The sequence below is a fragment of the Peromyscus eremicus genome, chromosome 14 (assembly GCF_949786415.1).
Source record: "Peromyscus eremicus chromosome 14, PerEre_H2_v1, whole genome shotgun sequence".
Classification (NCBI taxonomy): domain Eukaryota; kingdom Metazoa; phylum Chordata; class Mammalia; order Rodentia; family Cricetidae; genus Peromyscus; species Peromyscus eremicus.
The window spans coordinates 53,416,756-53,487,586 of NC_081430.1; the positions used below are offsets into that span (position 1 = coordinate 53,416,756).

Here is a 70,831-nt window from a genome sequence, read left to right on the forward strand (position 1 = left end):
AAAGCTGGAGTCCTGCCAGGCTGAGCCTCTGTTTGAAGTCCCCACACAAACACACAGAGTGTTGAGGATGGCACAGGCCGCCACCTCAGGGAGCGTTCAGAAGAGTTTAGCCAGATTTGCTCATAGCAAAAGCAAAGTGTAAAAAGCAGACTAAGGGGTTGGGGATTTAGCTCAGTGGTAGAGCGCTTGCCTAGCAAGCGCAAGGCCCTGGGTTCGGTCCTCGGCTCTGGAAAGAAAAAGAAAAAGAAAAAGAAAAAAAGTAGACTAAGCCAGAGAAGAGTGGGTACTGCTTTGAAATGGCTCTACGACCTACCTTGCTCTCAGGCAGGACTGACCTGGTGTGTCCCTGGCTCCTCACTTCTGCCTGCCTGTATATGTGTAAGATGAACGTGTGGGTAGATGGACCAGTGAAAGCAGGAGAGAAAGATGATGAGGAAGGGAGAGGAGAAGAAAGAGAGAGGAAAGGGACACGGGTATGTAGATGAAGAGGCCCTTGGCAGTGCCGATAAACAGGGGTGTGGGTGTTGTATAAGATTTCTAGACTCATGTGACAGCTGGGCACGGCATGGCTCACTAGATGGACACAGGCATCCAACAAGAGAAGGTTGCTCCCAGGGCCACCACGCTAGGGTTTGCCCCGAGGCAGGGTGACAGCAAGCCAGACCTGTAGGGGCACCTCCTGGGTGGCAGGTAGGTGGGGCTAGCTGAGTCTCACACTCCCTGGGGAATTATCTGAGTGCTCTCATGATACAGGACTCTGCAAGGCCGTTGAGTATCTGGCCCCAAGGGGAAGGGGTGCTGCCCAGCAGAGTGAGAACCCAGGAAGAGAAGCGGTTGGAATGTAAACTGAGCCAGCCACTCCAGACCCTCCAGCATCCAGCCAGGACTACAGAATGTGAGGCTTTGGGGGTTTTGTTCTTGGTTTTGAGTCTGGGTCTCACTATGTACAGCCAGCCAGACCTCTAACTCCAAACCCTACAGCCTCAGCTCTGTGGGTCACCAGCTCAGTTTCTCTGCCTGTTCTACGAAGCTTGTGGATAAGGCCAGACTCACCCACCTTTAATCCTAGCACTTAGGAGGCAGAGGCAGGTGGATCTTTGTGAGTCCAAGTCCAGCCTGGTCTACAAAGTTCTAGGACAGCCAAGGCTACACAAAGAAACCCTGTCTCAAAAACAAAAGACAAAGAACAACAAAACAAAGCTCGAGGATGGACCCTTCCCTTGTGACCCTTCAGGGCTGTGGTGGGGGTTGTGGTCTTCCCTGAAGGAGTGGGTAGACACACAGCTTCTGCATCCAGCTCTAGCCAGCCCGCAGACTCGCCCACCTAGGTGGACCAGAGGCCCTGGGTCACGGGAGCTCCCTGCGGTCAGACAGGCCAGAGGTGCAGATGAGGCAGTCCAAAGCCAAGCCAGGGCTAGATCCCAGGCTGATCCATAGCCTTTCTTGGATTCAGCCCCGCCCCCCATCCCTATGGTGACATTTGACGCCCTCAATATGAGAGTTTGATTGAGAGATATTCAGGGGCAGGGAGACAGCAGCTGGGGCTCTGTGTGGATTCCTGGAGCCTTGGGCTCACTCTTGACTAGTCTGTGACCTCCTCTGCACTCTCCACTTCTCCGATCTGGAGAGTAAAGCACTGTAGGTCTTTAGCAGATTTTCAAAGGAAATGAATATGACCAGAGAGCTTGGAAGTGGAGGAAGAAACAGCTTCTAAATTCCCCAAAGGAATTCAACGTCTGGCAGGGGCCCACACAGCTCACCCAAGAACTTGGCCAACAGTGTGTCCCTTCTCTGGGATGTACGCTAGTTTCTGCCACAGCACCCTTGGGAGGTGTGCATAGAAAAACCAAAACACTTTCAGAACTCCCCCTGGCCAGCTGGCTGCCTTCTGCTTACACCCTCTATGTAAATGCCCACTGTTTGCACCTAAAACTCAGGAGCAAAACAACCACCTCGGGAGCCTCAGTCATGGCAAGCAGTGTTATGTTAAACACGGGCTTTCACGTGGTCCTCCAGGAGCCATTCTAGCAGCAGGGAAAACATGTGCCACTCCAGGCTCCCCGAGGGGGCAGTCTGCACAAACGGAAGGCTACCTGTGGCCATCCCAATTTGGCCTCCGCAGCTAGGAGTCCAAAAACCTCACGGCGGAGAACTGCTGCTGATCCGGGGAGCTGGGAGCTTGAGCTGGGCCAGAGGTGGAGGGAGGAGTGCCCAGGAGAGTGATGACATCACCGGCCAGCCCTTGAAAGATGAGCTGTTCCCCGTGCCACTCCAGCTCAGCTCCTCGGAAGACTGGGGAGGACTGTTGGGGACGGCTCGACAGGCAGTCTCTGGACCTGGACCGGGGGACTCGCTAGAACTCAGACACGACTTGCTCCAGAAAAGGTGAGTGCCCGGCAAGAGCTACTTCACGGAGAGCACAAACGTCTCAGCACAGAGAGGTCCTGGCCAGAAGCTGGGACCAGCCCCGGGCTCCCAGGGGTTCTGTGGTCCTGAGGAGTTGGAGGAAGGCTCCCTTCCTCCCCTAGGTCTGACAAATGGCTGGAGGAAGGGTTGTAGTTACTTATACAGGAGGATTTGCCCTGTTGGTTCCAACTCATCACCCCTCTCCCCCCGCCGCTGCCGCCGCCGCTGCCACCACCATGAGTGACCGGTGATTTGAGTTTTATAGGCTCCATGTGGACACAGTGGGCTAAGGCAGGAAGCAGTGAGTGCCAGGCAATGGCGGGACAGGTGTCGTGAGAGTCTGGTTCTTTACTCACCGAGCCACTGATGAGCTCGGAGAGACTCTGCAATGTCTGAGTTCTGCTTTCTCCGTCTGTAAGGCGTGCTCGGCTGCTCCTTGGAGCAGAGGTTAAGACCGCAAAGAGACTTTGTCTCCCCTGGCTGATGTGGCCCATCTGTGTCGGCGGCGGCAGCTTTAATCCACTCCCGTCCTGGTCCTTCTTCAAGGTGGTGGCTATGAGTGAGCTTGGTGTGCTGTCTCGGGTTCGAGTCTCAGCTCCTCTTTCATCCCCTGGGTGACATTGTTGCTGAGAGTTTTGTGTCGCAGGGCCAGGGCCCCAAAGAAGACTCAGTGGCCCCTTTTAAGGCAGAGACAGAAGTGTGGCCCTCCTGGGACATACACCCATGTGTGGTCTTCAACTCCGATTGCTGGGTTGGTAGCTCCGTGGCCTGTGTGGGGTGGCAGCGGTGATGCTCACGGGTTAGGCAGGTTAGAATGTGCCTTCCTGAGTCACAAGCTGCCTGTGGCTCTCTCAAACAGTCCACAGGAAGCAGGAGCTCTGGCTGGGTGTGGGTGCGGTGCCTTGCCCGCCACAACTCTCGGCCCTTCTGTGTCAGAGAAGGGCTTGTAGGGGATCTGATGCCCCTGCTCTGTGCCCCCAACAACAGTGAGAGTGATGGGAACACTCCACAGTTCTGAGACTCAGGGACTTAGAGTTTGCTGTTTTCCTCCACTAGGATGGGGTTAGGGACAAGCAGGGAAGGAGGGTTGGAGAGAATATTAAAAATGGAAAAGCACGTGCGCTTGCCTGGCAGGGCACCCTAGGAGCATATGCCAGCTCTACCCTGAACTTCTGCACTGCAGCTTGGAGTATTAAAAAGGCCCCTGTCGTCGTCATGCACTTCGAGGAGCCCAGCACCGACGGGGAAACTGAGTCTGGAGGAGGCAACAACCTCACCCGCGTTCTTTGCTCATTGCCCAGGGAATCCCATAACCATAGGACTCAGGCTCCATCAGCTTTAAATAAGGGAAAGATGGAATGATTGACTGAGCCAGTGTGAGGACACTGCTCTACAGGGAATTCATCCGATGACAAGCAAAGGGGACCGAACCCAGAATAACTGGGCCACGTGACCTCTGTTACCACGTGATGGGATGGGCAAAAAAATTCAGGGTGTCTGAGAGTGACATTAGGGTTGCCCCTCTCTGCTGTGCGGCTGTGGTCAGGAAGGGACCACGTGGGGCAAGGGAGAGTCCTGCAGATTGCCAGGGAGCCTGGGCTTCCAGAAAGACGGTGGGAACTATATCTATCTGCTCATGGGCTGTATAGTTCGCTTGAGAACCATTGGATGGATGGATGGATACATAGTAGTCACAGAGAAGGCCCCAAGAGCACACAGCTTGTTACTAAGTCAAAGAGCTGGTTTGGAAAGGTAACGCTATGAGCATCTCCCTGTGACATTCTGGAAAAAGATAAAATATAGGAGGGACAAGGCAGGGGTTAGATGGGAACTCTGTATTTTCCCCTTAAGTCTTCTGTGAACCTACATCTGTTCTTAGGTAAATCTCACAGATCAGGTGAGTTTGTGTGTTCCTTTAAGAAGTTCAAGGCCAGGTAGGTGGTGGTGATGCAGGCCTTTAATCCCAACACTCAAGAGATAGAGGCAAGCAGATCTATGTGAGTTCAAGGCCAACGTGGTCTATAGAGCAAGTTCCAGAACAGCCAGGGCTACACAGAGAAAACCTGTCTCAAAAAGCAAAGGCAAAAAAGAAAAGAAAAGAAAAAAGCCAAAGGGGACCGAACCCAGAATAACTGGGCCACGTGACCTCTGTTACCACGTGATGGGATGGGCAAAAAAATTCAGGGTGTCTGAGAGTGACATTAGGGTTGCCCCTCTCTGCTGTGCGGCTGTGGTCAGGAAGGGACCACGTGGGGCAAGGGAGAGTCCTGCAGATTGCCAGGGAAGGGGCCAAGGCTCAGAGAGCTAAATTGCTGGCCCTAGGCCACGTGGTGGGGGAAAGAGGGATTCAATTCTAGTTTAGCTTCGGAAGAAGGGAGGAGAGGAGAGGAGAGAGGAGGGGAGGGGAGGAGAGGGGAGGGGAGGGGAGGAGAGTAGAGGGGTGGGGAAGGAAGGAGAGGAAGGGAGAGGATCTTAAAGGATCAGAAACCACTGACACCTGAGTCCCCAAGTGACCACTTCTAACATGTGCTCCTTGATTCATGAACCCCCAATCCGTAAGCAATGGTCTTAGTGTGCGTGCTGCCTGGACCAGAGAGCTGCCCGTTGCCCATGACCTGGTCCATCTCAGGAGGGCTGTAAGGCTAACAGTCCCCTTCTCGAGTGGAAGTAACTGTGTCCCCAGAACACGGCTCCATTTACTATTGTGAGGGTCTACAGCGGTCAGCTCTGCTTGGCCTCTGTAGGTGGGATGTCCACAGCCCTTCATCTGCCCTCTATGAAAGGGGTTGAATGGCAAGCTTTCCTGGCTTTCTGAGGAGCCTACACCCAAAACACACACCCAGGGCTGCATTCCAGGGCAAACTGAAGAATCCATTGGTCTCTGGTCCTGTCACCATGGGGAGGTTTCTGAGACTCTGGAAGCCAGAAAAGTGGGATCCCATAACCCCCTCACATTGTCCGAGGCCAGAGTGAGGTAAAACAAACAAGACCTGGGGTCCAGTTCTCAGTGGTGTCGCTTACTGAGGGAGACTTTCTCCGTCTCTGCTCTCTTGCCTGTGATGGGGACAGTCGTCCATTTCAGAGGAGCCCTGCAAAGTCCCTTAGAGTACAGACTAGATGGATGCCCTGAGTATGAGACCCCTCTCCCTCCTCTCCCTTCTCCCCCTCCTCTCCCTTCCTCTTCTCCCCTCCCCACCCCTCGCCTCTCCTCCCCTCCCGTCCTCTCTCCTCTCCTCTCCTCCCCTCCCCTCCCCTCTCCTCCCCTCCCCTCTCCTCCCCTCCCCTCCTCTCTCCTCTCCTCTCCTCCCTTCTTCCCAAGCTAAACTAGAAGTGAATCCCTCTTTCCCCCACCACGTGGCCTAAGGCCAGCAATTTAGCTCTCTGAGCCTTGGCCCCTTCAGCTATAAATAGTAATTGAATCAGAAACTACCTAAAAATTCAAATTGGAAACCTCCCCTGAGAGTCCGGTGTGTGAAGGGACAGCCCTGCTCTCCCACAGCAGGGCCACTGGGAGGACAGTCACAAAGAAGGTGAGGGAAAGACACAGGCAGGAACACCACCAAAGCACAGCCAGCGGGCAGTGGCTTCTGGAGCAACATACCATGAATTGTAAAGTGCTATTGGAGCGTGAGGTCCCCCCCAACACACACACACCAAAAATGTTAGCTTGAGAGATGCACGTCCATTGCTCTGATTTGACTGTTATGCGTAGGTTGCATACCATCAGGCACAGCAATGTATTCCGTAAAGAAGCACTCATATCTCAATTAAAAAAAAAAAATGCGCCGGGCGGTGGTGGCGCACGCCTTTAATCCCAGCATTCGGGAGGCAGAGCCAGGTGGATCTCTGTGAGTTCGAGGCCAGCCTGGGCTACCAAGTGAGTTCCAGGAAAGGCGCAAAGCTACACAGAGAAACCCTGTCTCGAAAAACCAAAAAAAAAAAAAAAAAAAAAAATGAGGGTCAGGGATGTACCTCAGAGCACCTGCCTGGTAGGGCTGAGGTCCTGGATTCCTTTTCTGGCACCTCAAAAAATGAGGTGGTGCGGCGGTTAGGTTTTTGTTTGTTTGTTTGTTTGTTTGTTTGATTTTGACAACTTGATACAAGCTGGAGTTTTCAGAAAAAAGGGAACCTCAATTAAGAAAATGCCCCCCAAAAACTGGCCTGTAGTCAAGCCTGTGGTTCATTTTGTTAATTAAATGATGGGGAACGGCCAGCCCCCTGTGGTCAGTGTCCTCCCTGGGCAAGTGGTCCTGGGTTGTATAAGAAAGCAAACTGAGCAAGCCAGGAGAAGCAAGCCAGTCAGCAGCACCCCTCCGTGATTCCTGCTCCAGTTCCTGCCTCCAGGTTCCTGCCTCGAGTTCCTGCCTTGGAACTGTGTTCCTCCACGGACTGTGAGCCAGGATATGTAAGCCAAATAAACCCTTTCCTCCCCAGGCTGCTTTAGGTCATGACATTTCTCACAGCAATAGAAAGCAAACTGAGAGGAATGGGTGGCTCGATTGGTGCACGCAGAGGTGAGGACAGTGTAACTGGGAGTCTCCGTGTGTGTCCTTACACATGGACAGGGGCATCTCCCGTGAAAGTCAGGAGGCATCTGAAAAGAGAAAGGATGGGTTTCCAAGAGACAGGCTGCTGGCCTTCAGGGAGGGGATAACAGGGCTGGATCAGGCCCGGAGGAAGGCTGAGGGTCATCACGCTTTCCTCTTCACTCTCTGAAGCTCTTACAGACATGCGGGTCCCTTTGCAGACACTTAAATGAGAATTTAAATCTTAGAAGCAAAGCAAACAGGACTAGATAGAAGACAAGCTTCGTGGTGGCTGACACCAGGAATTCCAGCACTCAGAAAGCTGAGACAGGAGGATTGTCCCAAGTAAGGGGCCATCCTGCACAACCTTGTGAGTTCTATATGAGAAACCTAGGCTTACTTATGTCTCTCCAGGTATAACAAGGTCTAAAAAGGTGGGGTGGGAGACTCACACACCTTCGCCTGTACCCAGGAGCCAACACCGCAGAAGGACAATGGGGTCAGGGGGTGGGGCTTGAAGGTGGTAGGACAACCAGCCTTGGATCTTCAGAGTCCTGCTGGACTGTGTAGGAAAATGTATTCAATGAGCATCTACTAAGTGGTGCGTGGCTCTGTGCTGAGCCCTGGGTGGGACTGGGAATGGGGTTTTTGAAACCACTTCTACTAAAAGTAGACTCAGATACATGGGGATCCTTGAAACAGCCATTGCTCACACAGACTCAGATCCCAACGAGGGATTTGTTTTCGGGGGGTGGGGGGGAGAAAAAAGAAACTTCTTGATTAAGTATTCCAGCCAAAAAGGAAGTTCATCACATTAAATGATTTAAGAAAGGGGACAGACAACATTATAGAAAAGTTGATTACGATCATTGGAGCCTTCCAATTAAAGCCCAAGCTATGGCTCTGAAGTTGGTTGGAACTTGACTAGGATGCTTAATAAATGTTTGGAACGGATGCTCAGAAAAGATAAACAGTTTGTAACTGCTGGGGACTAAATCTCATGTTATTTCAACTAAAACTGAAGTTGGAAGTGGAGGAGCGGGCGGGCACAGATGAGAAAGGTGCTAGAGGTGCTCGCCTTATTCTTTTCGTGTATAGGTTGTGAGTGCACCCGCATTGCACACTTGTGTGGTGTTCATGAGTGTGTTCAGACCCCTCACCATGCAAGCACTTGTGAAGACCGGAAGTCAAACCTTGGGCGTCCTCCTCCATTACTCTCTATGTTTTGAGACAGAGTCTCTCCCTGAACCTGGAGCTTGGAGCTTGGAGCTTGCCAATTGGTAGACTGGCTGGCCAGCGAGCCCCGGGGATGGTCCTCTCTCCACCTCCCCAGCACATGGATTACAAGGACATACCCCGTGTGTGTGTGTGTGTGTGTGTGTGTGTGTGTGTGTGTGTGTGTATGTGTGTGTGTGTGTGTGTGTGTGTGTATGCACAAGTGAAGGTTAAAGGTCAATGCTTCCTCTGTTGCTCATCACGGTAGCTTTTGTGACAGGGTCTTCCACTGAATCTGGCCTATCCCCTCTGAGATTATAGACGTGTGCCTTTGTGCCTGGCTCTCATGGGTGGTGAGGATCCGAACTCAGGTCTTCATGGTTGTGGGACGAGCACTTTACCCACTAAGCCGTCTCTGCAGCCTTGATTTTTATCATATCTGGGAACGGACCATTATTTCTCTGCCTTTGGTGTTAGTCAACAGATACGGATTCTCATGTTCGTCAGTAATTTAAAGACAGTCTTTAGAAGAGCAGTAGAGATGGCGCCCGTGACACGGCCCTTACGTTTGCAGAAATCAACCGTGTAGTCCAGACCTGCCGGAAAACCTCAGCAGGCAGAGATTAATATTGATAGATGTCCGGTGTATAAAGCTCTGACAGGCCGTGTCGCCCGCCTGTACTATGGAAATGAACATCTGATATAAAATCTAAACGTCACAGACCACTTGAAAATTCTAGAAACTGCTCCTAAAACCCATTCAAAGGGTTTCAGTGAAATCGCAGACATTTGAGAGATGATCGACTCTAAGGTAGCACGACTTACCAAACTTAGGGGGCACAGCCAAGGCCACGTTGGAGGAGAAATCATACCTTCAGAATCGTTAGTCACTAAACCACAAGGGTTGCAAACAAATGAATTCGTTCCAATCCACTTTTAACATATCTGTAGCTGGTTTGGGCTTTGGTAGCACAGGTTCATAGTCCCAGTCTGCAGGTGGCTGAAGCGGGAGGATTACAAGTTCAAGATCAACCAGTCTGAGCAACGTAGTAAGACACTGCTATTTCAAAATAGAAATAAAAATCGATCGGGACTGTCGCTTTGTAGGCGAGTGCTTGACTCACACACGCAAAGCCACGAGTTTAATCCCCAGAGGCAGAGAACAAAATTAGATAAGGAATTATAACCAGAAACACAGAGAGAGGAAAATAACGGCACAAAAATCAAGAAGAGCTAACTGCAAAGAAGAAAAGTACTGATATCATAAAGCGATTCAAGGAGAGCCCGAGAGCTGGCGCTTTCCTGGTTGCTGTATATTAAGTACATATAAGGGTTTCGCTACAGCACCCTCGTACATACACAGAGGTCATGTGCTCACTCACATACTTCCGCTCCTTCTCTTATCCCCGTTTGGAGAGAGGGCTGGAGAAGGGAAACGTGGGTGTGATTGACTCTGTAGGAAGCAGGTCAGTTGCGGGGTGGCTGCTCCGGAGTAGCCTGTAGGCAAAATGGGGGCCTGCAGTGCCCCAGCATTTACTGAGACTATACTGGGGAGGTAAGAGTTGCCCGGCTAGGGGTCTCCACCAGCTCCCCAGAAAGATCCCTACCCATCTGGCCCCCAGGAGGTCACTTTCTTGTGGCCAAAGGTCTGTGCCTTAGACAGATGGCTCCTTAACTCCAGAAAGGCAAGCTTATGAGGAGAAGATGCCTCCCTCGCTCCAGAGCTTCTACCCACTAGTCACCTGTTTCTAGTTCAATTCTCTACTGGAGTTCCTCTGCCCACAACCGAGGCTCACAGCTGTGCCAATTATTTAGACACTGGTATCACGTTTAGGAATTAGGACCAATCGGTCCTGCCCGACAGTCTGGGGTTAAGCTCTACCAGTGACTGTGGACACTGACTCTCTCTCTCATCCGTATGGTTCAGGAGGAGGACCACTGTGGGCTGGGAGAACAGGGCTATATGTGGGCTTGCCTGCTCTGTGCCCAGTATTTGAGAAGTTGGTTTATTCCTTATTTTTAAACCTCTTGTTAAGTCTGTTCTACATTCCTCCAGATCAGAGGCCTCTGTCCGCAGAAGCCTGGGCCTCATGGAAGATTTTGTGTAGGCTTCAAGTTCAAGGCCCATACCTTGTGAAGCAGAGCGTATGCCTAAATAGAGGAAAGGGCGTGGTGTGGGCTGGAAACAGCCAGGTAGATCGCTCGGTGCTGATGGAAATGTGTGTAAGCCCTCTCCTGGCCCCAGAGGACCATTGCCACCCAAACCTGTCACTGCTACTTCTGATAAAGCTGCTCTATGGGTGATGTGTCCCCACACGAGAGCTGACAGAATAGTCTGTAAAGGTGACACAGTAGCTAAAGCAGCACTGGAACCTGACCTGGTTCTTGTGTCACCGGGCCTCCCCAGACAGGCAAAGGGACGGGATGGAGGAGCTGGTAAGGCTACTGGGGTTTGGGGAGGGGAAGAGTGCAGCCTGGTGAGGATGGCAGAACCCTGAGCCCCAAGCTAGGCACTTCTCCACAGTGGGAGGGATCCCAGGGCCACCTAGACCTGGAGCGCCTTGCCTGTTCTCTCCCTCTGGGCCCTAGAACTTCCCAGCGTTCAGTGCAAAGATAGGAAGGACCAGTCAAGAGGCTTTCCTCGCAAGTGGCGATTCTCTCCCAGGGTCCCTTTGGGGCCTATGACTAAGAGAATGGAAGGGAAGACATCTGGGCCCCTGGCTGCCCAGAACCACCCTTGGATCGAGGGATAAGAGCCGCCGGCAACTGTAAAGCCCGAGTCAAGTAAGAAAGCACTGATGAGTGACTGGGGTGAACATGCCAGGTCCCCGCTCACCCCTCACGCCAACAGTAAAGCCCCGGACCCTGGTGGAGATTTGAGCTCAGAAAGCTGATCACAGCATAGGCAAGTGGCAGGGCTGGGATTTGAATGTCGATTAGCACGACTCCGTCATGCCAGTCTGTACTCAGTCCATGCCCCTGGTGTACCGGAGTTTGGGTGGCTTAGGGAGATGGTGAGGGGAAGTCCCCTCAAACCTGGAGTATGGTGAGTTCCAGATCTCCCAATTCCCAGCAGCTAAGAAAAAAATGGAATCTGACCCCCCTCATAGGCTTTGAGACTAGCTGAAAGGACAGCGTCACTACCACACTCTTGAATGCATTTTTTGCATTGCAAAGAGAAAGAGGATAGGTAAACATCGGATTGGAAGCTGGGAGCAGGGGCTCACCGGTTGCTTTGGGCTTTCTTTATTCTTTGTAGAGGTTCCTGAGCTGCAAGAAGAACAAGACTGGCTAGGAGTGAATACACCAGGCTCCAACAGAGGAGAGTCTGTATACAGGAGAGAAAAGGGCTGTGGTTCTGGACACATCCAGTTTCCATGACTATTACAAAGTACCTGAGGCAGGCAACTATAAATAAAGGGAGTAGACTGCCAGGTGTAGTGGGACACATCTGGAATCCCAGCACAAGGGAGGCTGAGGCAGGAAAGAGGAAGAGTTGGTAACAGGGAAGGACAGGAGAGAAAAAGAAGAATTTTCTTTAACTCATAGTCTGTGTTGCTAAAAGTTGGCCCCTCCTCCTGTCTGTCACATTATGGTGAATGACAGGGGCAGAAGTATATCCCTTTGGAGGGCACGCCTCTAGTGATTTAAAAGCCTCCCTGCTAAGCCCTACCTCTTAAGGTCCCTCACTGCCTCCCAACACTGCCACCTTGGGGACCAAGTCTCCAACACAGGAACCTTGGGGGACAGACTCCAACTACATCCATGCACAGCAGATGAGGAATGGTCCTCCATGAAGGAAGCTAACAGGAAGGCATGCTCATGTGGGATGTGCTCAAAGGGCTCACTGTCGTGAAAATGCCACTCAACATGACCCGGCCCATGAGAACACCGTGGAAGGACCCGTTTCCGCCCATCTCCTGGGGTTTCATTGGGCTTTCATGGCAGAATCAGGGAAGTAGGGCTAGATTATGTGATCACAGGAGGGCTTTGTTTGCATGGTAGGGAGCTTGATGGTCCCAGAGTCACGTCTGAGGTCCCTAAAAGGGCCAGTCCCAGATTACCAGAAGCCCACTGATTCATCCGTGCAGAATGGTAGTTAGGCGACCAGAGACTCATGGGAGAAACAGTTTACATTTCATGTTAAACAAAAACACAACTGTGTATTAATTTGCCAGCTCCTACATAAGCAAAGCTTAGCAGGTTGTCTTTCTTATACAAGCTAACCATAACTCACTCTCTATTTTGTTTTTCAAAGGAGAAAATGCGTGGCTTGTTATTACAAGAGTACTAGGTGTGCGTGTGTGGTGGTGGTGGGAGCGGGGGCAGTCGGGGTGCACTGGCCTGTGCACGCCTGTGTGGGAGTCAGAAGTCAATGTCGGTGTCTTCATTTATTGCTTCCCACTTTGTTTTCAAGATAGACTCCCTTACTGAATCTGTAACCCAACTTCCAGCAAGACTGAGCGGCCAGCAGGCTCCGGGAGCCGCGGCCTTTCTCGGCCCTTCCCCAGCACTGAGGTTACAGGCATACAATGCTGTGTGCGGCTTTATTGTGGCTGCTGAGGATCTGAGGCCTCTCCCCAGCCCCATAGATGCTCTTCGTTTTAAAAGCAAACTTAGAAACCTCTACAAAGAACAAAGAAAGCCCCAAAGCAAACGGTGATCCTGTGAGCACGCACTCCAGAACGTATCATTTGCGCCGTGGATACAATTTAGTGCCCAGAGCTTAACAGCGTTGACAAGATCTCAGAAGCGGCGTCTCACTTTGGCAAGTCCTGAGAAGCACCCTTTGGCAGCCATTGCCCGGGTGTAGAATAGCCAGGGTTAGGCTGTCCCCTAAGGCCCTCTTAAATGAGGGTGAGCATGTCCCTGCGTGAAGCACTTCCTGCGCTTTGATTCTTCACAGAAACAGCACCCAAGAAGAAAAGGGCCATTTGTTGGTGTTGTTTTAAAAGGTTTGTAATTTGTTCACTAAATTGTGCCAAAATCTAATTTTCTGGAGGCAAAGTTGGAAGCCATTATTCTACCTCCTCCTCCTGCCTCACCCCTGTAAAGAAAAGACATTAAAGATGCCACCTATTACCGCCCACTCCCCTTGGCCTGTGACATACCACATGAAGACCAGGCTATTTTTACATCGTCTTGGTTCTGAAGGCCCCTGCAGGGATGGGCCATCAAGAGTGGATCCTTGCAGATGGGCAGCGGGTGCCTCAGTAGGAACAAACTCCCATTAATAGCAACCCTGAAAACTGGTTGAGCCCCTACTAACAGCCTGGCCCATTCACCCATAGGGTTCAGAGTCCTTCCAGACCCAGCATTAAGTGGAGAAACGGAACTGTGACCCAGCTTCCCCAGGGCAGGCTTTGGAGTAGGGATGGGTCCCAGCAGGCCCAACTGGCAATGTGCTGGGCAGGGAATCTGGGAGGGTTTATTTCTGGCTCCAGAATGTGAAGTACTGGAGAAGCCAGCAAGCCAACGCATGTCAGAGGCTCTGCTCAATCCCAGCTCAGATGTGGGGATTTTTCCAGCCATGTTGTGGCACTGTGTTGGACTCATGCAGGGTCAGGTCCTGGCTGGGGCCTCCCAACCCTAGGGCAGGTCACAGGTCCTCTCCAGCTAGCTGGGCTACAAACCAGGCTTGCCTGCTGTAGGCTGGGGATGGGGTGTCTATGGAACAGATGGTGACAAGATGGTGGCCTGATGGGGAGGTGGCTCAGATGGTACAGCGCTTGCTGCTTAAGCATGAGGACATGAGTTCGATCCCCAGAACCTACTTTAATAAAATCCAGGTGTCAGCCAGAGAGGGGCTCATCAGTTAAAAGCCCTGGCTGCTCTTCCGGAGGACATGGGTTCAGTTCCCAGCACCCCATGGAGGCTAACAACAGCCTGGAACTCCAGTTGCAGGGGGTTTGCTGCCCTCTTCTGGCCTCCACAAGCACTGCATGCACATGGTGGTACACAGTTACCCATGGAAGCCGAACACCCATACAAATAAATAAATAAATCTAAAAAGAAAGATACAGGTGTGGTGGGGCACACTTGTAATCCAGCCCTGGAGAAGCAGGGGCAGGTGGATCCCTGGGGCTAGCTGGCTAACCAGCCTAGCCTAAGGTTAGAGATCCATGGGAGACTGTCCCAGAAAAGAAGGTAGATATTATCTAAGGAAAACAGCTGAAGTTGTCCTCCTGTCTATACATATGACAGAGAGACAGACGGACAGATACAGACAGAGCAGGAGTACTTGAGGAGTCTTTAAGGATAGAATTATAGTTATAGAGTAGCAAGGAAAATAATTTTATGGTTGGGGGTCAGTGTGTTAAAGGGTCCCAGCATTAGGAGGGTTGAGAACCACTGGCTTAAGAGAACATTTTGAGAAACAGGACACACTTAAAGACTGTGTGGTAATGAGAGAGCTCCAGACAAAACGTTCCCGGGGCTTTGGTTGTGACCTACTCTTGCGTTGAAGTAGGTGCATGCTGCCATGTGTGCTCAGTCACTCAAGGTTGACGGACCTGTGGTGGAACCAAGACATCTGTTTCTAGAAAGGATTCTGTAAAGCCTGGTGCCCACTTAACAGTGAAGACAATCCTTGTTGGTGGTTGTATAAGTCAGTGTTCTTTCTCTCTCTCTCTCTCTCTCTCTCTCTCTCTCTCTCTCTCTCTCTTTTTGTTTTTTCGAGACAGGGTTTCTCTGTATAGCTTTGCGCCTTTCCTGGAACTCACTCTGTAACCCAGGCTGGCCTCGAACTCACAGAGATCCTCCTGCCTCTGCCTCCCGAGTGCCAGGATTAAAGGCATGCACCACCATCGCCCAGTGAGTCAGGGGTCTCTAGAGTAACAGAACTTACAGAATGAATACATATGTAAGGGGGATTTATCAGAGTGACTTACAGGCTGTAGTCCAGTGAACCCAACAACGGCTGCCTGTGAACAGAAAATCCAAGAACCCAGCAGCTGCTCAGTCCACTAGGCTGGATGTCTCAGCTGGCCTTCAGTAGACACTGGAATCCTGAAGAAGTAGGTTCTAATGCCAGTGAAGGAGTGGATGTGCTGTCAAGGTGAGAGCAAGCAGGCAAAGGGCAAAAGCTTCCTTCTTCCAGCCAGGTGGTAGTGATACATGCCTTTAATCCCAGCACTCAGGAGGCAGAGCCAGGCGGATCTCTGTGAGTTCAAGGCCAGCCTGGTCTACAGAGCAAGCTCCAGGACAGGCACCAAAACTACACAGGGAAACCCTGTCTCAAAAAAAAAAACCAAAACAAAAAAAAAAAAAAAAAAAAAAAAAAAAACCCTTCCTTCTTCCATGTCCTTATACAGGCTTCCAGCAGAAAGTGTGGCCCAGATTAAAGATATGTCTTCCCTCCCCAAGACCCAGATTAAGGTGTGTGTCTTCCTACTTAAAGTTAAGCAGAAATACCTCACTGGTGTGCCCTCCATTTTGGACTGTAGTCCATTCCAGATGTAGTCAAATTGACAACCAAGAACTGCCATCATAGCCAGGCAGTGGTGGCCCACACCTTTGATCCCAGCCCTTGGGAGGCAGAGGCAGGCGGATCTCAGTGAGTTTAAGGCCAGCTTGGTCTATAAAGCAAGTTCCAGGACAGCCAGGGCTGTTACACAGAGAATCCCTGTCTCAGAAAGTAAATAATAAATCAATAAAAGAACAGCCATCACAGTGATAGTAAAGAAGACACAGAAGAACAGAATCTGAGGGACTATTTTGAAAAATATGGCAAGATTGAAACCATAGAAGTTATAGAGACAGGCAGAATGGGAAAAGAAGGATTTGCTCTTGTAACTGTTGATGATAACGACACAGTTGATAAAATTGTTGTTCAGAAGTACCACACTGTCGATGGGCATAATTGTGAAGTGAGAAGGACCCTTGCTTTTCTTTCTTTCTGCTTTTTGTTTGTTTTTGTTTTTGTTTTTGTTTTTGTTTTTGTTTTGAGACAGGGTTTCTCGGTGTAGTTCTGGCTGTCTTGGAACTTGTAGACCAGGTCTCGAACTCAGAGATCTTCCTGTCTCTTCCTCCCGAGTGCTGGGATTAAAGGCGTGCACCACCAGCTGGCAAGAAGGGCCTTTTCTAAACAAGAGGTGCAGCCTGCTGGATCACAGAGAGCCCAGGGAGATGGATCTGGAAATTTCATGGGTTGTGGAGGCAACCTCGGAGGTGGTAGGGATCATTTGGGTCGTGGTGGAAACTTCGGTGGGAAAGGAAGCCGTGGTGGTGGAGGTGGCGACAGCAGAGGTGGTGACGGAAGTGGTGACGGTGGATATAATGGATTTGGAGGGACAGTGGAGACTGGGGTGGTGGTCTTGGTTACGGCAGTAGAGGAGGCTATGACGGCGGTGGACCAGGACGTGGGAACCACGGTGGTGGATATGGCGGTGAGGGAAGAGCTATGGTGGTTACAATGAAGGAGGAAGTGTGGGTGGAGGTAACTGTGACTGACGGTGGTGGGAACTGCAATGATCTTGGAAGTTACAGTACACAACAATGGGAGCTTGGGCGGTGCCTGTGGTGGCGGCTGTGGATCTGTGGTGATCCGGCAGGGGAAGGTTTTAAAAACCTTTTATCTATTGTAGCCTTCTCCTTTTCTTTTCATTCATCAGGTATATTGCCCTGCAAATTGTGGTCCCAGGAATAAAAACAATTAAGGAATTTTTAACTTTTAAAAAAAAAATTTAAAAAAGGGTACATTTTCTTATCTTTGCAGACTGATTGTGAGACAGATCAGTAGCAGACCCAGACTGAGATGGTGACAAAGTAAATGATACCTGCTCGAGATTTACATACTATGGGGGGCGGGGCTCCAGGCTTCGTAGAAGGGGACTGGCTGTGAGCTGGAAACCGTTGAAGTCTAGGGACGGTGTCTTATCTGGTCTATCTATTATGTATCAATTCAAAGTTTCCACAACCTGGGTTCCAGCATTTAAATCTCACCTCTTATCTGCTAGCTGTGCCTCAGTTTACCTATCTGTAAAACAGGGCTGATAGGAATCATGCCTACATGCAGAGGTTTATCTGTCACCGTGCTCAAAAACATGGAAAGAAAATACATGGCCACATGTGGCCCTCGGGGTACATTTTCACCTGTCCTGATGGCGTGTTCGAAGACATCAGTCCATTTCACCAAGAAGAGGAGCCATTTGCGCCAGCTTGTCCAGACAGAATCAAGATGCTGCTCCTGCGTTTCTCTAGAGTCCAGGCCTGATGAGAAACAACTTCCAGGACTGGCCTTTTCCAGTCTTTCCTGTATCTCTCTGAGCTCCCTGCTCTGCAGCACTTAGAAGCCTGCCCCCCTCCCATACCTTCCAGGAAGCGCTGGCCAAGCCCAGAGCGCTGGAATTCTGAAGGGTGACTCCCTCCTTTGAAGGGCTCCTCTTCCATCAGACAGAGGTCATGTGACTAAGGGGATGCTCCATCATTGGCAGGACTTTGAGCAGGCCTGAATTGGCAGGGAGGCAAGGAGCCAATGCTTCTGTGCCATGCCCAGTGAAGGGAGCTGACTAAGATGGACTCGGTCCACCTTTGGGTGTCAATGAAGGTGTGCTTCTGAAGAACTCAGTGACCAGATCCCATGGCCTCTGCTTGCATGCTTCTTGGGACGGAGAGCTCATTGCTTCCTCTTTTTTTTTTTTTTTTTTTTTTTTTGTGGAAGGGGGAGACTTCTCCAGAGTCACCTGTATGTAACCTGTATCTCCTGATGTGGAAAAGAAGGTCCATAGACACCAGACATTTACCCAAAGACATACCTGGTCTCTAGGGCTCAACACCAGACCAACCTCCTTCATTTTTTTTTTTTTTTTTTGGCTCTAATGTCCCAAACAGACAAGGAAGGTTGTCTGCTGGCAGAGAAATCAGGGAAGGCTTCTCAGAGGAGGTGACCCTCAGATAAAACTTCTGAAAGGCGGTACGAGGCTGTTGCTAGGTGTCTTAATTCTTTTAGTCCTGCCCACTGTGTCTTCATCACAGACTCTCACCTTGAGCATGGCAAACACAACAAGAACAGACGTTTGGATAGAGGAAGGCCACCCCCATGTAGTTGGACACTACCCCCAGGAAGGGAAAGCGCCAAGGGCTAAGTCCCTTCATAGCCAAAGGCACATCCTGGGAAGCTCATGACCCTGGATGTTGTAGTGCGTATACAGGAAGAAGGGACAAGACTTGAGCTCCTCCTGCCTCAAACTCAATGGGATCTTCCCCTCCTGTTTGCCAGAACTGATTCGTGCCATGGGATTGTTTTGTCTATGGCTAGCTCCCCGCTCAGTCCACCTTCTTTCCTCTTGTTTGGCAAACCTGGCTGCGTGGCAAGCTGGTCACGGCACACACACTTGGCGGTGGCGAAAAAGCTGGGCCAGTGGCCGGCCACTCTGGCAGGAGCCTGTGACCTGCCATCCTCCCTCAAGGTCTCTAGACAACGGACGCTGTCGCAGGCCCTCCCTCGGGGCAGCTGGGGAGGCCGCAGGGTCACAGCTATCCTGCAGGACCCACGTGCTCCCTACCTTGTCCGCCACCCTGGGGAACTGCGACGCAGGAGCATGTGTTCCTGTCTGGACGTGCACGTAGCCTTCCTCGCTAATGTGGTTTTTGGTTTTGTTCTCTGGAAAAGATTTATATCGCTTGTTACCAGTGGTTATTTCAATGTTCAGGACAGGAAACCTGGGGCATTCAGGGGCGTGGGAAGACTATGTTTGTACCCTTTACCTTCACAAAAGGCTTGTGCTCCCAACATCCCATGTGTGACCACAGTATGGGGGGAGGCGGGCACTAACTCCATTTGTGACACTGAACGCGCACATCGTGGCCGTCCACCTCAGGATGCGGCAGCCATGGAACAATAAAAAGAATGAGGGGCTGGGGTTGGGATTTCGAGGTCCGGGATTCAAGGTGAAGTTCAGCTAACTGGGTGTGTCCTGGGAGAATACTTTTCCCCTCTGGGCCTCAAGTTCTTCTCTGAAATGCCGCTTGAGAACCCTTCCCACTCAAATACTTCAGGACTTCATCAAGCTAGGGCCTTCAGTTATCAGGACACCTGAAGGAACTTTCCCAGGGTGACGGATGGGGCGTGGGAGGACACCTCCACCCTGGCCCAGCCCCACAGTGCCTCTGGCCACCCCTGTTTTAGCCAGGCAGTCTCGGTTCCAGTTCCAAGCTGATGTATCCAGGTGAGTGGGGGAAGCGAGGGGGTCTCGGTTTCCTCCCCTGCTAAAGAGAAGGAACAGGAAAGCCTGGGCATTTTCTCCTTTGGCACCAGAGCTCACACCTCTAACAGAACTGCTTGCTGAAACCTGCTGTTAGCAGGAAGGAAATGCTGTGTGCCTGGAGCAGTTAAAGTGTTTCTTGCAATTGTAGCAGCCCCACAACCTCCCCAAGGGGATGACATGAGTATCCCGGCCCAGCAGCTACAGAAACTGAGGCTGCTGATCCAAGATTATCTACAGCTAGTGAGTGTTGGAGCCAGCCTTGGATTGGCTGTGGGCCCCAGTGACGAAATCCCTAGGGCAGCTCTGGGTACTTACTTGGCCCTGTTCAGTCACATTCCTGAGCACACACGATAGTAACAGAGAGGTTCACAACACAACAGGACATTCTCCTAGAACACATCCAGTTAGTGCTCAGCCTTCACTGGAAGACACATGAGCGCATGTGCGCGCGCGCGCACACACACACACACACACACACACACACACACACACACACACACAATGTACACATATACACACATATTATTTACACACACTACATACAGACACACACACTACATACTACACACACAGGCACACATACACAGTGGCACTCTTCTTGGCTTCCTTGTCAAACTCTGCTCAAGCCCCATTTTAAAAGTAGGCAGCAAGACAGAGACCAGGGTGAGAACCTTGTTATGGCAAGAACCCCATATTATGGAGTCATCGGAGCGGTTAGATATCACCAGGGACAGGCTGGAGGCATCTATTCTTTCCTGCAGTGAAGGTCCCCCAGGGGTCCCATCAGAGCCTGAGTCTGAGCAGACAGAGGGTCAGAGAGGCCCTGGGCAGTCACATGTACAGAACATCTTCTCTGTGGAGAAGCTTCCCCATAGACAGTTAGGCTGTGAGCTCACGTCTCTCAGCTCTTCCTTGGGATGCATTCTACACCAGGAGACTGGGTGAGAGCCTCTCTAGGGCCAGAGAAAGATTCAATGTGCAGACTTGCTCAGCCCTGGGTTTAAAGCCTGCCGCTGATTGGGTGTGAGCTTGAACTACTTGGAGTGACTTTGATGTCTCCACATTTCTGTCTGGGGTAAGAGTGTCTCAGCCTCCAAGGGAGTGAGGATGTAGTGGAGGTACATGGCTGTTGCCTTTTGCCTCTGTTCTGCCGGGATATCTGCTTCAGAACAAAGAAGTGCGCGTCACCTGCCCACTGCCCGTCAACTAGCCAATGCTGGCAGAGTACCTGCATGGGTCAGGCGGTTGACAGAGGAAGCAAGAGGAGTCAACCACACGGCAATTAGAAGAAATGGCTAAGGCAGGAGTGAGAGACCGTGCTACCCAAACACTCTTATGCTGGCATTTTGCCCGAGAGACGGAACCAATGCGAGATTCAAATCATCGGATTTATTACAAGGAGTTGGCTGATAGGCCTGGAGAGAGTCTGGGTACCCTGACACCTACCTAGGGAAGGTCTTTAGGGAAGGGTCAACCCTAAGTCTTGGACTTGGACTGAAGCTGCCAAACCTAAGCAGTGTTTCCCCATCTTCTGTGAACCTGGGATCTGCTCCAAATATCCTCCGTCCAGTGAGATCAAGTCCACTCAGAAGATCCAAGGCACAGTCTTAACCAATCCTTCAACACCTCAGCATATCATTGTCATCTACATGTGTTGCAACACATCCATATGTATCCTGAATTACACATGGGTGGAAAGTTGGGGCATATGGATTTTAATCTCTACAAAGACCCACCATCGTAATACATAGGCCAGCATTGAGGGACAGGGAACAAACCAGGGGAGAGTAGCCCAGTTAGGTTGTCCCACAGGAATGACCATGACAAAGCATTTGAAGAAAGCCCCATGGGAGGTAGGGGCAGCACCTGGACAGTAGGTGTGCCAGAAGCAGGCAGAGAGGTATGGGCAGCAGGCAGCGGGGCAGCAGAGTGTGAGCACAGGAGTGTGAGCACAGGAATGTGGGCAGCAGGAGTGTGAGCACAGGAGTGCGAGCACAGGAATGTGGGCAGCAGGAGTGTGGGCACAGGAACGTGGGCAGCAGAGTGTGAGCACAGGAATGTGGGCAGCAGGAGTGTGAGCGCAGGAATGTGGGCAGCAGGAGTGTGGGCACAGGAATGTGGCCAGCACGCAGCAGGGCAGCAGAGTGTGAGCACAGAAATGTGGGCACAGGAATGTGGGCATCAGGAGTGTGAGCACAGGAGTGTGGGCATCAGGAGTGTGAGCACAGGAATGTGGGCATCAGGAGTGTGAGCACAGGAGTGTGGGCATCAGGAGTGTGAGCACAGGAGTGTGGGCATCAGGAGTGTGAGCACAGGAGTGTGGGCATCAGGAGTGTGAGCACAGGAGTGTGGGCATCAGGAGTGTGAGCACAGGAATGTGGGCAGCAGGAGTGTGAGCACAAGAGTTTGAGCACAGGAGTGTGGGCAGCAGGAGTGTGAGCACAGGAGTGTGGGCAGCAGGCAGAGGTGTGAGGCTTCGGGCAGAGGATAGGAAATGTCGGGAGCCAGGACTGAATGAAGAGGCTGGAGCAGCACAGACCACATTCAACAAAAGGGGACTGGAGCAGAGGAATAGCTTAAAAGGCAGGGCATGTGTCTCGAGGTGTCTGTGAGACCCGCAGCAGAACAGGTCAGCCCCTTGAGAACAGGGCAGCCCCTTGAGAGGGCTGACCGTGTGGATGGTGTTTTTACTTCAATGGGCAAGAGTGATGGGATTACACTGCAGATCTATCAAAATTGTAAAATTCAGTGTGGGGAAAGGAAATAACATTCTAAACAGGATCAGCCAGCCACAGTGAGCAAGAAAAGACAAAGAAAGGAATGGGCCCTCTGAGGTCCGAGGCAAGCACTCAGGCAAGTTCCCCTTGCTCCACTCCCCACCCCCCTTCCTGCAGCAAGGGGCTCTGCTTCTCAAGACTCCCTCTGTTCTTTAGTGCTATTTCCAGAACATTCCAAAACCAGAAGCATCCAGATGCTGGGAGGGACCACACGCACACGTCTAGTGTTGGATCTGGTTTTCTGAGTTGACTCTTTACGAGTTCTGAGACTGGGGAGCCCACTGTCCACCCTACCCCCACCCTGTTATCTTCTTCCTTTAAGGAAAAGGGCTCCCTGGAAACCCACGCCCAGGGCAGCACTTTGCTGCTGGGGCTGATGCAGGTTATGAGGTTTCCCCCACCCCAGCCCCATCTGTGCCTTGGCCGGAGGTTTACCTAGTGATGTTCTATAAACAGCGTCCTGATGCAGTAACCATGCAAAGCAGGCATTAGAGGAAATTTATATCCTGGGAGGAGTCAGGGAAGGGACTCGGGAGACCTGGTCCTCCCTGGCTCTGGCCTGGGCAGTGTGAGGCGTTTTGTTTAATGGCTCACTGACGCTGGCCGAGACATGGCAGGCAGAGAGTGGGAAGATCAAAGAGGCAGGGGCCTCCCCTGGGAATAAACATATGGAGTGGGTACCCAGGTACACTTTGCACACAGACAGAGATGCACGTGGGTACACATGCACACACACACACATGTGCATGTACAGTTTTTGTTGAGATGATGAAGCATAGGAGAGCCATGCCGTAGAACACAGACAGAACAGTCTCGAAGGTTCCCAGGGAGGAGCAGGCTGGGCGTCACCTTCTGTACCTGTGAAATCAGTGTCCATCCAGATATAAAATCAGGTTCAGAACCTGAGTTGTGAGCAGGAGAGCAGGCTGGGTGGAAGGGCCCCTCCCTGAACACACACACACACACACACACACACACTCACTCACTCACTCACTCACTCACTCACTCACTCACGGCTAAAGCAGGGCACCCCCTGGTGGTAACCAGGAAGGCAAATTACTGGCCAAAAGCAGGCTCTTGACTGGCACTGACTCATGTCCCCCGCCCCAATCCCCCCATTCCCCGTCCCCGTCCACCCATCCTCCCCTTTCCTCCCCCTCCCCCGTCAAAGTGCCTTGGAGGGAGGGGCTATGATGATAACTATTATGATACAGCTAAGAAAAATACCAGCCCCATGGAATGATGTTTGTCTGTGTTGATCAGGATTCTCCCGAGAGAACAGATAGAGCAAACGCATATTAAAAGGATGTTTATTAGATTGCTTACATTATATCGTCTGGGTAGTCCAACAATGACTGCCTTCATTTTGGAGAGGCTGAGAACCCAGCTCTGCTCGGTCTACAAGACCGGTTCCCCAACAGTCCCAATCTGGTGCTAGAGGCCTGGAGGATTCCCAGGGAGCCTCTGGGTTTCAGTCTGTGTCTGAAACCCACAAAAGCTGGGCAGTGCCATCCGTGACAGCACGCGGCTGCCACAGGGCAGACGAATTTGCCGAGAGTGAATGAAGCAAGCAGACACAAAGGAAGTTTTCCAGAAGAAGACACCCACACTGAGTGTGCAAGTGAATTGGAATGTTGGAAGCCCCCCACCTCCAGCATCTGTAGGAGTCAGCGGAGGCATCCTATCTCTGAGAACCAACATCTGGGAGCAGGCAGGGCCCCCCTCCTGCTTCCCCACACATGCACACACACTCACAGCACATCACTGTCGTGAGCACCAAGTTCCCACCCTCATTCTTTTGTAAACATTCTCTTTGTATCTGAGCTTTCTGTCCCAACCTGTGTTTGTCAGGACCCCAGGAGGAGCTTGAGGGTACATTCGGGATGAGTGACATCCTTTAATCCCAGCACTCGAGAGGCAGAGTCAGGTGGATCTCTGTGAGTTTGAGGCCAGCCTGGTCTACAGAGCGAGATCCAGGACAGGCACCAAAACTACACAGAGGAAACTCTGTATCGAAAAATCAGAGAGAGAGAGAGAGAGAGAGAGAGAGAGAGAGAGAGAGAGAGAGAGAGAGAGGTTGACCCAAGGGTCCACATGCAGAGGTGTAGACAGCATGTGGGGCATGGTACCTGGCTGCCTTGGGCTAGCACGGCCTACACTCCCTGCTCTTCCCTTCAGACAGTGGTACTCTTGGCGAAAGCTGGGGACTCTGGGCCCTAAGGGCCTCTAAGTTAGGGAGCTGGAGTGCCAATGCCCCATCTCCACTCCCTCCATCTCCTGATTGTACCCCTGGCCAGACCCACGGGGAAGCCAGATGGCAGAGCCCAACGGGTGGACCCAAGGGGACTGCTAAGCCCAAGGCAGCGGAAAACGGGAGGTAGTCTGGAGCAGGACCCAGCAGAACCCACACTACAGTCCCAGCCAGGAAGCGTCCGGGTAGACAGTAGCAGGGAGGTGGCCTTCAGTTGCCAAGTCCCCTGGGCAGCAGAGCACCTGGTGACCACATGTGGAGCAAAGAGGGAAGATACACTTTGCTTTTATCTTGAAAACAGAGGCTGTCTGGGCCATATTGCCCAGATACTTATGATAAAGTCACTGAGGGCACTGGACACCTCTCCAGGGCCATGGAGCCCAAGGACCCAACATCTCCAGGGACTGTCACTATCCAGATGAACTTTACCCGGCCACAGGATCACCGGCCCCTGCACAGAAGAAGTGTCTCTGGCCTTCTCCTGGACAGCCACCCTATGACTAACAGAAACCCTGTCCCCCCAGCCCCAATAATTCTTCTTTTTTTTTTTTCCTTTCAGTTTTTCAAGACAGGGTTTCTCTGTGTAGTTTTGGTGCCTGTCCCGGATCTCGCTCTGCAGACCAGGCTGGCCTTGAACTCACAGAGATCCTCCTGGCTCTACCTTCCAAGTGCTGGGATTAAAGGTGTACACCACCGCAGCCGCCACCACCACCCGGCCCCAATAATTCTTAATATGTCCTTAAACTAATGCTTCAAACACACAGCATCAGACACACAGTTGGATTTTCCCCTAGAGGCCTGGAAGGATCTCTCTGAAAGGCTGGCTATGGGGTATTTCCTCTCTTTCCCAATCTCCACTCCTTGGAGAAGCAGAAAGACTTAGCTCTTGTGAATTCCTAATCCTGGCCTTGGCTTTGGAAGGTTCCAGTAAGCCTCTTCCAGCATTATCTGGGTGCCTTCCATACATTTCCTTCCCCAGATTGTCTACATTGGTCTCGTCCCCCATTACCAAACAGGGAAACCAGCTTCTCAAACTGGAGGCCTGTGCTGTGTCCAGAACCTTCTAGCTTAGGAGTGGCTGACCGCTGAGTGGAACTTGTGTGTGGTACACCCATACTCATGCACGCACACCCACAAATAAATGCATGCACCCCAGCTTCCTACACACCTCCTAGGCAGGATTGTCCTGTCACACGGAGTCCTGGACAGAGTGTGATGGCCTGATGGGCTAAAATACCTGACAGAAACAAAACTGAATGAAGGCAGGGTCTATTTGGACTCACAGTCTGTGATGGCCACGAAGGCATGGCAAAGTTCATGGCAGTGGGGGCACGTGACAAGGCTCCTCACACCGTAGGAGACAGGAAGCAGAGAGTGACACAGAACCAGGGTTATACGACCTTCAAGAGGCCTGCCCCTGGTGACCCATCTCTGCCAGACAATCCCCACCCCCTAAAGGTTTCATGGCATGCCGAAACAGCTCCATCCCTTGGGACCAAGTGTTCAAAACACAAGCCTGTTAGGGGACAGTTCAGACTGAACGTGTAATGTCATCTATTATGGGCACCAAGCTCCTCACATGAGACCTCTGGGGATACAGCCAAACCATTGTCCCTTGTATTTGATGCTAGTTGGCAAGTATTGGTGACTATTGAGTGGTATTCCCCCCCCAGCCTGTAAGTTTCCTGAATGTAGATCCTGCACCTGTATTCACCCTGTGTGCCCGCACTCAGCATGGGGTAAGCATTTGTATGTCCAGAAAAGGCCTTAGACTCTATCTTACATTCTTATGGATGATGTGGATTTTTTCTTCCAATTAATTATTTTTTTATGTGTAAATCTATGTACTTCTTGTGTGTCTGGTGTCTTGGGGGCCAAAATAGGGTGTTGGATCCCCTGGAGCTGGAGTGACAGACAGTTGTGAGCTGCCATGTGAGTGAATTGAACCCAGGTCCTCTGTAAGCAGCCAGTGCTCTTAACCACTTGAGCTGTCTCTCCAGCCCAGACATGTGTGTTTTGATCATCACAGCTAACGATGTTTTCTTCTCTGCTTCCCCAGGAAGAGCCTCAGCCCTCTCTGTCCTGAGACCAAATGCACTCTTCTTGGAAGCTACCCATGCTCCTAACTGTGCATGAAGACCCTATGCCCACCACAGCCTCTTTTGGGTGAGTTAAGGGATCTTCAGTTGACTAGGGGTCACTCTAGGACTCCAGGAGCGCTGCATCCTATCCTGGATCATGGCTGAAGGGCATTTCACATTAGGCCTGAAGAGCAAAGCTTCAGTCTTAGTCCCCATGGACTGTCAGGAGCAGCAGGAGTGGGCTTTTATGGGACTAGGCGGGGCATGAGGACACATTATCATAGGTGAGCTGTCTAAAACATGAACTTGGAAAAGAAGGTGAAAGAACCAAACTTTGGCATCAGTACCCAACAGATCAGAGAAGTTCAAGTTGTGAAGACAGGGTCACCATGGGATTGACATCTGCTGGAAGACATCTAAGGGAAGCCTTGGGGAAACTGAGCCAGAGCAGAGCCAGGAGACAGGGCTCCACCCTGATGGACCAGTGCTGGCAGAACAGCAGAGGGCCCTAACCTGTCCATCCTATGGCAGGTGCAGCAGAGATGTCCACCCCATCAGGCCACTGAGAGTTGTCCCCATAATTCTCAATGCTCACTGGCCAGGCAGCCTCCTGACACTCCTGGGTTTTCTCGGAGTGTTGGCCCACCGAATGAATACTGAATGGCTGAGATGGTAGACTTGAGTCTCTAGTGGGCAAAGAGCTCCCCCAAGCTGCTGCTAAGAACATGGGCTCTCCGTGTCCACAGAAATAGGGCCAAGGGCTGGAATGAGGATACCCATGAGATTCCAAAAGAGGCTGCCTATTCAGGATGCAGGACAGCCTGCAGGTGGCGGCTTCTCTCTGCTTTGTGATGCCTAAGCTCAGCTGGAAGAGGCTGAGCCATGGGAGCAGACACAGCACAGGCTGATCGGGGTTGGCAGCTCCACTTGCAGAGGGTTTACGAGTGTCACACCCTAGGGTGTCTGGCTTCCCGCGGCCAGCACCCTGTGAGGCCAGGAAGGTGCTGTGAGGCATTTAATGACCTCACTTTGAAGGTCACGCACCGTTACTGCCACCGTAGGTCAGGCGCAAGGCATTACGTCTCCAACCACATCCATAGGAAGATGTAGATGTAACCAACCTTCTTATTAAATAAGAAACACAGAACCAATGCAAAGAAGAAAGCCAAGAGGTCAGAGCTAAAACCTTACCCTTCCTCCTGCAATGGTCCTACCTCTCCGAACTAGAGCTACCCCTGTGTTAAAGTCTTTTTATAGAGTTCCTGTTCTGCCTTCTCATTGGTTGTAAACCCAACCACATGACCCACCTCATCACGGCCTGTCTGTATAGGCCTCCAGGTTTTCCATGATTGGTATTGAGATTAAAGGCATGTGTATCCAATAATGGCTGTATCCCTGAACACACAGAGACTTACCCAGCTCTGCCTACCAAGTGCTGGGATTACAAGCGTATGCCACCACTGCCCTGCTTTCCTATGGCTTGCTAATAGCTCTGACCCCCGGGCAACTTTATTTATTAACATACAAATAACATTTTAATACAAATAAAATATCACCATAGGAAGATGTAGCTGAAGTTTTCCTATGTCCCACCCAGTCCTGCAGCCGCTCAGACCCGAATAAACACACAGAGGCTTATATCCATTACAAATTGCATGGCCATGGCCTATGGCTCAATTTTCTTGCTAGCTAGCTCTTATAACTAAACTCAGCCCATTTCTATTAATCTATATGTCACCATGTGTTCTGTGGTTTTGCCTGTGTGCCATTACATGCTGCTCCCTGGATGATGGGATGGCACATCCTCTCTGCCTCTCCTTTCTCTTCCTCCTGTCTCTCTTGGATTTTCCCATCTAGCTCCATCCTGCCCTGCCACAGGCCAATGCAGCTTTATTTATCAACCAATCAGAGCAACACATATTCACAGCATGCAGAAAGACATCCCGTAGCAGGAAGAAGAATTGGAGTCTGCTGCCCAGAGGGAGCTATGTCAGAGAATCTTTTTGTAGCAAGGCATCCTTCTAGAGCATAGATCTTACCCCTTGGCCCCTCCATAACATCCTCAGGGCAACAATGGAGACCCTCATTCAGTCTCACCTCTGGTATCTCCCACACATCTCTGGGACCACCTTCCAAACATTAACCTCACTTCATGACCTCAAAATGGATGAGATGGGTTCTACCATTAGCTGCTTTGCCCTCCCCCATCCTCAGGACTTTTTAAACTCCTTTGGGACCAGCTCCAGGACTCCTAGTGATGGTGATGAAGATGGAATACTGGGTCTGTGCCCTCCTGAAATCACCACCTACCTAAGACTCACCACACAGGCACCCATGGCTGTTAGGAACAAGGCAGGTGACCATGGGACTCCTTATCCCCATGGGAGCCACGGGGGCTCCAGACACCTCAGGGTCGAAACTGTATCACCCATGAGTCTCAGCCTGGCTCTACGTTGGCGCCAGTCCAGAAGACACTCAAGGGCTCTTCCCAGGAAATCCCAGGATGTTGAACAGAACCTTGCCAGGTATACTGCCTAATGCCTCCTCTTACCTGCCCAGCAATGGGCCTCTAGGAGGGGCCCCCCTGCCTCTCCCAGCACCCATTCTACAGGGAACATGCCAATCACACTCGCCTCCCCGGTGTGCATTAGGTTTTCTAATGCATCTTCACAATCTCTCTTTGATTTGAACCGTACAACCACCATGCAAGGCCACACAGGAAGAGAATAAAATAGCACACTGGTCTAAGGAAGGAGAAATGGAAGCCCAGAGACGTCAAGCAACATACCCAAGGCCACACAGCTAGGACTGGAACCTAATATTTGTCGAAGCCGAGTGCCTCTTTGCTGAACACAGAGATACATTCTCTCACTCTAAACACTTCTGGGGAGGGGTTTACCTCACGGTGTGTTAGTGTCACCTGGAAGTGAGAGAGGAGTTAATGCCAGCGAGGGGTCATCAAGGGCCTGCAAATGGTGGTACTAGTTTGACCTTGATTTCAATTTTTCACAGGTTGACAGAAATAGATAATTACTCATGTTTGTTGAACCAAAAGCAGTGCTTTGGATTTTTGAGATCTCTACTACAATCCTAAGAAGTTTATTTTATTATTCCCATTTTACTGGTTAGGAGTTCAGAGACATTAAGTAACAGTCCAAGGTCACACACATAGTTAACCGATAGCTAGGATTTGAACCCAGGTCCAAAGCCTCGCCTTCTCTCTTCCCATGCAACCCCTGCTGACCTCTGCTTTGCTGCCAGTGGGCACGGGCTTAGATGTTCCCTCTGCCGGAAGACATGGGTTGTTCAGGGAAACCGCTGTGGTCTTGGGGCCACACTGCAATCTCTCCACCAGGCATGACATCACTGTTCTAATCTAATTCGGTGCTCATCCATGACCCAGCGTTGAGAGGCTGAGGGATGACAGCCCCTTAGGCAAGAGGCTTGAGAAGGTAGTGTGCACATCCTCTGATCATGGAGACTTCAGGGGGGGTCCAGGCACGGGACTCACGATTGTGAGTGTAGCCAAGGAAGGATTCCTACAGAGCTCAGACCAAGACATGCCATGTTCCTTTGGTTCCATGAGCAGAGGACCTTGCAGAGGGCTCTCTCAAGTGTTCCATGTGCTGTCCACAGAGGGACTGGAGTCCTGCCACTCCCACATCCTCACTGCCCTGGGGAGCCATTAGCTCAGTGGACGGACCTTTTGGTCCCCCTGAGCTTCTGTACTCCTCCCTTCCTTTCCCCCTCTCCCCTCCCCTCCTCCTCCCCTCCCCTCTGTGGCCTAAGGGTACAACCGTCTCTTCTCCCCTTTCTTTCAGCATGGAAATGTTCAACCTCACCACACACGTCCTGGGGTCTGCTCTTAACAGGACCCTTTCAGAGGATAACAACTGCCCAGACACTGAGTGGTGGAGCTGGCTCAATGCCATCCAGGCTCCCTTCCTCTGGGTCCTCTTCCTGCTGGCTGCACTGGAGAACATCTTTGTCCTCAGTGTGTTCTGCCTGCACAAGAACAGCTGCACCGTGGCGGAGATCTACCTTGGCAATCTGGCCGCTGCGGACCTCATCCTGGCCTGCGGACTGCCCTTCTGGGCCATCACCATCGCCAATAACTTCGACTGGCTGTTTGGAGAGGTGCTGTGCCGCGTGGTGAACACCATGATCTACATGAACCTCTATAGCAGCATCTGCTTCCTGATGCTTGTGAGTATCGACCGCTACCTGGCCCTGGTGAAGACCATGTCCATGGGCCGGATGCGCGGTGTGCGCTGGGCCAAAATCTACAGCCTGGTGATCTGGGGCTGTACGATGCTTCTGAGTTCACCCATGCTGGTGTTCAGGACCATGAGGGACTACAGGGAAGAGGGCTACAACGTCACCGCCTGCGTCATCGTCTACCCATCCCGCACCTGGGAGGTGTTCACCAACGTGCTGCTGAACCTGGTGGGTTTCCTCCTGCCCCTGAGCGTCATCACATTCTGCACGGTGAAAATCATGCAGGTGCTGAGGAACAACGAGATGAAGAAGTTCAAGGAGATCCAGACAGAAAGGAAGGCCACCGTGCTGGTGCTGGCTGTCCTGGGGCTCTTCGTGCTCTGTTGGGTGCCTTTCCAGATCAGTACCTTCCTGGACACGCTACTGCGTCTCGGCGTGCTGTCCGGATGCTGGGACGTGCATGTTGTCGATGTCATCACACAGATCAGCTCCTACGTGGCCTACAGCAACAGCTGCCTCAACCCTCTGGTGTATGTGATCGTGGGCAAGCGCTTCCGGAAGAAGTCCCGAGAGGTGTACCAAGCAATGTGCCGGAGGGGAGGCTGCATGGGAGAACCCATGCAGATGGAGAACTCCCTGGGGACTCTGAGGACCTCTATCTCGGTGGAACGCCAGATCCATAAGCTGCAGGATTGGGCAGGGAACAGACAGTGAACAGAGGCCACCAGGCAGGACTCCTGTCAAGATGTGTGAAGACTGGTGGGGCCCGGGCTACTCAGCCTAGGTTCAGGAAGGAGCTCGAAGCATCCTAGCCAGCACCAAGGAAACAGGCCGATGATTCTAACCTGTCTCATGGCATGAGCATGCTGTGAGGGGTGGGTACCCTGGAGTACACTGGGATTATTCTTATTGTCTGGCACTCTGAGGCCCCATGAATGGAGGGGTCCTGGGTTAGGGATAGGAGTGACAGCACCTCTTTCCCACAGTGGGTAAGGGAAGGACAGATCTCCAGGAAAACTCTTGCCAGCTTTAGTCCTGTGGCTACATGTGCAGGAGGCCCGGCTGACTTGCTTCTGGGTTTCATGGTTTGCTGATTTCTTGGTCTTCTGAAGGTTAGCTCTGAGGAGTCCCTGGTAAGGCCCCAAAGCCTGGGATCCCATCACTCCTCTCACCCATGGACAAGGTGGACAGTGAAAAAGACACCCACCCCACCCCAGCGTTTATGGAGCGCTTGCTGAATGCACAGCGTTGGACACTGTGGGCAAGAGGGAAGAGATCCGCAGTGAAATCTGTCTTAAAGGAACCCTGACGTAAGTGGAGGATGCCCAGGACCTGCAGTCCCTGGAAGGTGTGTGAACACCGAGGAACTGTGGGGATAACGGACAGCACAGCAGCCTGGCCCTGCCCTCCACTTCCTCTGCTGTAATGTGAGAGTATCTTGTGCTTTGCAAAGTGATAGGTGTCATGTGACTGCATGGCATCAGAGCACACAATTTGGCACAGAGAAAGTCGCTGAGGCTCAGGAACTACCTTGTGGGGAACATTGTTGAAAAACACAGGACGTGCCTGCAGGTGTCTGAGGCCCTCACTGGCCTCTGCCTTTCCCTCCCAGTACCCCACCCCCATGCACACACAATAGGCATTTGGCACGTGGGGAGGGCAGGAGAGGGCAACTGTTCGTGTTGCACTGAGACAAAGAAAAAGAATTCTGATGGGACCTGCCCAGGGAAGCCACAGCTCACAGCCTGGCTGCAAATCGGTAGCTGTCCAGGGGAGTCCAGGTTGCTTGCAGGGTCCCTGTCTCAATGACCAAGGGGTGTCAATCACTGGTTTATTTGAGAGCGGTGCACAAAAGGGCAGCTGACCCACCCTAGGTCACTTATCCCAGGGCATTGATTCCAGGCCCAACTCCCTAAATGGCCACAGATTGCCTCATGAGTGTTGGCAGGGGTGGGCTGAGCTATCTGGGAACTCTGACTTGAGAAACCCCCCCACCCCCGGGGCTGGGCGGGGACAACACACCTGCACACTGAACAGGTCTTCCACCAGAGATGCTAGGATGCCCCAGATGGCTTCAGGGCCAGTGGGTTCCCCAGTAGAGCCTATTCCAAGGGTCTTGGCTGGGCTCTGTTGTCAGTGGTGACAGTTGTCCCAGCAACCCTGCCAGAGACTCGGGTGACAGACACCACACTCCCAGCTCTAGAATCTTCCATGGGTGTTTCTTTTTCCATGTATCTGTATCAGCTACTTTTCTTGCAGCTGTGACAAATTACCCGACGGAAGCAGCTTGAGGGAGAGAAAAGGTTTATTTTATTTCACAGTGTCAAAAAGGTTTTGGTCCACTGTAGCAGGGGCAGTGTGGTCACCAGAGCACGTGACAGAGACATCTTACATGAGCACGGACCAGTACCCGGAGACACAATTGAGACCAGGGGCAGGGTATGACCTTCAAAGGCGTGCCCTAGTGACTTTCACCAACTAGGTCTGACTTCCTAGAGGTCCCATAGCTTCCCCAAATAGGGCCAGCAGTCAGGGAATATGAGCTCAAAACATGGACGAGGGCAGGGGAAGTTTCAGGCTCGAACTATAACAGTGTGGTTACAGACTGGTCCCTGTGACTAACGGTACTCCAAGCCACACAGTCTCCAACACCAAGTCACTTAGGACCTGGCCACTCAGTAGCCCAGGAGCTGTGGAGACTCAGGGAGCGAGCAGAAGTCGGTGGTGTTTCTGGCTAGGCTGGAGCCAAGGGAACACTTATGGAGGACGGGGGTGGGGATTGGGATACACCTTGAATCCCGACCAATCTGACTTTGAATTTCCTAACAGAGAAGATCCCTGGAAATTCCTTTTCTACCCCATTCTCCCTGGCCCTCCTCCAGTAAACCTAACACTTGTAGCCGGAAAATGAAAACAGGTGATGTATGAAGCGGATGCTAGGATTCTGTGCTAAAGTGGAACCCAACCATACCCGTATTGTAAATGAGAAGCAGGGTCCAGTCCTCAGAGGAGATGCTGGTGGACTGTGGCCTCCAGGAACACAGCTGGCCTCTGCCTGGGCTCCTCAGGGTGGCTGAAGGTCTGCACCTGGGTCTCTGCAGGAGGAAAGCCCCCTTGTGCTCTGTGTGGACACCCTGAAGAGAAATGGTGTCCTGTGGAAGACCCAGAGAGCTTGTGCAGAGGAAGTGGCTGGGGCGCCGCTGAGCGGGGAGCACTCCGTGTGAATGCTCGCCTCTTCTGTACATTGGAATAAACAGATGAATCTTACATAGTGTTTCCCTCTGTCACACTTTCTGAACCCCTGAGCTCTGGGATACTGACTCTGCCAGTTCCAGAAGCTTCTGTCATGGAGAAGATCAGTGGTCTCCAAGCATGTCCCTTATGAGTTAGAAGGGGAGGGGGGACATGACACACAACACACAATTTGTATAATTATTAATATTCATTGAAATATGCACTCTTAAATACATTAAACAAACAATATTAGAACTTTTTTAAAAAAATGCATCTTGAATATTTTCCTCCACACTACTTTCCTCCACTGATTACCAAACCCCTTTCAGATGCCTTATCAGAGAGTGCCAGGGATGGCCAAGTCCAATCATTCATTTCTATGAAATACTTTCATTTGACCTTCACCTCAAGTCAAGAGCATCCTGTATGGTATCAAGATGAAAAGCCACGGCATGTATATTCCCTCTGATGGGGATCTCAATGCATTCCATTCGGGTACCAGCTCCATTCTCCATGTTTCCATTCATTCACTCATTCATCAACAAAACTTCATTCTGTGACCCTGCAAACAGCACTGCTCCGTCCGTCCATTCCAGAACCCTAGGGCTCAGTTCACTGCACCCTCGTCTTGTCCACCCCTGAATGGATAAGCATTCCTTTCAGGTTCTGCCCCCTTGATGTTTCTGGGTCTTTCTATGACCGATCATCACGTCTTACTGCTTCTCACCTCCAATATTAGCTATCTCCTAATTCTCATTCTTCATTCAATAGCAACAGCGTTTTTCAAGACTATACTCCCAGGAGGCTGTGATCATGAGGACCAGCTCTTTGAGAGCTCAGGGTTCAGAGTCAGGGAGACATGGAGTACCATTCTGGTTCTGCCCTGGGCTCCCATTTGATTCTCATCCGTGTCCTGGTAACTTTAAAACTGGAATGAGCAATGGTATCAACCAAGTCAGAGAATCGCCATCAGGGTTCATGTGGGAGAGTGTCCGGTACATACTTGACAGAATGTGTGTCATCTGTGATGGTGATAATGACAGTGGTGATGGTGGCAATGATGGAGGTAATGCAGAAATGATGGTATGAAGTTGTTGCAGAGAATGGTGATTGTGGTGGTGATGGTGATGAGGACACTCTACACAAGGAAACCTTTTATATGGCCCACCCCTCTTGGAATTAAGCTACATGTTCACATACGGCTTGCAAGACCCTTGGTAATCTGGCGCCTGTCTATCCCGCTGGCTCCATCTGTTCCATCCCACCCATTCTCTACCCTCCAGCTACGCTGGGCTCAAATGCCTAGGCAGATCTCAGGAGACACTCCACTTCTCCTTAGGCGGCATTCCTCTTATCAGCCTACACCCCACACTCAGTACCCCACCTCTGAAGTGCCCGAGGGAGATTCCTGCTCCAGGGGATAAAGACGTAGGCAGGACAAACCACCCACTTAGGGCACAAACATGTTATGATCCTGAGGGAAGCCAGGGGCTAAGGCTAGAATCTCAAAAGTCAGATCTAGATATAGGATTGTCCACCCTTCTCCCACCACACAGGCCCCTCTCTGGGCTCTAGGAAGTAAGATCCATGGGCAGAGTTCCCGGCAGGCCTCAGGAAATCAGTCAAGAGCAGGAATTCTGCATCTATCTGCTCTGGCCAGGGCAGTCAAGGCCAAGTGAAGATACACACATACACACACACACACACACACACACACACACACACACACACACGCACACACGCACACACACACACACCTGCATGCCAGATGACCCAATAGGAACTCACACTAGGTCATAAACAATGGCTCGCAGGTAACCCCATAGGAACTCACACTAGGCCATGGATGATGGCTCACTGATTTAGGAAGCCACTGAACACAGGCTTCATAGTTCAGAATGTGAAGGCTCTGCTTCCTAGAACTCAGCAGTGCGTGCCTCTGTCTCTTTGCTACCCAGTCTCTGACCTCATTGCCAAGCCTCACACAGCCCTGATCCCTCACCCAGGTCCAGGGAGGATGTGGGGGTCAGGGATGAGCAACAGTGGTCAGGAGTTGGCAAGGACAATAGCTGAAAGCTTAAGTTTGTGGGGTTTGGCTGAGGCCAGGCCTAGGTCAAGCAGGCCCATGGAGTGTTTCACACAGAGCTAAGAAGTAAGGGCTTCATCCTCACCACACCAGACCTCACCTCTCCCCATGGACGTCAGCAAGGTCAGGAACTTCCTGGGGTCTGTAGTTCTTAAGAAGGGTGTTAGGGAGCCCCAATGACTCTGGGGTATACAGGACTTAACCAACACGAACCACCAAGTATCACAAAAAGGACCTCTAGGTAGCTTCTCCCATGACTTACTTCTATACCAGGGCCTGGCCTGCTCATACTACAATCAACAAACTGTCCTGGAGCCCTCGTGAGTACAGAGGTCCCCCATTTACAATTGTTCTACTTAGAAATTTTCAACTTTACGATGGCACCAGGCTTTGACTGTCCAGTCAGAAACTTTTCCTAGGCTAGTGATACATCTGAGTATCTCTCTGCACTGGGCAGAGATACCACAGCCCAGGGGCAGCTCCAGAGTCACAGTCATGGGGGGAAACGACACACTATGGAGCTGTGCGACCAGGCTGAGACATTGTGAGGCATTGATCTATAGCACAAATTTTCCATTCTTAGTGTTTTCAATTGATTATGAGTTTGCTGAAATGAAGTCCCATCGTGAGTGGGGAAACACGTGACTTTATGCTGATACACTCATATAAATTTGTTGAGATGTAATCCATATGCCCTACACTTCCCTTGTCTCAGCTTTTAGTTATTTACAGAGTTGCACAACCACCGCCACTATTTAATTCCAGAACATCTTCATCATCCCAAAGTGAAATCCCAGATCCATTAGCTGTCGCCTCGGATTCCTTCCGTCCCACAACTTCTGGTACCCACTCATCTCTGTCTCTCCTTTTACCCCCCTCGGACATCTCATGTTGGCATACTCATGTGTGAGTGCCGATGGTGTCTGGCTTCTCTCACCTGCTTCCCACTGAGATGTGACAGTTGTAGATGTCCCCACGTGACATCTACATCTGGCCACTTCGCTCCTCTTCTCTCCCCTGGCTTTGGCCTCAGTTTCCCTAACCGCAATATGGAAAGTTAATTCTCTAAGCAAGAACATCCCCAGGGAGGGTGTGACTCTGGAAGGGGGGTTTGGAAAACTACAGAGGGTGGTGTCAGCGAGACAAGAGCTGTCCAGTAGTCGGGCCAGGCTCCTGGCTCACATCTCAGCTCACCACTTCATGGCTGGAGGAAGTTGGGTGAGGTTCATTAGCTCCTCTGGCTGTGTTTTCTCATCTAGGAAAGTAAGGAGCTGGGTGCTGTGACAACTGGGTGAAATCACTATTGCTGGGGGATCCCAGTGCATCTTCCAGGAAAGCACACATCCACATGGAAGGAAGTCCACAGTACGGGCCCACTGACAAGAGCAGCTTGGCAGAAGTACGAGGTTAAAGTGAGGTTATCCTGGAGCCGAGTGGTCAGACAACTGTCACCATTCCAAGAGAGAGGAGGGCCCAGAGTCAAAGAGAAGGAGGGGACACATACTAGAGAGATGTGCCATGAGCCTGTGAGTACAAAGAGTGACCATAGCCACAAGGATCTGAAGGACCAAGGAAGAGTCCCCTCAGGGCCTCCAGCTGCCCACAGTCCCAACATCCCTTCCCAAACATGAAGGAAAGCATCTTGAGAAAGACTAGCACTGTCCAGCCTATTGAGTTTCACAGATTTTACGAAACGAAAGAGACTGGAGCCTTTCCCAAGGTCACACAGCATGTCAGAGGCCATCCCAGGCTCCCAGATCCAGGAGCATAGGCCCGGGACCGCTGGGTTTGTATACCCATATCTGCAGATCCAGAACCTGTGCCAGCCCACTTCTTACCTCCCCCCAGCTCCCAGGGGCCGGTGTCTCAACCCAGGCTAAAGAGAAGTTGAAAGTTCCACCTCTCAGCTTGCAGCTCACAGTCACCAAGCCCCTAGGGAAATGTTGTTTTATAGACGATGCTAAACCATGACAGAGGTGGTTCTGAGCCTCCTGAGGATGCTGCCTTTCCACAGTGTCATCCGTGTGGCTCCCCCAGTGGGACAGTAACAGCATTTGCTCTTCTAAGGTTGACCTTAGTCATGCTTAGGTCATGTCCTAACACTGGATAGTTTTATGTCAGCTTGACACAAACTAAGGTCATGTGAGTGGAGGGAGCCTCAATGAGAAAATACCTCCATAAGACTGGACTACAGGAAAGCCTATAAGGCATTTTCTTAATTAGTGATTGATGGAGGAGGGCTTAGCCCATGGTGGGTGGTGCCATCCCTGGGCTGGTGGTCCTGGGTTCTATAAGAAAGCAGACTGAGTAAGCCATGGGGAGCAAGCCAGTAAGCAGCACACACGCATGCACACGCACGCACACACGCGCGCGCGCACACACACACACACACACCATGGCCTCTGCATCAGCTCCTGCCTCCAGGTTCCTGTCTTGTCCTGGTTTCCTTCAACGATGAACAGATATATAAAAGTGTAAGTCAAATAAACTCTTTCCTCCCCAATGTGGTGTTTCATCATAGCAATAGTAACCCTAACTAAGACGTGGAAGACAGTCATGTCGTCCTCCTGAGCTGACAGGACCACAGTCATGTGCAATGGTGAAAAGTGAAGTAGCCTCTGCTAGGAGCCCGCAGCCCAGTTGCCTCCCTGGGGCATGGCCTGCAGCTCTGACTGCATGGTGACGGATCTGCAGCTGAGGCCCCCAGCTCCTGCAGGCAGCATGGAAAACAAGTCCAGATGCCCTGCTGGACCTGACAGAGTGAGGCTTGAGGTCCTGGGGAAATGATTCCATGTCTCACACCTCCTCCCCTGACATCCAAATCGGGGCCCCCAAAACCAGAGTCTTACCTTGAGGTCAAATAATCTGCCACCCAGAGAAAGGCACAGTGGCATGGCCTGGTTCAGGGAGACCAGAAACACTTGACTGTATATTGGGGCCTTCTGGGGTGACCTGGGCTTTCCTCCAGCTTTCTGTAGGAAGAGGGAAAGTTCTGACAAGGGAAAGGACTGAGTCACCTCTGCACCCCTGGTGCACACACTGTACCTAGCACAAGTAGTCTAGGACATGTTTACTGACCTAGTACAAATGTTGCTGTTATTAGATATAAATAAATAGTTTCTGAATTCACTCAACAAATCCTGAGCACCCACAATGCATCAGTCTGGTGATAGGTATTGAGCAGGTGACCTTAATACAAGGAGATAAACCCATTTACTTGCCAGGAGAACTCACACCCAGTCAGGTGAGAGCTAACACGTGTGTGTGGAACATGTGGGAAGTGACAAGGGGAAGGAAGGGCCAGGGAGACAGGGTGGAGAAGTAGTTCCAAAAATAGCTCCATCACGAGATGATTTGTGGGTAACGGGAAGACCTGAAGGGGTGAGCATGTGGCTTCCTGGGAAGGCTGCTCCAGGCAGAGGGAACCAGCAGTTCCAAGGCCCTGTGGTGAGGCATGTGTCAGCCCTGACACCATTGAGGAGATCTGGAGGGTTAACTGGGTAATCCAGGCGGGGCCTCTGAGAGCTGTGCTCACAAGCAGTAGAGGCTGCCACAGATGGCTTTGAAGACCATCACCCTGCCCTTGTTTCTGCTGGAGACAGGGTGTCAACAGGGTAGAAATGACTTCGATTCCAGAAAGTAAAGAAATAGAGCTGACTGTCCAGGTTAGGAGTACCTTCAGATAGAGCCGTGGAGAAGTTTCCTTTTGAGGACTGGAGCCAGGGTTGAAACTCCCTTGAGGAGTGCCTAGAAGCCCCCATGTGCTTTTCCAAGCAGCTCAACACAGGACCCAAGAGCATAGGTGGGTTCCTTGTAATGTCCCCTGGTTCATTGAACCCTGGCCCAGCTTCCACCCTCTAGTGGGCATCTTCTCATCCCAGGGCACAGCCCAGAGCCCCCTACCTCAGGATAGTTGCAGGTGACTCAGTCATCAAGACACTTTCACACTCACAACCATCCCCTGAAGGTATCCAAGTGTCCCTGTATTCCTCAGTCTGGTGCTGGGTATAAGGGATGTAGGAGACCAAGATATAGATGAGGTTTGAACAGGAAGAAAGGAGCAGAAGGGCACTGTCTCAGTTCTCATGGTGAGTCTTAGAAACATCAGAAAACCTAGTTGTCTGCTCACTCACAGTATGTCTCCAGGTGTCTGTCTCAGCAAGAGGAGTGGAGCCATTGTCCTGGAACATCCACATATGTCTTGAACATTCATCTAACAGGATGGATGAAGGAAAGAAAGAACACTACAGCAAAGAGAAGAGTTTCTAGTCCTTAGTCATAGCCATGCTGTGTAAAGTTCCTAACCTGTGCCCAGAAGGTGAATAACCACTGTCTGAGTTAGGGTTCCTATGGCTGTGAAGAGACACCATGACCACAGCAACTCTTATAAAGGAAAACATTTAACTGGGGCTGGCTTACAGTTTCAGAGGTTCAGTCCATTATCATCATGGTGAGAAGCACGGCAGCATGCAGACAGACATGGTGCTGGAGAAGGAGTTAAGAGTCCTACATCTTGATCTACAGGCAACAGGAAGTGAACTGTCTCATCGGGTGTAGCTTGAGCATAGGAGACCTCAAAGCCTACCTCTACCGTAACATACTTCCTCCAACAAGGCCACACCTCCTAAGAGTACCACTCCCTTTGGGGGCCATTTTCTTTCAAACTACCACAACCACCAACCTTGAACAAAGGTAAGGGCTGGGCTCTGAGGAGGGCAGGGCATTTCACCTCAAAAGAAGTGTACCCCACTGTGGTTTGTGTGTTTTTCTCTCCATGGTCTTCACCTTGGATGGAGGTAGAGGTATTGTGTGACAGGAGTGGAGGAGATCGTGTGGCACCTGGCAGGCAGGGCCTGTCTAGAGCACCAGTAAGTGGTAGAGAACCCACCATGCAGGACCAGTGAGGAGGGCAGCAACTGGGTGTCAGGGACAAGGACAGAATCTCTACTTAGTGGAAAAACACAGACACCCCCCCCCCCCCCCCCCCCCCCGCCATAAGACAGGGAACTAGATCATCTTACAGTCAGGTTGCCTAGCAACAGGACATTGAGGCAGAGCCCTTGACGCTTTCACCCTGTAAACATCCTATACAAACATCCTGTTAGCTTGCCCCACCTTATGCAGATGACAGCTTTTGCTCCTCCCACCCTGCAGGAACTATATAAACCTTCCTGGAGAAAAATAAAGTTGCACCTTGATCAGAATCTAGACTTGGTGTATTTCCTTTGTATCTCCTGTCTCTACATTCTGTCCTTAGGGTGGTCGAGAACCCGTTGAAGCCCTGCAGGTGGGGTAACTGGGGAACTGAAAACTGGCCTCAAGATCTCAAGTGCCAGGACTGACATTCTGTGGAGAGTCTTCATGCATGATTCAGCCTCCGTGTCCTGAGGAGGAGAGCCGCCCAGCTAGCCTGAGGGTCTATCTAGAAGCATCAACTGGTCAGAATCTCCTCTACGTCCTGGCTTCTCCACTTTTTTTTTTTTTTTAACCCAGGGGATTGACTCAACAAAGAGAATTTAACCAGTCTGTGTGGATGAGCCAGCCCTGACTACACATGTGGGAGTTACAGATGGAGCCCACTCCAAAAAGGCAGAAGACCCTCATGGAGGGTCCATCCCTTCTTACACTCATTTGGTTCCCACGTTTACCTCTCCCTTCATCCATTACCCAAGACAAAAGGACCCTCTGCTCCCTGACCCTAGGCCAGCTTCCCACCACAATGAGGATAAGCTTGTTTACAAAAACTTTCCATCCTAGCCAGGGTGGCCCCTGCCCTGAGCCAGACACCTCAGATTCATTCCACAAAGCCCAGCTTCATCAGCCTTCCTAATGCTTGTGGGTACGGTCCCACCCCAACCTGGCCTTCTGCCCTTGGCTGTTCTCATTCCTGAGGACATGTCGACATATCTTCTGGGTCAGAGAAGCTGAGATGAGGCCCTTCCTCATCCCACTAGAACTAGTTAAGGGCTCAGCTGAGAGCAGGTCAGTGCTAGGCAGGGGGACATGTCCCCAGGACAGATGCTTCTCAGCCATGATCCAGTCAAGACTGTGAGATCAAGGGCAAGCCAGCATTGGCCAGCACCCTAACCCTACACTACCAAGTAGAAAAGCCCACGGCTTGTGCTTTTCTCTGGCTAAGCCAGCCCTAGGAGAATACAGAGCACCTGCTGAACCCTGGCTGGCTCACAATGCCCCACCCCTGGGGAGTGGTGTGGCCCAAGGGGAAGGCAAGGGAATGTCTCACAGGTTCCAGCTCTCTCTCTCTTTTATTTTTTTTCTTTCTGCTTCCATGATTTTATGAACCCTAGCACCAAGAGAAAACATCTGGAAATGTTGCTGGGGGTTGTGAAATCATGGAAGCAGAAAGAAAAAAAATAAAAGAAGCAAAGAGGCCAGATGCCAGACACAGCAGGAGCATCTTTGTCTGGATGAGTTGGACTCATCTCTAGAAACAGAGTTCCAGCCACAAACCTGAGTGGTTTCCAGCAGGAAGGGCAGAGCGAGACAGCCAGAGGAACGAAGAGAGACGGCTGGACAGAGGCGGAGGATCCTGGCGCCCAGCTCTTAAAAATGGTCAAGAATTCCTGCCTCTCTGAAAGCCAGGCCTCGGGTAGTTCAGCTTGGTGGATGCCAACTCACACCAAAACCAAACTCAGAGCCGCCAGCAAGGATTAGAAATAGCTCAGCTGATCTTACTCAAATCCGAGCGCTGGGTGAGTCAAACTTTTTCTGAGCTCACTGTTTGTACAACGGAGTCCACACTGATGGATTCTTGGCTGTGTGTCTTTTGCTGCTCAGATTCAAGAGGGGATGTCCTAGTGTGCTCCCGAAAACCTGTAGCCAAATCCCAGACCTCCTGGAGCCAACAGGGAATAGAGCAAGCCATTACTCAATATACCAACGGGAGGTGAGCTTTGGGGGTGTTGGTCACGCCGAACTGTGTCTGCGGAACCTATTTGCCAACACACAGTAATTAGGCAAAATCAACAGGCCACAAATGTCAGAGTAGAAAGTGCCAAGTTGTTGAAGAACCTCCTACTATCCCTAAGTGCCAAGAGAAGGTGACGCCAAGACTCCTCCAACCCCAGCCTCCTCTGGCTTGAAAGACTCACTTTTTGGGTAATCCCCTGTGACATCATGGGAACAGAGGTGGTTTCATTTAAGACCAGCGTAAGTCCAGAGCGCTGCCCAGTACAGAAGTCTCCCAAGACAGCTGTCGCCATCAAATCTCAGCAGAAGCTGCGAGCTTTTTCGTTTTCTGTCTGGGTAAGTCTATAGCCATCTGTTCTCCTCTTAGGACCGTTAAATGCAAACGGAGATCATGCCTCTTACCAAAAGACAACAGACAGAAAGTGTTTGTCTACATATGAACTCGCAGAACGGACAGGCTACAAACTTTCATTTTGAACAGAATTTGTATCCTATGTCCAGTCTGTTTCGGTCTGTTTCTAGTTTGGAGGAATGGCTTTTTGTTGTTTTGAGACAGTCTCCCAGTGTAGCCCAATACTGCTTCAGGCTCTCCAACTCTGGGTTTGCAGGCATGAGCCATAACACTCAGCTTATGGTTTGGGCTTTAATGTGTGTGTGTGTGTGTGTGTGTGTGTGTGTGTGTGTGTGTGTGTGTGTGTGTGTTGAGACAGGTCCTTCTATGTACCCGTGGCTGTCTGTCCTGGAACTCACTATGTAGACCAGGCTGGCCTTGAACTTGCAGAGATCCACCTGTCTCTGCCTGTGGAGTGCTCAGATTAAAGGCGTGCTCCACCATGCCTGGCCTTGTCCCCTCTTGGAAACTTTCCCCCCTTCATTTTGATTTTCTGTGTATGGGTGTTTTGCCTGCATGTATGTACGGACAGCATGTTCATGCAGTGCCTGTGGAGAACAGAAAAGGATGTGGAATCCTCTGGGACTGGAGTTACAGATGGTTGCGAGCAGCCATGGGATTGCTGGGACTCAAACACGGATCCTCTGGAAGGGCAGTCAGTGCTTGTCTTAGGGTTTCTACTGCTGTGACAAAACACCGTGGCCAAGAGGCAAGCTGGGGAGGAAAGGGTTTGTTTGGCTTACACTTCCACATCATAGTCCATCATTGAAGGAAGTCAGGACAGGAACTCAAACAGGGCAGGGAACTGAGGCAGGAGCTGATGCAGAGGCCATGGAGGGGTGCTGCTTAATGGCTTGCTCCTCACAGCTTGCTCAGCCTGCTTTCTTATAGAACCCAGGACCACCAGTCCAGGGATGGCATGATCCACCATGGCCTGGGCTCTCCCCCAACGATCACTAGTTGAGAAAATGCCTTACAGCTGGATCTCATGGAAGCATTTCCTCAACTGAGGACACACAAAACCAGCCAGTACAGTGCTTTTAACCAATGAGCCTTTCCTCCAGCCCCCACTAGTTCCCTCTTTTAAACTAGGTTAGTCCTCTCCTCCTCTAAGGAACAGGTAGTAAATACTGTCAACTTTGCAGGCCAGACAGCCTGTGCCGCACCCACTCTGCTCTACTACCGTAGTACAAAAGTAATCAAAGGTGCTACTACATAAGCAGTGAGTACGGATGTGTGCCAATAAAACTTTATTGTCTGGAACAGACCACAGGCTCGGTTTGACCTCCTGTATTCTTTACTCTGTCCATTTCAGGTCACTGTGCATGGCGTCCCAGGCCTTGTTGGAGCTGCTGCCCTCGAACCAAAGCCAGCAGGCCCCACCCAACATCACCTCCTGCGAGGGTGCTCCAGAAGCCTGGGGCCTCCTGTATAGGGTGCTACCAGGGTTTGTCATCACCATCTGTTTCTTTGGCCTCCTGGGGAACCTTTTAGTCCTGTCCTTCTTTCTCCTGCCTCGGCGGCGGCGGCGGAGGCAGCACCGCTTAACCATAGCAGAAATCTACCTGGCTAACCTGGCAGCTTCCGACCTGGTGTTCGTCCTGGGCCTGCCCTTCTGGGCAGAGAACATTGAGAACCGTTTCAACTGGCCCTTTGGCACTGACCTCTGCCGGGTGGTCAGCGGGATCATCAAGGCCAATCTGTTCATCAGCATCTTCCTGGTGGTGGCCATCAGTCAGGACCGCTACAGGTTGCTGGTATACCCCATGACCAGCCGGGGATACCGCCGGCGGCGGCAAGCCAGAGCCACCTGTCTGCTCATCTGGGTGGCAGGGGGCCTCCTGAGCATCCCCACATTCCTTCTGCGGTCTGTCAAAGTCATCCCCGACCTGAACATCTCTGCCTGCATCCTGCTTTTCCCCCACGAGGCTTGGCATTTTGCAAGGATGGTGGAGTTGAACATTTTGGGTTTCTTCCTCCCATTGGCTGCCATTATCTTCTTCAATTATCACATCCTCACATCCCTGAGAGGGCAGAAGGAGGCCAGCAGAACCAGGTGTGGGGGCCCCAAGGGCAGCAAGACGACAGGGCTGATCCTCACACTGGTGGCCTCCTTCCTGGTCTGCTGGGCCCCCTACCACTTCTTTGCCTTCCTGGATTTCCTGGTCCAGGTGAAAGCAATCCAGAACTGTGCCTGGAAGGAATTCACGGACCTGGGCCTGCAGCTGGCCAACTTCTTCGCTTTCATTAACAGCTGCCTGAACCCACTGATTTATGTCTTTGTGGGCCGGCTTTTAAAGAGCAGGGTCTGGGAACATTATAAATGATGCACTCCCAGAAGTCTCATGCCCGTATCCCACAATGGGAAAGAACTCTTCCAACGGTTCTGACAGAATTGAAACAGCAGCAAGACAAGAAGCCTGGCTTCTTGACCAACCGTCTGATACCGTAAAGACCATCTGGTTGGCTGACCCACGGCCCACAAGGATGCCTGGAAAAATGCTGCTAATAGGGTAGCAGGGACCTTGCAGATGTAACTAAGCTAAGGATCTGGAGATTAAGCTGATCCTGCAGTATTTGGGGCAGGGGGAGCAAAATGATCGCAGGGGTCCTTTGAAGCAGGGACTTAGGAGGGCTGGAACCTGTGAAGACTGAAGCAGAGGTCAGAGTGACGAGGAAGGGGCCGCAAGCAGAGGCCTGCAGGCCCCCTTAGAGGCTGGAGAAGAAAGAACACAGGCAGTCGTCCTCTCTGCAACCTCCAGAAAGAACCAGCCCAGCCAACATGCTGACTTTAGCCCTGTCCCCCACCACTGTGAAAGAAGAAAACTGTGAGAGAATAAAGTTGTGGGGGTTGGGAATTTAGCTCAGTGGTAGAGCGCTTGCCTAGCAAGCGCAAGGCCCTGGGTTCGGTCCTCAGCTCTGAGAAAAAAAAGAGAGAGAATAAAGTTGTGTTCTCATTTGCATTCGCCAAGTGTGTGATTACTGCTACAGCAACAACGGACAGCCTACACAAACACCCAGCAAGGTGTAAAGATCAACATCCTTACACTTCATTCACCCAGACCTTCCTAGGCTGACTGAGGAATGCAGAGGTGGGGTAGCTGCAGACCCTGTCCACAAGGAGCGTGCCTAAGTCTAAATAACCCTGTCAGAATGGGAAGCTGCACTGGCTACAGACCCAGCAGCTCCCGGGGAAGGGTCAGTTCCTCCCCTCAGGTCCATGCACGGCGGACTCTGGGGCCTGTGGAGACAGACAAAGGGCTGGGTACTTACTCCTGCAGTGGGAAGGCACAGGCTGCTGCCCAGAGTTCACATGAGTATTGCTGAATGCTGGAGCCTCCATCCAATCTCTTCTTGGCTTCAAGGATCCTTCAGGGACTCTCCCAGAACCTCTGCCTCCAGAGAACTCTGCATGATACACAAGAGAGTGTCACAGGACAGAAGAACCCACCCATCCAGGTGACAGGGTAGGTTGAGAGCACAGGGCAGTGGGGGCTGGCTGGGACAGGTAGAGAGGAGTATTCTAGGAGATATAGCATGGCTTTTAAAAAGCTAGCAGTTGGCCAAGCAAAATAGGGAAAGGGCGTGGTCCAGCCAGAAGAAGCAAGCTAATGCAGGGCAGTGGGCTTTCAAGTTAGGAGAGAAAAGTCGGGGGAAGGGCAAGGAGGTCTCAGAGGCAGGGTTGGGGGAAAAAAGACATGGTGAGTGAGGATTTGATGCCCACCAACAGACCGTGAGTATTGATACCCACAATAGAGCTCACAAAGCAGAGGGGCATTCTGGGGGCTCTGAGGGGCCCCACTGAATCTACAGAGCACAAATTTGTGGTGGTAATTTACTCACTGAGACTTGGCAAGCCCCAGAAGGCAGTCAGGTTGTGCTGGGGTTGGATTTCAGCAGATAGGCTGTCATGGTTCTGGGAGGCTGAGGGTGTCAGTCAGTCTGTGGGAAATGGCTGAGGGGTGGAAGGAAGCGAGTCCAGATGGTATAAGTAGTCGGCTTTCCCTTACTGTGACATAACACCTAAAAATGTCAACATAACAAGAAAGGTTTATCTCAGCTCACAGCTTCAGAGGGTTCATCTGTGGTTGGCCTTGTTGCTGTGGGTTTGGGTCAGGACAGAGCATCTTGGCGGGAGTACACGGTGCAGGAGGTGCATACATACGTCACGGTGGCTGGGAAGCAAAGGCAGACAGGAGGAGCTGGGGTCCCAACATCTCCTCTAAGGGAATGTTCCCCATGACCTAACCTCCTAAACATCCCACGACTTCCCAAGAGCATCACAGGCTGGCCTTTAGGGAACACTTGAGATCCAAACACTAGCAGGAGATGGGGAAGGGTGACCTTGGACAAGGGCAGATGTTGTGGGAACACCTCGACCAGTGTGAAAGGATGTCCTCAAACATCCCAGCAGGAGAGTCATCCCAGGGGTGACAAGGACAAGCTCGGCTGTGGCACTGGGGCACGTTGGGGGAGGAGGGGAAGGGCAGTGGAGGCAGTGGGGGATAAAGACCTAAGGAATTGCACAGTTCGGGTAGGTTACCTGCCAGACCCACCATCAGGGGAGACCCTGCCAGACCTAAGAGAGAGTTGCTGAGCCAAGGGCCAAGGGCCATGTCTAGCATGCATCCCAGGACACATGGGAGGTGGAGACGGGCACCTGCCACACCTGCGTGGAAGGGGTTAGTCCTCATGGAACAACTCAGATGCAGATTCACTCAAAAACTAAAAAGTAAGTCAGTACTCCCGGAGCCTGGCCACAGGTCTGCCAGGCTGGGCTACCAGAACCTTGGTGATAACTCTAAGGTCACTGCTCCAGCTCAGTGGTTTCCAGGAGAGTGTAGTGTGGCCTGGACCCTATGGACTTATACAATGCTTTCGTGTTCACTGCCAATGTGAAATCCCACATCACTGCAGATTTCCAGCTTGCCTGAGCAGCTGATGGTGTGTTTTTCCAGTCAGCAGATGGTCTAGCCTCTGGCCACTGCTGTTGGCATTGAGAACTCTGCAGTGAACAAGAGAGGGCCAGTCCCAGTGCCCTCTAGGATGGTCCCCTAAGGCTCCCTGGGGCACAGAGACCTTGGTGGTGAGTAGCAGTATACTGCCAACAACGTGGCCTCCCACAGACGTCACAAGTGCCTGGCAGCTCCAGGAGACTGAGTTTGCCACCTCTGATGTAGTTCAGTACTTCAGTTTACAGTCTAGGAAGCTAGACCAGTATGCCCTGCCTGAGTGTGGTCCCACCTTTAAGAAGAGTGAGCAGGTGTGTGAACCTTGAAAACACAGCTCACAGCCTGCAGGTCGGGGGTGGGGGGGTGCTGGGGGAGTGTGTGTGAGCATTGGAAGAGCAGCAGACACCTGATTTATGGAGGCAGGGCATACGAAGAAGCCTGGAGCTCAGCTCTGCAGTGGATGGGACAGGCGCGGGGAGCAGCTGGCCGAGCCGCACAGAAAGGCTGCTGTATTCCTTCTGTCCAGCTGCAGGGGAGAGTCTGGCCTTGGTTCAGAACCAGTGCTGGAGAAGAAAGAAATATTTTCCGTTTCCACAGGTTTGGGGATAGGCTCTGCTGGCATGTTTCACACTTCGGCCTGGGCCCAGCCACACTGGAATGCCAACACTGGCATGGACAGTGAATTAGCCAGGGGTCCCCCATATCTCCCAGGAACTCCTATTTTCTCTTTCAGAGGGGCCAAGGCCAGAGGTGAATTTCTTCCCCAGGGCACTGCCAGCTCCTGGGCTTATCTTGTTTTCGATGCTCTGAACAGGGAAGGAGACAGGCTCCCGTCACATAGACCATCCCTCACCCTATGCATCATGGTACTGAGCATGGCTAAGCCCCTCCAAATCCCAGCCCTGGGGAGCTCCTACATGTTGCAATGGCCAAGGCATGTTCTTGTTCTCTGTGGATGAGTCATGAGTTTGATGAGAAGCAGATAGGAAGGCTTCTCATCCCCACTCCCACCCCCACGACAGCTCCCACAGGCCTGGGAACCAGACCAAGGCTATGGTGATCTCTTGGTTCCAACTGAGCTCATCTCCGGTCTCTGAACACCTTCAGGTCCTTCTTACTGTCTTCCTACTAGAGCTGTTGTTGGGGTTACAGACGGGGCTCTGGTTGTCAGGGTTACAGACGACGGGGCTCTCATTACAGACGGGGCTCTGGTTGTAGGGTTACAGACGGGGCTCTGGTTGTCGGGGTTACAGACAGGGCTCTGGTTGTCAGGGTTACAGACAGGGCTCTGGTTGTCAGGGTTACAGACAGGGCTCTCGTTTCAGGATTACAGACAGGGCTCTGGTTGTCGGGGTTACAGACAGGGCTCTGGTTGTCAGGGTTACAGACGGGGCTCTGGTTGTCGGGGTTACAGACAGGGCTCTAGTTGTCAGGGTTACAGACGGGGCTCTGGTTGTCAGGGTTACAGATGGGGCTCTCCTTTCAGGGTTACAGACGGGGCTCTGGTTGTCGGGGTTACAGACGGGGCTCTGGTTGTCAGGGTTACAGACAGGGCTCTGGTTGTCAGGGTTACAGACAGGGCTCTGGTTGTCAGGGTTACAGACAGGGCTCTGGTTGTCAGGGTTACAGACAGGGCTCTGGTTGTCAGGATTACAGACAGGGCTCTGGTTGTCGGGGTTACAGACGGGGCTCTGGCTGTCGGGGTTACAGACGGGGCTCTGGTTGTAGGGTTACAGACGGGGCTCTGGTTGTAGGGTTACAGACGGGGCTCTGACCTTAATGAGGACAGCTCAGAATCCTCAATAAGTCAGTTTAACGACAGTGCAAGTAGCAAAGGGAGATGGACCGGGGAGGACACAGTCAGAGGAGGAATGGAGAGGCCAGTGACTTTCCAAAGGCAAGGGGCAGGAAAACTGAGCAGTCCTGGTCAAGGTGTGGTCCTGCCCACTACTGCCCATCTCTGTCGGCTCCAGTCTCCCCGTCAAGTCTGAGAAGCTGTCAGAACTGTGTGAGGTCTCCTTCTGGGAGATGAATTCTCCTCCCAGTGGTGCCAAGCTGCAGCCTTTTCCTTTTTTTCTTGCATGAATTCATCATAAAGGCCACTGGGGAGGTCGGAGCCCTCGGATCCAGTCACCTCCCTGAAGCCCATCAGATGGCACATGCAAATGTCTCAAATTCAAACCATAGCACCCACCATCCTGTGTGGTTTTGGCCAGTGCTGGCGGGTGGGTGGGTGGGAGGCAGCAGCCGTTCTGTGACAGGCTTCTGTGGCAGCCATTCCTGCTGCTCTGGCAGTTCTCACCTGCGTTTGAGCAATGGAAGGTGAACCTTGTGCCACGGAAGGTTCAAGGTCATAGACCCTCCCAACACCCCCCCACCCCCCCCACCCCGTGTTTTTCTGCTACAGCCAACTTGGAAACCTTGTGTTAAGATGGGTCATAAAGAGCTGGCCAGATGGTGGTGGTGCACACCTTTAATCCCCACACTTGGGAGGCAGAGGCAAGTGGCCTCTTTGAGTTCGAGGCCAGCCTGGTCTACAGAGCAAGTTCTAGGACAGCCAGGGCTCCTCAGAAGAACCCTGTCTCAAGAACCAAAAACAAAACAATACTAGCACCTGTCCGTGTTCGGAGTTCCTCGGGTTGGTTGAAGAAAGAGAGGCACTGCGGACTGGACGCGATCAGCTTTAGTCAAAGCAGCAGGGTGGACCGGCCTCTGACGGACTGAACTCTGAACAGCTTTGCAGCAGCCCCTTCATAGTTACACAAAAGGCACTGGTAGCAGTCGGTTTCCTGATACCAAAAGCTCTTTCTTATCTGATTTAGGAGTTGCCTGAAGGCACCATTACCTAAGCAATTCTCAGCCGTACAAGACTTCCTGGTTTGCCAGCTAAGTCCTGAGACCTGTCCATAGGCTGTTCTGATCTTGCCTAAGCAGCCAGTTCACTTACTTAATGCTCTGCCCCAGTGGGAATGCTATTTATTTGCCAGATCTTCGTGGCCACGTTGGCCTAACTGTGAGCTTCAATGTCAAGAAGCCTGTAGGCTGAGGACCTGTCCGCCGTTCTCCACACCAGCCCTCATGGTGACGAAGACACCACTTCGGTGCTCTGCCTGCCTCCTGCACTCAGAACTCCAGGGAAAACAGCGCCATCCATACACCCCAGTGCCCATTATCTTGCTGTTGTGCTTTGAATGTGAAACCTCAGATTTTATACACTGGAAACTGGTCCTTGGTGTCTTTGGAAGGCGACTGCCTCATGGAGGACAGAGCTGTGAGTTGATTGGCTCACAGGTAAACATGTAACTGGGCTGCCCTACAAAAGGCTTGGTTACCACTTTGAATACTCTGAATACAGTCTGTATCTCACCAGGCGACACTCTATCATGTCACAACACTGTGGCCCTCCCTAGAGCCCAGCTCTTAGACATCCCAGTCTCCAGGACTGTATGAAATAAGTATCTTGGACCAGGGGATTTGCTCACCAAACTGATGACTTGGGTTTGATCCCAAGAACCCACATAGTGAAAGGAGAGAACTGACTCCTGCAAGTTGTCCACTCACCTCTACTCACGTGCTGTGGCACCTAAGTGCCCATGCACACGTGTATCTATAAAAGAAATAGTATCTTTTAACATTTATATACGTTGCTATAAATTTCCTAGTCTTGAGTGCTTGTCTATAGCCACAGGAAAGGCTGAGGAGTTGGCAAGGTAAGAAGTGGCTGTGGCTTGCTCCTTCGTCTCTGATCTTTCAGCATTTACCCCTATATCTGACTCTGGGTTTTTATTATTAAGACCAATTAGAACTCGCCCTACAACACAGCACTGTTTATTCCAGGTCAGACAGTTCTCTGTAGTGGGGACCACCCAGGGTATTAGAGGGTGAATATGCATCCTGGGCCTCTGTGTACATAGCACAACTAGGAGCAACTCACCCTACAAAATACAACAACAAAAATGTCTCCAATACGACAAGTTGTCTCATAGGGAGTGAAGTCTCCTCTCCCCAGCCCAGTTGATCCAATCCTGCTCCCTAGTAGGTTTTCTGCACCACAATAATAGGTTTCTCCACCTATGCAGTAAGCCTGATCAAGTCAAATTAAAAAACAGAAAGCCAGGTTTATTCTGGGCAAAGCCGCTCCTGGGTCACCCTCCAGACCCCAGAGATCCCAGCTGGGGAAGAGGGCAGGAGAAGAATCACATGGCAGATCCAAGGCAGGGCACTTAAATACCCTGTAGGTGCTGGGGGGCGGGGAGTGATGGTGTGTCCTCCAGAAGCTGGGTTTGTGTCCAATTATGGTACACTTTTAGGTGGGATCTTGAGCAGCTAGCAGCTTCAGAGAAGGAGCCGTCGCAATCGCCAGGAATGTGGAACTGGACTTTTTGGTGGTTTTTCTGAGAGGAAAGTGTTTGGAGAGAGAGAAATGGGGCTGAGCTGGAGATTCCAGCCAAACATCCCGACCTTCTTGGTTAGATTGGCGCTGGTTCAAAACTAGTTACTTCCTGCTGGCATGGGACAATGTGGGGAGGGGAAGTCGGGAGTCAGTGTGCTCACATTCAGCCAGAGAGGTATGGGTGAAGAAGCATTCAGTTAACTGCCATCCTGGAGACCTCAGGAATCTGTTCTGGGAGGAAGCAGAGAAGGCAAGTTGCTTGGAGAAAAAAAAATAGATTATTAACACCGGCCCTGTGAACGGGATAGCCATGGGAAGAGTGAAGACTGCCAGTAAGAACAGACAGAGATGTGCCCTGGTTGTATTGGTGAAGTTCTTCAGACAATTTGTGGAGTGACTCCATGAGTTTCCACCAGGTCAGATTCACTGATACAGTAGCAGCACTCTTTCCCCAGGAACATGCAAATGTCTGTAAAACAGTGGAACAGATTTACACCTTGGTGTCATAGCAAAGGCTACAGCTTTGGGTTAAAAGGCATGAACATTTTTCCTATGTCTAGAAAGCCTGGTTTTAGCCCAATGAAACACACCTTTTTAGGTCTATACTTAGAAGACAACCAAAGGAAATTTAAAATCTCGAGCTTGTGACTGAATAGTAAACAGTCAGTACTCTATCAGTTTATCAGAACTCCATTTATCAATGATAAAACTTTGACCCTCAAAATTCCAGTGTAATAATAGCATCGAAAGAGGACAGAAATTCAAAACATCTTTACATACCTTAAACCATTTACTTATACCTTTACAACTTGCATTTATATATCTTAAATAATTTTTTGTGTTCCTTTCTTGGAAAGTTACAACCTGTTTATCCTTTACTATGAAGCCTATGAACCAGGCAAACCTGTCTGTATTTTTAATAAGAAACTTAATTAATGAACTACCAAAGTGGTTGTAGCCTTGGGGGGTCAGGGAGAGCTGTTAAACTGGTAAATCTGTCAGTACCCTAGTCATCAAACACCATCAGATCTGAGAAGGATGAATTTCGCCTGAGTAAGCAGGAGTGAAGCAGCTTCCCAGTCTATTAAAATGACAGGACCTTACTGGCTACCTAGACGGCTACCCCCAGGTTCCTCTGTGGTCACTGGGGACAGGCGTCCCAGGGTGTATCGGTCTTCAGCTATCAGGTCCAGATCTGACAGACTTTCCTATGGAGTAGGAATTTGGGAAGACCGGCCTACCTTGTCTAGGCAAAGTGGGGCAATCAGTTCCCTGGTGTCCTTCTCGTCCACAGTCCGGACAGGGTCTTGGCAGCAGCTGAGGTGAAAGGCAGTCTTTTCCACTCCATGACTGGATTTTCTGCATTTAAAGTAAACTCCAGGAGGAAGTTCTTCTGCACCCATCCGTCTTCTTTGGAGGAGATACGGGTGCTGCCAGGAGCTGGCATGCCTCCATCATGAAAAGCTTTTTTACTAAACATTCTAAATGCCATATCCATAGATCTCTGAAGTGTTTGAGGATTATTATCTGTTAAGTATATCTAAACTAGACAAATGTTGTTTATTTTTAGTTACTTGTTTTAGGCTTAACTTTGAGAACATATATATAAACCTTGTTTTCAGGACAAGACAGGAATTATCATACAGAAATCCATCCTAATCCAAAATATCTTGGAGACCTGTTGTCTCCTTGGTAGGCCCACTCCATGTGGTCACCTTTAATCAAGATGGCAGTGAAGCCACATGACCTCCCTCTTCTCCAACCTTAGTCAAAATGGTGACTGCCCACATTAAGTTGGTGGCAGACCAGTCATGTATTGTTTCCCAGAGCAGTTCCAATGCAGAGTTTACACGTTTTAAGTTAACCTTTTGTTACAGATTTTTAACCATACCCAACTCCCTTAGATGTTTTTTCTAATAAGGTAGAACAGTGTAGAATAACTTTAATATTATTTATACCCAAATGACAGATGAATCTCTGTCATTGCATCAGATTCAGTGGCCAGAAAGCCCAGAGGCAAATTCTGAGCTCAGGCAGCTACTTGCAATAGTAACAGCTGAGCTATTACCAAGACACACAGAAAACAGTAAAATCATGCATCCAAGACCAGTCAGAAACAAGCATGCAGTGGCTGCATACATTTATACACCCAACTGAGCATGAGGTAATTCTGTGTGGCTTCCATCTGCACAAGAAAACATACAGGCACAGATCCATCCATCCAGACAAAATAGACAAAACTTCTCTAACCGTGAGACAAACAAAACTTCCTGTGAGAAACAGACTTTGTTACAAATTATATAGATTTTAAACCATGACAGAAGGGCAACTTACAAATCTTGAAATAAAAGTTCACAGTATAATCTTAAAATATAGGGGCAGCCGGACGGTGGTGGCACATGCCTTTAATCCCAGCACTCGGGAGGCAGAGGCAGGCAGATTTCTGTGAGTTCGAGGCCAGCCTGGGCTACAGAGTGAGTTCCAGGACAGGCTCCAAAGCCACAGAGAGAAACTCTGTCTTGAAAAACCAAAGAGAGAGAGAGAGAGGGAGAGAGAGAGAGGAGAGAGAGAGAGAGAGAGAGAGAGAGAGAGAGAGAGAGAGAGAGAGAGAGAGAGAGAGAAGAATACCTTCTATCTGTAACTAATATTGTTCTTCAGGTCCTAGACAGTGGAATCAGACATGAGAAAAAGAGCTGGAGAGATGGTTCAGCCATTAAAGGCAAGAAAAAAAAGATATAGGGGCAGCGTACGAAGAAGTCATAGGAATAAAAGATTTTTAGGAGTGAGGAAGTGAAGCCTTAGAGGTAAGGGGCTTTGGAAATGCAGCAGAGCAAGTTTAGGTGTCAGGTATTTGGGGATCCCTTGTTTGCAGCAGTAGCAGTTAACGAGAGATTTGTGAGAATTTGGAAACCAAGCTTGCCAAGTTTGCCCATTGATTTGTACTGAGGCCAAGCTGGTAAAATAAAATCTGAGTCCGTGGAGGAAGAGAGAGGGGGTCGCAAAGTGGAAGACTGTGTGAGTGTGTTCCTCCAAGTTTCAAGAAGTTGAGAGTGAAAATGGGCGGCAGGACTGCAGGCAGGAACCGAGAGACCGTGTAGTATGTCTGCAGTCTGGCTGCAAGGTGAGATAAAGCCAGGTAGAGCGGAAGATAAGATAAGGGGCCCACGTGGGTCTGCAGGCCGCAAGAGCCAGAGCCACGTGGAGAATACAGTGGGCTGGAGTTTAAGCTGTGGGTCTCCCAGGCTGCTGGGAGAGGGGAGCGAGCCAGAGAGATGTCCATGTGGGTACAGCAGGCTGCAGGAGCCAGATAAGCACACATATGTCCATGTGGAAAGTAACATCGGAAGAATCAGACTCTAAAATTTGGAATTAGATTCAGTCACAGACAAATGATCCGTACATACCTTATTGAGGGCCAGATCAGCAGACCCTGTGAGGAAGAACAGGCTTGTGCTGGGCACGAAGAAGCTGGCCTTTCTGGCTCTGACTCCCATGTTGTAACAAATGTAAGGACGGGACATTCTTGCAGTTTAGGGTGCAGACACAAACAGACAAAGAGAACGGATCTGTTACAGGTGGAAATACCAGCATGGCCAGACCAAACGCCAGGAGAGCTTAGTGAGTAAGAAGGCCAAGTGGGTACCTTTTGGAAGGCCCTGCCAAGGTGTGCCACTAAGAGAACACACCGGAACAACAGAGTGTAAGAGGTGGTTGGGGGATGGGGAGAGTGAAGGATCGAAAGGCCATCTCGGAGTAGAGACAGGAGAGGCAGGTTGACAGACAGCAGAGAGCAGGGAAGAGGGATGGGCAGGCGGGCAGAGCTAAAAATCCTGGATAAGGGAGCACAAACCATTTGTCATATGGTGTGAGACAGCCCCCTTTGGATAAATTTCATAGTAGACACCCCAGAGGTGACTGAGGATTGGGTTTAGACCCAGGGTTGCTCATTTCCAAGCCTGTGTGGGAGACGGAAGACTATAGCCTGGGGTTGAGGAGTGGGTGTGGGGTTGCCTTTGGGTAGAACGTCTCCTCCACAAAGGACCCATGGAACAAATACAGTCTTTGCACTGGAAATGGATCGGGCTTGCCCTGGCGTGGCCACGGCTTGGCAGGAGATTCCAGGGGTCTTGACCCAGAAGGAGTCTTGACCTGGAAGAGGTTCTGGACCTCTGTAGGTGGTGACTTGGAAATGGGTGACTTACCCCAAAAGTCGATTCTGTCTGCTGGAGAGGGAGCTGAAAGAGGAGCAGCCCTCACAAGTGGCCCAGACCGGCCCACCCAGCAGGGCAAGCTCAGCTCCTCCTGCATTTCCGGCACCAAGAAAATAGGTTTTCTGTACCCCAATAATAAGCTTCTCTACCAACACAGTAAGCCAGATCAAGCAGAATTAAAAAGTAAAAGACGAGGCCGGGCAGTGGTGGCGCATGCCTTTAATCCCAGCACTCAGGAGGCAGAGGCAGGTGGATCTCTGTGAGTTCGAGGCCAGCCTGGTCTACAGAGCGAGATCCAGGACAGGCACCAAAACTACACGGAGAAACTCTATCTCGAAAAACAAACAAACAAACAAAAAGTAGAAGACCAGGTTTATTCTGGGCAAAGCAGCTCCTGGTGACCCTCCGGTCCCCAAAGATCGAGGTGGGGGGGATAGGGCAAGAGAAAAATCACATGGCTGATCTAAGTCAGAGCGCTTCAATACCCTGTAGATGCAGGGTGATGACGTGTCCTCCACAAGCTGGGTTTGTGCCCAAGTGTGGTACACTTTTAGGCGGAGTCTTGGGCAGCTAGTAGCCTCAGGGGAGGAACCACCACAACCCTGTGAACGTGGAACTGGACCTTTTGGTCCGTTTTCTGAGAGGACAGGGTTTGGAGAGAGAGAAATGGGGCAGAGCTGGAGATCCAGCTAAACATTCCCCAAAGGCAGACTCCAGAACAGAGTGGTTGGTCGTGAAGATGAGACTTCAGACCTGAGCACTGAAGTGAAAAACAGAGGCTGGGGCAGCTGTGGACGGGATGGTGAGGGATCAGGTAGCCATGCACATCTCTCAGACCTGCCTCCTGCCAGGTGGGCCCCACCTCTTAAGGCCAGTGCTTTCTCCTTCCTTATCCCACCACCAGTCTCAAGATGGAAGAAGCGAAGCCTAAGAGGGCTAAAGTGTCAACATCTGCAGAAAGACCGACAGACGGGGATCTTCGTGATCTGATCTGCACAAGGCCACAAAAAGGACCGTACAGCATCAAAGACCATCTTTATTTAGCATTTTGAGGCTCTATTTATCCATGTGGATGTTGCTATGTCAACCTCAAGTTTTATTGTCAATTTTCTAAGTGTGTATGATATGTGTATGTGTCTTTATGTGCATGTGGGTGAGCACATGCCAAAAGCATACGTGTGGAGGTCGAAGGACAACCTTAGGTCTGTCCTCACCTTTCCTCCTGTTTGAGACAGGGTCTTGCCGCCCTACAGAAGCTGGGCTATCTGGCCAGAGCTTTGTGAGGTTCACCTAACCCCATTTCCTCTCTTGCTGTCCGAGAGCTGGTAGCATGCATCCTGTGTCGGGCTTTTATGTGGGTTCTGGGGATCCGAACTCATGGAGTTCTGCACAATGAGCCATCCCTCCAGTGCAATGTCAAGCTTTTAAAGCAAAATATTGTGTTACATTGCTATTTATCTGGATCACTGGTGCCCCTCCCAAAGTCTGTGTCCCAGACTGTCCGCATGATCCAACTCCAGCGTGAGAGGAACACTGAGGAGGGACTCCCCTGCCTCTCCAGGAGAGCAACCACGGCAAAGAAGCTTGCATGGTCTTCCCTCAGATTTGACACTCGCCTCAGCACTTGGGGGTAGGGGGGCGGGCAAGAGACCCTTACCTGAACACAAAGCAGTGAGTGATGAGCCACCCTGTACGTCTCTCAGACCTGCCTCCTGCCCGGTGCCATAAGCTTTTCCCCTCTGAGCCTGTTCCCTGGCCTCAGCAGGGAAGGCCTGTGCCCTGTTGCTACCCAGCCCAGGGGGTTTCAGGGAGAGAGCGATCCTGAAATAAAATGGCATTTCATTTTATTCATTATTATTGCAATCAATGGTGTGCAACTTTCAGGGGTCAGTTCTCTCCTTCCACCATGGGCTCTGGGGACTAAATTCATGGGCTGTCAGGCTCAGCAGCAAGTGCCTTTAGCCACTGAGCCATTTGCTGGAGCAACATTTTTAAATGTTTTAATTGAAACCGACCTCAACTTAGACACAAGCCTGGCTAACGACGGCTTTTTCTGACAGCTTCTTGGGTGCACAGGGTCACATGGCAGGGGTCAGTTTCTAGTTCAGCACTGAGAGAACATGGGCGCCCTCTGCTGGCAAGGAAGGCAGACTGCTCTGCACACATTTTCAAGGAAGCCTTCCAAAGGCCACAATGGATCTGCTCCCAAGTAAGCCTGAGGGTGCGAATCTTGAAGCCTGGTACCAAGAGAGTGAGGAAGGGGCATCAATTAAAGGCTATCCTGGGCAACATAATAAGGCTTTATTTAAAAACAAATAAAAGAAACCAACCCACAAGGGCTGGAGAGATGTCTCCAGTGGTTAAAAACAAATAAAAGAAACCAACCCACAAGGGCTGGAGAGATGTCTCCAGTGGTTAATAATACTTGTTAATTCTTCCAGAGGACTAGGTTTGACTCCCACCACTCACATGGTAGCTCACAACCATCTGTAGCTCCAGTTCCAGGAAGTCTATCTCCATCTTCTGACCTCTGCAGGCATCAGGCATACAGACATGCATGTAAGCAAATACTATTATACAAATAAAAATAAATAAAATCTTTTATTTTTTTATTTTTTTAAGTTTTTAAAAATTTATTTATTATGTACACACTGTTCTGCCTGCATGTATGCCTGCAGGCCAGAAGAGGGCACCAGATCTCATTACAGATGGTTGTGAGCCACCATGTGGTTGCTGGGAATTGAACTCAGGACCTCTGGAAGAGCAGCCAGTGCTCCTAACCGCTGAGCCATCTCTCCAGCCCCAATAAAATCTTTAAAACAAACAAACAAACAAACAAACAAACTAGAAACAGGTCCAAAGTCAAACAAAGAGGCAACTACTCTCTTTGAATCATCATCATTATCATCATCATCATCATCATCATCATTATTATATCTCTTTAAAATACTTTAAAGGGGCTAGAGAAATGGCTCATTGGGTAAAGTGATTGCCATGTAGGCAAACGGACTTGAGTTCAGACCCCCAACACCTGCCCAAATAGCCGGGCACAGAGACAGATAGATGCCTGCTACCCAACCTAATTAATCAGCAAGCTCCAGGTTCAGTGAGAGACCTCATATTAAAAACCCAGGTGAAGGCAGAGGCATTCACAGTGGGGAGACAGCATTCCAGGCGGCGGGACAGGAAGCAGACATCCATCAGATTACTGCCTCTGCCGGTTTGCCTGGAGCTCTTCCTTCGGCAAGGGTTAGTGACGACTGTAGACTCCAACTAGTCCATGTACTCATGATAAATGACTGTTGAATGTCCAGCCATAATTGGGCTCTTTATCACCCCCGCCCCGCAATGCTTAGAGAACATCACCAGAAAGGCTGAAAGAACACAAGACTGGGAATAAGAGGGGAGAGCAGGTGTGGGGTGCTGACTTCCGGGCATGACTTTGCCTTTGCACTCGTGAATTCACAGCAGTTGTGACAAGCTGCACACGATCTGCCCATAACTGGGCCCAGCAACACCTTGTCATGGAAGAAGGGAGGGGCCCCTGAGGCCCCACTCTTCTTTGAGGAGCTACGGGTAGTTAATGGTTGGTCGGGGAGGAAGAGACATTTTCTCCAGTGGTGTTGAGAAGGTACCTGAGCTCCTGTAGACAGACCCTTGCCCACGCTCTTGTAAGCAAAGCAACACACACACACACACACACACACACACACACACACACACACCATGAAAGGAGAATGGGGTCTAGCTGGAATGAGGAAGGAGATTATCAGGAGGGGGTAGAAAATGAGACGGTAACAGAGATGACTATGCTCAGCATTCATGGTCTACACTATGAAAATGTCACAATCAGGCTGGAGAGATGGCTCTGTGGTTAAAAGGACTGGCTGTTCTTCCAGAGGACCCAGGTTTGATTCCCAGCTCCCAAATGGTATCTTGTAACCATCTGTAACTTCAATTCCAGGGGATGACACTCTCTTCTGGCCTCTACAGGCATCAGGCATGCAAGAGGTACATAGACAAACATGTGGGCAAAGGAACCAGATACATAAAATAGTTTTAAAAGAAAAAGCTCTTCACAATGAAGCCCACTATGTGTAACTAGCATAGGCTAAAAACATTTTTAAAAGGGGGGAGCAGAACTACTAAGAAGAACACTTGCCTCATACATGCACACCCCAACATCAACCTCTGCTTCCTCACACATGTGCACACACAAGCAGGTGCACATGAATGTTTTTAGTGGGGTCCACGATAATTCAAAAACATTAGCCACCAACCCTGCTTCTTCTGTTGCATGACCTTGTCCCATAGTCTCTGCAGTTAGAAGAGCAGTTGGTTAACAAATAAGACCAGACCCAAGCTGCGTCGAGAGCTGTGTTAAGATCACCACAGACTTGTGTAAACATGCTTTTACGTACCCCGTTCAGCTTGTACAAGCACCTTGTTATCACAAACTGTTATCATGAGTTGTAAATTCCTGGAATGTACCATCACCCAAGACTTGACCTCAAATTGAAAAATTCTTTCTTAGACCACCTACTTACTTTAACAAGGACCTACTCCCTCTGTTCGGGGTCACGGTGTCAGAACCTGACCTGCCGGTGGCCCTAACTAGTCAGAAGTTCTGGTACCCTTCGGTGATGGGATGAAGTGGCTGGCCTCTGCTCATCTAACTTTGGTGCAGCTACCAGACCCAACAGTTTCTACGATGGCAAGTCTTAATGGCGGGTGTGTGAGCAGGGACAGCTTTTCTCAGAAGGCCACTGGCAGTGACCCCTCCGAATTTAAATAGCTGCCACATCTCATCCCCCCCACTGGTCCTAAGGAACCCACCTAACTCCATTTTGAGGGCAGGAGCCATTGTGCTGTACTGATTAAAATGTTTCCATTTACTGTAAGAGCTGAGTTGTAGTTTTTAAGTCTTTTCCAGAGCCTGATCTGCCCCAATCCATGACCTTGACTTGTTTTTGAGAATACACTTACCCTCTCTAATCACGTGGCGACCACATGGTGGGTTTTTTGTTTGAGATTTTTCTGTATTTCTGTATTGCCCCATTGTCTCTCTTTTGTAACTCTGCTTTGCAACTACGTGTGATTTTACTCCTTAAAAGGGGCCCAAGAAATAGATTTGGGGCTGCTCTCTTTAACCAACTTCGGAGGCAATCTCTGGCCAGCTCTTGGGTGCGCTCTAATAAAATCAAGCTTGCTACAAATCTGGCTCCAGATTGTAGCCGTCTTATTCTTGCCCTGTGGGATTAACAGTCCCTTTTATAGTGAGTCACACAACAAATGCAGTTATGAGAAAGCATACTGTAAATTGCTAGCTTCAGGTGACTCTGGGTTGTTCAGAGTCAGCTGAGTCCCAGATGAGCTGGCTCCAAAGCGAACAGGACACCACGGCTAGCACTTGAAGATTGCTCTTAAAACAAGATCCAGAATGAAAGGCTAGAAAGGGTTTTCAAGAAACAAGTCCACAAGCGGGAGAAGTAAAACTTGAAACGGAAGTGGAGATAGTTACTTGGCCGTCAAAACATTTATTATATAAAAAAACAAACAACATTATTATTAGATAGGTCTTGTGGGGCACACCTGTGATCCTAGCACTTGGGGGGAGGCAGGAGGATCAGGAGTTCAAAGCCACCTTTGAACTTAATGAATCTGAGCCCACCTGTCTCAAAACAGAAACAAAAGTAAGAATAATTTTGGTTTGGTAGTTCTGAAATAGTCCTAAACAGCTCTGCCACTTTGTATGAAACATTTACACAAAGCAGGGTTCTCAGCATTGAGCATTATGAAATCAAAATGCCAATCCACTCTGGGAGACAGATGATATCTATATTCTGCAGCATCAAATGCTCAGTCAAGATTGCTTTATCTAAAAGTAAACAAGGACACTCACCTCATTAGTATGCAAATGATACTCACTTTTAATAAATTATACAAATGCTGTGCAACAAAGGTTTTTAGATAGATTTCCTGATAACTTATCATCAGTAAATATAGAGATATGTACCTACTTATATACTCAGGGTTCTGTAAAAACTCTACAGGGTCTTGGGGTAGGGGGAAACATATAAACTCTGCTCTGCTTTATGATACAAGATCTGCCCTCTGGATGCACAGTCCTTCCACAGGGCAGCCTTTAACCAGAGCTTATTGTTTTTTATTATTATTATTATTATTATTATTATTATTATTATTATTATTATATTTTTAGACAAGGTAGCCTAGGCTGGAACTACACAGTCCAGGCTAACTTAATAAATACCCAAATGTTTACGTCTCCAAAGTGCTAGGATTATAGATGTAAGCAACCACACGCAAGTTACTTGGACTTCTGAGAGGATCCCCACCCCCCCCACCCCCACCCCCAAGAAGACATTTAGTTGGCATGTCTGGGGGAAAGAGGGAAGTGTTTGCTATCAAGTGGCAGGCAGCTGGACATTCTACAGCACACAGGACTACTCCCCACAAGGAACTGTGGCCCCAAATACCAAGCTGAAATGGAGAAGCTACTTTAGACCCACTTTCAGATTCTGGTATGTGCTGACTGGAGACGAGTTTTGTTTCCAGACAGACACTCTCCAGGTGCCTCTAACCACTGCTGTCAGGCTGCAGCAGGGCTGAAGGACCAGGTACTGGGCAGACCAGGAAGGGGGCAGCTGGGAAGTAGACAGGAAAACAAAACAAGCAAGCCCCTCCCAACTCACATTTATGGCTCCCCAATCCTTCTCGACCTGGATTAGCAAATGCCTGATGATTCCTGCAGTGAAGTGTTTCATCTCCCTAGGCAACTGCTCAATTTGCTCTTTGTTTGTTTGTTTGTTTGTTTGTTTGTTTTCTTGAGACAGGGTTTCTCTGTGTAACAGTCCTGGCTATCCTGGAACTGGCTGTGTAGACCAGGCTGGCCTCCAACTCACTGAGATCCACCTGCCTCCTAAGTGCTGGGATTAAATCGATTTGCTCTTAACAGCAGTTCAAGAGGGCCAGGAAGGTGGCTAAGTGGACCAGGGAGCTGGCTGCCAAGCCTGAATCCTGACAACCCGAGTTCGAGCTCCAGAACTCCCGTGGTGGAAGTTCAGAATGACTCCCATAAGCCATTCTGACTTCCACATGCATGCATGCATGCATAAGCACACACACACTCACATGCATGCACAGCAGTTCAAGAAAGCAAGAGGTAAGGGGATCACAGGAGGCAAGGTCTCTGGGCCTGTCTCTTCCGGGGCACACAGGCTCCTCCATGAGAACTCACTGGAAAGCCTGGCTGATATCTGGGCATCTCACAGATGTCTCCTCCCTTCCTTCCTTCCTTCCTTTCCTTCCTTCCTTCCTTCCTTTCCTTCCTTCCTTCCTTCCTTCCTTCCTTCCTTCCTTCCAAGTGCCATGTGTGATGCCTGCCTTGTCACTTCCACCCGATTGCCAATGTGGTTAGAAAGAGACATGCCACACCAAACCCCCTTTTAAAGTAATTTGTCTATTTAAATGTCATGCATCTTCCTCCTCCTCCAGAGAGATTTACCAAGCATCTATCTATATCCCTAAGGCCAACACTGCAAGATGTGTTTGCCAGAAGTCCACATTGAAGGGATAATGAATAAAATCAGTACCAACAGCATGGGTGTGGCACACGTTAACATATAGCTCAGAAACTGGTGGAATATAAACACTAGATTTGAGGTGCCAGGACGATGAATCCTTGTGAAGTCTACCCACCCCCACAAGTGGTTCCAGCAGACTCGGGAAATGGTTCTCGGCGACATACAATACTTGAGTTTAAAGCAAAAAACAAAGAGGAAATATTTTAATTTTTTCACAAGTTAATGTCATTGTATTTTAAATAGTCACACTAACAAGTTACAGTTTTCACAAAAATACTTGTACAGAGGAATATTCTTATTTACATCCAGAGTTGCCATAATTAGGAAAGGTCAGGATTCTCAGCAAAGACAATGGCCATGTGGTGAGGTGGTTTTAACATCTGAGACAGGCGAGGAGGGTCCACGGAAAAGATGAACTTGGTGCCTAAAAAACTCCATGAAAAAGCAAGCAGCCCAGTGGGACCGATGAGCTACACAAACAAGGCTAGACACTTCCAACGAGAAAAGTGCACATGAGACAGCTGAGTAAACATCTTTGCGAAGGGAGAGGTCAGCCCCAGCCCCACAGTGCCAAGTGGAAGGGAGCAGCTGACAATACAGTCACATCTTCTAAACTGCAGTGGACAGGCAGCACTCTGAGGCTTACTGCCCAATCCCAGTGATGCTTAGGGAAGGCCAATATCAGCTTCCGAGTCCTATGACTACAGGAAATGGTGAGATTCAAAATATTAAACACTAAGACTCAAAGATTTCTCATCCACAATTTCTGGCTGACCTGCAACTGTACACATAGAATCTCTCAAAGGTAAGTGTGCCCAGTACAATCCTGAAAATGTCCACACAAAGGCTGATGTGTGACATACTAGCATTCTTATAAGAATAATGGCTATACGTTCCTATAAACCAAAATAAAACTTCCTGATTAAAAAAAAGGAAATCATCGGTACACTTCTCTACACTGTACAAATAATCTTCCTTTTCAACCTAAGATGCAAACGTGTATTTGACTTTGATACTAAGTGGTCTGTCCAGCTGCAGACAGAAGGATATCACTCCTGTGTTCAGTCCTTCCAAGGGACTTTGAACTCTACATTCCCAATGGGATGTGAAGGGAGGAAGGGAGGAAGTGTTTCCCACTGTCCTCAGAACCCTGGAATTGGAGGGACTGTACTCAACACTGGCAAAAGTAAAGCAGAGTGGCCTAAGTCTCTTATGCAGTGTTTTACGTATATATCATTTCAATTAAGACAACCCATGGTTAACTCTGAAAATCATTAATTGCAGGGTAGAATCCTCATTTCCAATCCCAATGGTGGAAACACTCAGGTGCCAGTCCTGAGTCACAGGACACCCAGGGAGGGGCGAGGGCCTCTGGATAGCTGGCCACTGGAGCAGACACAGCTGAAGGGTCACATAGGAACCCTGCAGTAGCCCTTCAAAGTGACACAGGACAGATGGCAGGACAGATGGGCCCTGATACTTTGCTTAGGAACACTGCTACTTGGATTTTTTTTTCCTTACAGTGACTTTTACATTTTAAGACTACTGATGACAAATATATGTACTCTTAAGTAGGAATCCACATTACCCAGAAACCTCATTAAAATGGTACCTACTGCTATGATGTCTATGTATGCACTGCTCAGAGTACCAGGGGGTGAGGATAGACAGGAAAAGTCGGGGTTCCCAGTCAGTCCCATTTGGCAATTGCTTCAGTCTCCATTGCCATAGGCAATACAGGCAGGGTCTGGACCAGCTGAGTGATCTTGAGCAAGCTTGCTTCCCTGACTCCTGCGGGGGACTGTGTGTGGACCTCATTAGGTGGGTACATGCAGCCTACTCCAGTCAGAATTATCAACCCAGACTCAACCACGCAGGCATGTTGCCAGATCAAGAAGGTGTCACTCTAAGAAGAGAGATCTGAAGTAGCCCACAGCTGCTGTGGTGTGCACAAACACAGTGTCCATAGCTACCAGCCTGACATCACGGGTCTGGGCACTCTACTGAGCAGGAAGGCACACACCATTATTTCTGCTTATGCCACTGTGACCTAATTGCCCAGAAATTTCCACAAGCTTTGCCCTAAGAAACTTTTTCACTTACAGAGGGACACTGGGGCTGAGTGAGGTGAGACATCTTGGCCAAGTGAAGTCATTTACTTGGTAACTGCAGATGAGGGAACCCAAGGAGCCTGTCAACACGCTACATGTCATCACAACACAAAAGAAAATACAACAGATATACAACTTACAAGTGTTCAAATACAGACGGGTCCCCACCAGGGCCCTGATAATGCACACAGACCTGGAAACCGAATCAACATCTCTGGTAAGGTGCAGAAGGACAAGAGGGAGAAGCAGGAGACAGCATCATAGAGACACTTGTTTACATGGCTTCATTTAACTAGTTAAAGGAGAGAGCTGTACACAGCTCAGAGGGCAAAGGGGATGTTACTTCCGTGTACCGACTCTCATGGACCTTAAACATAACCAAGGATGTGGGGTGAAGTCTGACCAAATGCGACAGGTAACACACACTGCATGTTTCATTAGGAGGACAGATAGTCCCAGCCAGCCACAGCAACAAATTCCGCTACAACCCAGTGTCTGCCCAGGGCCGTATCAGACACTGCTCCACTTAACAAGAACAGAAGAGCCCACCGTGAGGGCCCATGAGGCCACCAGCGGCTGTTCTGAGACCTGTTCTTTGAAGTTTCACAGCAGTGAAAGGAAATTAAGCTTCTGCAAACATACACAGCACTATTGTTAGAAACTCTGGAGTTTGGATTTGGGGTTGGCACTGCCTTCTTGTTCAGAGCTTTCAGAGGGTGAAACTGAGGTCTCAGCTGTGGCATTTAGTTCACTCTGATACCCACCAACACTTTAGAGACCAAAAGGGGACAGCATGTGACTCCAAACAGGGATGAATACAAAGTCTTGCTTTTCTGCTGAGTCTCTAGGCAGATTGCAAACAATTACCCCCTTTCTCCTCAACAATGAGTGACACTAACTACAATCAATTCTCAGAAGTGTCTCCAAATATCCCATCATCAATTATAACATTGCATCAATGAATATACTCTCAGAAAAACAAAACATTCATGGAAGTATACAACAGTCTTACCTTTAAATAAAAATACTTTATTCGTTCCTGACATGTTATCAAAATGTACATTATTAACCAAGTAAAAATGGTACTTTGAATTAGCTGACTAGTACATATTTGGAGTATTTTTATTTAACTTTCTAAGAATAAAGCCCACTTCCAGTGTCCCTTGCCACACATCCCTAATAGTCTGCACTATGTACTTAACAATGGACACACAGAGTCCACCACAGAGCACACATTTCCACTTGCATTTGGATACAGAAACATACTACTACATTTGGGTTACCTTTCTTTGCCCAAACTGAGACATCTTCACTTCTGTCCATATTTATGGAACCTTGTGAATGACAGAGAACATGGCATACCTGTGTTACACTACACAAACACACACGCACACACGCACACGCACCCACACACACAGAGGATAAAGTGCAGCACGGCAGACCTGTCTGTGACTTTCTCCAGGTGACCGAGCAGGTGGTCCCTCGGGGAGTCGAGGCCTGCTTTATCGGACACTGGAGCCCTGGCTGCTTTGCTCTCCCTGTGGCTTCTCTCACCAGCATCAGAAGTGTTGAAACTGTGAGCTGAGAAATCAACTCCTCAGAACTACAAAAGTGCTCCCTGGTGCTTTGGGAATCGCTCCAGTCTTTTTTTTTTTCCTTTTTTTTTTAAGCACTCAACACTGTTTACAAAGATGTTCCCAATGAGATCTTGTCAGTAACAAGTACAATTACAGTCACTTTAATGAAAGCAAAGCATTCAACATGGCAGCAAATCTCTACTGACCACGACACCAGCCACCAGCCATTCCTGCAGGCAAGTGCCAGGCCCTAAAATGTCACAAGGTTTTGGCTGCGTGTGTTTTGACATTAAATTATTTAACTAAAGATTGCTTTTGTTCCTGAGATGAGCACATAAATTAAACACGTTCTCTAGGAAGCTGCACTAGGCCAGCCTGCTCTTAGCTCCACACACTGTGGAGTCACACTGGACACGTCAGTCCTCCCCATGGCGCCACTTCTGCGATTCGTCCTGCCGAACGTCTGGTCTGATTTGGTTTCTCATGCCACCTAACACATTTGATGTTGCTTCGGTGGCTACAATTAGGGGCTTGACCACTGCCGGGGGGATCTGGCGCAGGACTTCACCCACAGCACCAGTGACCCCCCTGCTCTCGTGTTCTCGAGCTGCCGTCTCATAAATGGTCTGAGCCGTGTCTGCAATTCCCTGCAGAGGGTGGGAGGCAGGAAAGAGGAGACAAGCACAGGTCAGAAGCTAAGGTGGTGACACTTCCCTCTTTGAACATCAGCTAGACCAAACCCAAAACAAGCAGAACAGCCAGCCACCCTCGCTCAGCTACCCAACAGGGTTCCGACTATGAAGGTAAGTGGCACTCACCATGGCTTAGCATTTCTCCACGATACTAGTGTGCAGAAAATGGAGTTTAATTAGTTCCAAGCAAGGAAGCACATAGCAACACATCATGACCTAAAAGCAACTTCTGCCCCAATTAACCCCTCCAGCTAAATGCAATTCTGCAAACAGGGCCTCTTGATAGAGGACCACAGTGAGGATTCCTCTGATGCAGCACAAGAAAGCTTAGATCCACTCAGTGCTCGGAATGCATGTACTCTGTCTACAATTACATGTATTAGAAAAAAGCCATGGAACATAATCAATTATAAAAAGCCGACTGAACACTTTATGGGATTACACAGAAAATCCGGAGAACATGGGTAAGAGCCTAAACAGCCCAAATCTCTGCTTTGGCACCACTCCATCTCTGTCACAACTGCTAAGCTTAGGGCTGAAGGTATGGACACATGCTGAGCAGTGACAGGGTCCAACTCCACAGGAGGTTTGGATCTGTGTCACTTATACCACTGAACTCTCTGGGTCCATTTTGACAGCTTCTATGATGAGTACAAAAGAGACACTGAGAAAATGTCCCCATAAGATTGGCCTGTAGGCAAGCCTATGGAGCATTTTCCTAGGCTGGTGGTCCTGGGTTCTATAAGAAAGTGGGCTGATCAACCCACGAGGAGCAAACCAGTAAGCAGATCCCCTCCATGGCTTCTGTATCATCAGCTCCTGCTTCAGATTCCTGTCGTTTGGGTTCCTGTCCTGACTTCCTTCAATGATGGATTACAGCATGGAAGTGTAAGCTGAAATAAACCATTTCCTCTCCAAGTTGCTTTTGGTCATGGTGTTTCATCATAGCAATAGTAACCCCAACCAACGCACCAGGAAAGCATGCAAACCAGTTCTGGTTATCAGCTGAAGTCTCTACATACCTCTTTTACAACACTGTAGGCCTTGGCCACACCTTCCCTCAGGTCTACTGGCTGGTGGGCTAACCGGTGATGAGGAAATCTCTTTGCCTTCTTGGGCTCAATGGAAAGGGTACCCGGAGACACCATGTCATAAGCAGTCTCTGCCGCTGCCTGGGTCATTTTGTCAGAAAGAAGAAATTAATCAGAGGACAGCCTGGAGAGCTGGGCACAAAAGTGTGGCAGTGCTCTCCTGTAGCGGTAAAGAGAGCCTCTGCTTAACCACTCATAACAAGAGCTTAGTGTGAACAGGAAAGGTAAGCTAAAAACTCCCATCTGGATTGAGCTGAACTACTTAGCCCCTTCCTCTTATTATTACCTCCATGTAGCAGCTTTCAATACTTCCGTTTAACCTGTTACATGTTCTTAAACCTAGCTCTGATCTTTTTACATAGACCAGTGAAATAAACCCCCTGCTGACTTAATGATTGGTATTTTCTTGAAATATGCAAACAGACTTGGCAAGTTTCCTACAACTTTGTTACCTAAATGCTCAGTACTAGCTAGCTAAACAACTGCCAAGCACCAAACAGGGTGTGGTAGTGCACACCTGTGCACACCTGAGCACTGGGAAGGCTAAGGACCAAAACTATGATAGTCTGGGCTATATAGCAAGAATTTGTCTCAAAACAAAACAAAACTAAGTATGCCAGTAAACTGTTACAAATGAGATGTCTACCCTCAACATTTCACACATCTTCATGGTAGCTGCTATACAGGACTCATCTGTGCAGATGAGGCAGGCAGGGAACAGTACCTGTATGGTCTGAACCATTCTGTTTGTGAGTTCTAGAGCAGCCATTGCAGTTGAGGTACCAAAGGAGGCAGCACCTCTCTGGAAGCCTCTGACAATGCGACCATCCTTCCGGTACTGCTCGATCGGCAGCCACACCAAGTCCTTCAGGCCTTGC

At 50.2% G+C, this 70,831-nt stretch overlaps 3 protein-coding genes across 4 annotated transcripts in view; 2 read left to right on the forward strand and 1 right to left on the reverse strand.

The window, feature by feature from the left end:
* The first annotated feature begins 2,288 nt into the window (after positions 1 to 2,288).
* On the forward strand, positions 2,289 to 32,900 carry Bdkrb2 (bradykinin receptor B2). The gene is made up of 3 exons (XM_059279483.1): positions 2,289 to 2,385; positions 26,442 to 26,548; positions 30,285 to 32,900. Exons 2-3 carry the CDS (start codon positions 26,475 to 26,477, stop codon positions 31,393 to 31,395), a joined length of 1,185 nt encoding a protein of 394 aa, XP_059135466.1. The 5' UTR covers positions 2,289 to 2,385; positions 26,442 to 26,474; the 3' UTR covers positions 31,396 to 32,900.
* Positions 32,901 to 44,642: 11,742 nt separating this feature from the next.
* On the forward strand, positions 44,643 to 45,783 carry Bdkrb1 (bradykinin receptor B1). The gene has a single exon (XM_059279698.1). The coding sequence runs from the start codon at positions 44,648 to 44,650 to the stop codon at positions 45,647 to 45,649; it is 1,002 nt and encodes a 333-aa protein (XP_059135681.1). The 5' UTR covers positions 44,643 to 44,647; the 3' UTR covers positions 45,650 to 45,783.
* An 18,873-nt stretch (positions 45,784 to 64,656) lies between these two features.
* Positions 64,657 to 70,831, reverse strand: part of Atg2b (autophagy related 2B) — a 66,813-nt gene continuing 60,638 nt past the window's right edge. For both annotated transcript variants that reach the window (XM_059279712.1, XM_059279711.1), the window contains exons 40-42: positions 70,678 to 70,831; positions 69,885 to 70,034; positions 64,657 to 68,817 (exon numbers count right to left, since the gene is read on the reverse strand). The exon at positions 70,678 to 70,831 is cut by the window's right edge and continues 1 nt beyond it. In XM_059279712.1, coding sequence (XP_059135695.1) covers positions 68,587 to 68,817; positions 69,885 to 70,034; positions 70,678 to 70,831 — 535 coding nt within the window. In that variant the 3' untranslated portion in view covers positions 64,657 to 68,586. The remainder of the gene's footprint in view (positions 68,818 to 69,884; positions 70,035 to 70,677) is intronic.

What these genes read in the sequence shown, in the direction of transcription:
- Bdkrb2 (XM_059279483.1), top strand. Translation starts at nt 26,475, where the DNA reads ATGCACTCTTCTTGGAAGCTACCCATGCTCCTAACTGTGCATGAAGAC. An exon ending in CCCACCACAGCCTCTTTTGG is followed by an intron (nt 26,549 to 30,284) that starts GTGAGTTAAGGG and finishes CCTTTCTTTCAG; the next exon opens with CATGGAAATGTTCAACCTCA.
- Bdkrb1 (XM_059279698.1), top strand. Translation starts at nt 44,648, where the DNA reads ATGGCGTCCCAGGCCTTGTTGGAGCTGCTGCCCTCGAACCAAAGCCAG.